Source organism: Lytechinus pictus, chromosome 8, assembly GCF_037042905.1.
Source record: "Lytechinus pictus isolate F3 Inbred chromosome 8, Lp3.0, whole genome shotgun sequence".
In the NCBI taxonomy this organism is placed as follows: domain Eukaryota; kingdom Metazoa; phylum Echinodermata; class Echinoidea; order Temnopleuroida; family Toxopneustidae; genus Lytechinus; species Lytechinus pictus.
In genome coordinates this window covers 1651277-1723365 of record NC_087252.1, presented here as the reverse complement: position 1 = coordinate 1723365, position 72089 = coordinate 1651277, and the positions used below count along the sequence as shown (strand labels likewise).

At 37.1% G+C, this 72089-nt stretch overlaps 3 protein-coding genes across 5 annotated transcripts; 1 reads left to right on the top strand and 2 right to left on the bottom strand.

The window, feature by feature from the left end:
• Positions 1 to 15875: 15875 nt before the first annotated feature.
• LOC135154834 (uncharacterized) lies at positions 15876 to 24859 on the bottom strand. Of its 2 annotated transcripts, none has more exons than XM_064103022.1 (11): positions 24690 to 24859; positions 23894 to 24043; positions 23038 to 23238; positions 22244 to 22639; positions 21246 to 21356; positions 20799 to 20834; positions 19978 to 20151; positions 18547 to 18702; positions 18207 to 18288; positions 17830 to 17900; positions 15876 to 16994 (listed from the first exon to the last, which is right to left on the bottom strand). In XM_064103022.1, exons 1-11 carry the CDS (start codon positions 24733 to 24735, stop codon positions 16720 to 16722), a joined length of 1698 nt encoding a protein of 565 aa, XP_063959092.1. In that variant the 5' UTR covers positions 24736 to 24859; the 3' UTR covers positions 15876 to 16719. The 2 variants fall into 2 exon arrangements, with proteins under 2 accessions (XP_063959092.1, XP_063959093.1); XM_064103023.1 differs by having other exon boundaries at positions 15894 to 16638; positions 24690 to 24848.
• Positions 24860 to 30254: 5395 nt separating this feature from the next.
• On the top strand, positions 30255 to 34387 carry LOC129266864 (dnaJ homolog subfamily C member 24-like). The gene is made up of 5 exons (XM_064103341.1): positions 30255 to 30393; positions 31167 to 31323; positions 31866 to 31992; positions 32883 to 32948; positions 33659 to 34387. The coding sequence occupies exons 2-5, from the start codon at positions 31222 to 31224 to the stop codon at positions 33829 to 33831; spliced, it is 468 nt and encodes a 155-aa protein (XP_063959411.1). The 5' UTR covers positions 30255 to 30393; positions 31167 to 31221; the 3' UTR covers positions 33832 to 34387.
• An 8476-nt stretch (positions 34388 to 42863) lies between these two features.
• LOC129266407 (serine-rich adhesin for platelets-like) lies at positions 42864 to 65861 on the bottom strand. Of its 2 annotated transcripts, none has more exons than XM_064103339.1 (5): positions 65642 to 65861; positions 57898 to 57985; positions 56755 to 56878; positions 54686 to 54782; positions 42864 to 53174 (listed from the first exon to the last, which is right to left on the bottom strand). In XM_064103339.1, exons 1-5 carry the CDS (start codon positions 65673 to 65675, stop codon positions 46399 to 46401), a joined length of 7119 nt encoding a protein of 2372 aa, XP_063959409.1. In that variant the 5' UTR covers positions 65676 to 65861; the 3' UTR covers positions 42864 to 46398. The 2 variants fall into 2 exon arrangements, with proteins under 2 accessions (XP_063959409.1, XP_063959410.1); XM_064103340.1 differs by having other exon boundaries at positions 42864 to 54268; positions 54457 to 54782; positions 65642 to 65853.
• Between the last annotated feature and the right edge of the window lie 6228 nt (positions 65862 to 72089).

Below are 72089 nucleotides of genomic sequence, written 5' to 3'. Positions count from 1 at the left end.
GTTAAAACATCTGACTGACTCAGTTGAAATAAAAACACGATAGTTCATACCTGAAAACACGAAATTAATGTTATCTGGAAGTGTTGTGTTAGGTTTCACTAACACTTGAACGTGCCTTCTAAAACTCATAATATGGTTTAGACGTTTGTCTTTAAATCCTAGAGGTATTGGTTTGCAGTCGGACACAACTTTGCAAAAAGGTGCTAGATTTTCAGTCAAGACAGAATTCGGTAGTTCTGGGTATACATTAGATAAAATGACTCGAGTAGTGGGCCGTACAAGGGGGGTTAGTTCAAGAAAGGCCCCCTCATACTCAAGGCCTTTTTGTACAGCATTGATAACAGCTTCTTTTGATTTTAGATACACAGCTATGCGACCATTAGAGATGCGAGAGGCAGATATTACGTCATTAGCGGGTATAGTTGTAGTAAAGACATTGATATAAGATTGTATCGTTACATTTTCAATAGCTTGAAAGCTTACACCATTGTGACGGGTGACATTTTTAAAATGTCCTACATTGTTTAACAAAGGGCCAGCTGCACTTGTGGTACGCTGGCCCTGTACACTACGTTGGTTTGCTTGACTGGCCATGTACGAACCAGTCTAGAAACCTTACAAAAAATAACAGAAAATGTGTTTAAAAAACACTAAAATTGGTAAACCTGACGAAGGAGGATCGAGACTATATCAATCTATAACCCAACACAATTGTAATGGTACAAAAATCAAGGACCAAATGGTCATATAAATCAGTGAAAAACCAGAAAAACCGGAGCTCGAAAAAAACACAACTACCTCACGAAAGAAAGAAAGAAAGAAAGAAAGAAAGAAAGAAAGAAAGAAAGAAAGAAAGAAAGAAAGAAAGAAAGAAAGAAAGAAAAGAAGAAAGAGAAAGGAAGAAAAAGAGGAAAAGGGGAAAGGGAAGGGAAATGGTAAAAAAGAGAAAGAAAAAAAAACATAAAAGGGAAAACGTAAGAACAGCGGGAAAAGCAAGAAAAGAAAGGCGTGTGAAAAAGGAAATATTGTGTGATTAGTAAGAAAGGGAAATAAATCATTATGATTGTGGGACGGGGAAAGAGAAGGGGCAAATAAAAGCGGAAATGAAGGTAGAATGGATGAGCCAAAAGCAAGATCGAAAAATAGAAAATAGGGAAAACAAATAATGAACGGGACGAAAGATGGATGGCATGTAACATAGATTACCATCCCTCTACACATACACTCTAACCCTAGATAAGACTGATGATTATGTGATTCATAATAATGCACTGGCTGCTCAAAAAGTTACAAAGTACAACTTCAATTCAAATAATGTACACATTATAAAAATTTTAAGAATTGATAGGTAATCACTGTATAAAAAATAACTACCAACCACCAAACATTTGTCACGTAGACCGGCCCGTGTCACGTTCTCTATATTATTATATAACGTTTTAAACAACTTTATTGCCACCATATCATTTTGTTCTTGGAGTGGTTCATTATAGGCTTTTATAATATAATGCATTGATTGGTAGGATCATGGACCTATGCTAGTAGGTCCATGGTAGGATGAAGGCGCGGGATTGATTGTCGAAAAACCAAATATGCTAAATATTCACATTTACCCTTCGAAAATATACATGCTCTGTACAACATTGCATGGCGTGTACTATATATATCTGAGCTGAATTGGGAGCGAAAGATTAATTGGCTTGATCTCCTAACTTAAGTAATAGTTGGGCGATTCCATACTAGCAGTGGCGTAACATGCGAGGGGCAGGGGTACCCCCCCCCCCCCGGTGGATTCTATCGGAAAACTAAAAAAAAAAAAAAACTGGAAAAGGAAAAAGGGAGACTGAGAAAGAAAGAGAGAAAGAAAGAAAAAAAAATAGAAAGAAAGAAAGAAAGAAAAGAAGAAAGACCTACAAAAAGAAAGAAAGAAAAAAAATAAAGAAAGAAAGAAAAGAAGAAAGACCTACAAAAAGAAAGAAAGAAAAAAAATAAAGAAAGAAAGAAAAGAAGAAAGACCTACAAAAAGAAAGAAAGAAAGAAAGAAAGAAAGAAAGAAAGAAAGAAAGAAAGAAAGGAAGGAAGAAAGAAAGGGGGAAAGGGAAGGGAAATGGAAAAAAAGTGAAAAGAAAAAAAGATAAAAGGGAAAATAGAAGAACAGCGGGAAATCAAGAAAAGAAAGGCATGTGAAAAAGAACAAATTATTTGATTAGTAAAAAAGGGAAATAAATCATATGATTGTGGGACGGGGAAAGAGAAGGGGCAAACAAAAGCGGGAAATGAAGGTAGAATGGATGAGCCAAAAGCAAGATCGAAAAATAGAAAATAGGGAAAACAAATAATGAACGGGACGAAAGATGGATGGCATGTAACATCGTGCATGAAGTCTTTCATAACAGTGTAAGCTTTCAATTAATTAACGGTCGCAATCAGGATTTTAAAAAGTCCTTAGCGAATTAGGGCTAGACATAATTATCATCCCCTTATATACGTAATATTATGTCCCTACCTATAACCTATAAGCTTGACGCTAGCTGTTAAGAGTTACCGTAAAAAGCCTTTTAATCTTTACTTTGGCTAAATATCCAAAGCTACCGGGGACTCTCAGCTGCCCAAGACTCCAGGCAGTAGAGGCTTTTCATCTTCAATCATCACAGGGCTCTATAATGCCCCCCCCCCCCCCATATGGACCCTTCCTGCAATAAGCTTTAGGTTGAAGCACTCGCGTACAGTGCGGGAAGGGTTTGGTTCCACAGCCGAGGGAAAATAAAAGAAAGTGAAGAAGGCAACGAATTGAAATGAATGGTAAAAACATTAGAAAATCTATATAACAAGTATTTAATTTCTAAAAGGCGATTTTTTTCTGGCTCACTTCGCTCGCTGGCGACTTTTCACAAATTTTCCCACCTTACTAATAATAATAGGCCTAACATTTAAAATTTATGTAGCGCATAATATAAAAAAGACTTTCTATGCGCTTTACAAATATTGAATTTCTTATTATACATTAAACCTGATTCAAAGGTCAAGTCCACCCCAGAAAAATGTTGATTTGAATAATTTTAGAGAAAATCAATCAATCAATAATTATTCCACATGTTCGGGAATGTAGGGGTCGCGGAACCGGGGGCTGGGGCTTCAGCCCCCGATTTTTTTTTCCAAAGCCATGTATGATTTTGTGCATGGTCAGCCCCCCCCCCCCCCACACACACACTTTCAGCTCAGCCCCCCTCCCCCACTTTCGAAACCGTTCCGCGGCCCCCGTAATGAGTTGTGTAAAAGCCTTTGGTAAAAGCTATATACCCGCGATTAATTTTGATAAAAAATAGCGTCCATCTGTAAGGTTTAAAATTGTTTTATTTCGAGAGGTTGCGAGGCGGACCCCCCCCCCCCCCGGGTTACAGATGGAAGAGCTTGGGCCATGGCCCCTGAAAGTTCCACAACCAAGGACAATGAAAGAAAAAGAGAAAAATATAAGATACATGTATGAAGGTATTTTCTGAATGTCATGTCAAAATCTATCTCAAAGCTAGATTCTCATGAAAAAGGTGATTTTTTTTCTCGCTCACTTCGCTCGCTCAGGGAAAGGGGGAAAAAGGAAAGTATGACAATACACCAGGCGGTAGCCTGTACTGTTTCCAGAAGAAGGAGAAGACAGAGAGAAGGGCTGAAATATTTTATTATTTTTTGAAAATATTATGTCAAAATCTATCACAAAATTTGATTTTTGTAATAAAAATGTCGCAACTTTTTAATTTTCAATTTTTTTTTTCAAACAAATTTTGCTCAATACGCCATATCTGGCCCCCTAATTTTGTTTTGCCTCATTACGCCGCTTCCTGTGCATATACCATTATGACCGGGACATTTTTGGCTCTTGACCCCCCCTCCTACCTGGTCATCGACCCCTGTTACGCCCCTGCATGCTAGTAAATTAGTCATTTTCACAACAATTTTCGTTTCAACCTGCTGTCTAAAACAAAATAATGATTGCTTATTTTGAGGTATCAAAGTACTACGGTGTAGTCATGTAAATATATGACATATTATGATATACAAATCATACAATACATATGCACTAAAGTGGCAAAATATAATACAGAATATGGATAGGGCCATAAGAAAGCAAATTGCTTGTAGGGAATGGCCCAAGTTGTATTCCCTTGATGCTCCTTCTTCTACAGTAGAAACATTACAGGCCATCTCGTCTGGAGTATATAGTCGTATTTCAAAAAAATGCAGTCCCTGTTCATCATCACATATTTATAGAATTAATGCAATTGGGATATTTTTTTCTTTAAAGGACAAGTCCACCCCAACAAAAAGATGATTTGAATAGAAAGAGAAAAATTAAACGAGAATAACACTGAAAGTTTCATCAAAATCGGATCTGAAATAAGAAAGTTATGACATTTTAAAGTTTTGATAAATTTCACCAAACAGTTATATGCACATCCTGGTCAGTATGCAAATGCGGGGACCGATGACATCACCCACTCACTATTTGTTTTGTATTTTATTATATGAAATATGATATATTTGAATTTTCTCCTCAATGTCATGTGAGCAAAGTTTCATTCCTCCCTTAACATGTGGGATTTGATTGTTTTAACACTTTGTGGTTCAAACAAGATGGTCCTAATTGTCATATCCGTAAAAAATGAAATATTGTATAATTCAAACAATAAAAAACGAAAGAAATAGTGAGTGAGTGACATCATCAACTCTCTCATTTGCATATCAATGAGGTGAGCGTAGAACTGTTTTGGGGAAAATAAGCGACACTTTAAAATGCCATAACTTTCTTATTTTACATCCGATTTTGACGAAATTTTCAGTGTTTTGTTTGTTGGATTTTTCTCTTTTTATTCAAATCCACTTTTTGTTGGGGTGGACTTGTCCTTTAAGTCCAAAAATACAAATATATATATCTTCGATAATTCTGGGAAAGACCACCTAGCTAACAAATTGACGTTTTATGAACGTTCTTAAAATGTCCTAAGTTGTTTTTTGGACGTTTTGTGAAAACTCTTTATAGACGTAAAAGTGTGGTAGATTTTAGACGTTTTAAAAAACGTTTTAAAAAACAAACCTTTAAAAAACCTTTCAGAAGCTCGATACGTAAAAAAACCTTTTCAAAACGTTCTAAATTTATTGTGTTCGTTATTAGAACGTGTAGGCAACCTTCAAAACACGTTTGGAACGTTCTTAAAACGTTTTTAAAACCTTAAAATGCAAAAAGAAACGTTTTAAAAACGTCTTGAAAACCTTTTAAAACACATTTGGAACGTTTTCTAAACGTCCAAATCTTCTATAAACGTTTTAAGAATGTTTAAAAAACCTTTTAAAACAAGCCTAAAACGTTCATAAAATGTTTTCCAAAAGTCTGTGTACTCTTTGAGACGTTTAAAAAGCGTTTGGAAAACTTTATAAAATGTGTTGGACGTTCAGAAAACGTTTTAAGAACGTAAAGTATACCTTTTACAACACTTGCAGGACGTTCAGAAAACGTTTTGTTTTTATGTCAAAATGTTCTATTAACGTTCAAAACACCTTTATAGAATGTCTGAAAATGTCTTAGGAATTGGAAAAATGCTCAACAAACATTAAAGAACGTCCTACAAAAGCCTTAAGAATGTTCAATTTATACAAACTGTATATTGAATAAACACTGGGTCACACATGATCGATTTCAGGATTTATTATCAAACGAATAAATTTTCAAAGACTTGGTAATAATAGTACATGTTTTTCATGGTCACTTCAAAAGATATGTTCTTGGTAGGTTTCCATGGGGATAAAGTATTAACAACTGAAAGTCTTCGATAAAAGCATGCGGTATTCAAAAATCCAATAGACGTCTATTTCTGGCTGGTAATCAACAAGTGATATCATGGTTGAAAAATTGGGGTAAAATCGACTGAAAGATGAAAAGTGAACAGATATTTAGTAGGATGGTCCATTTGAAACCACATTATCATTATCAATTTGCATAAAAACTTAAACAGAACACTTAATAACTCACAACGTACATACATGTAATAACCAACTTGAATTTGAGCCTGAAGACAAATATGTAGCTTGCAATTATACTATACAGATGTACAGTTTAAATCAAGTCATGAATGAAATGTGCACTAGTTAACTGTGATTTCAGACCATACACTGTAGATTCAAATTCACTTGTGAATCCAGGCTATGATGTTTCAAATCAAACAATGTTTTTCATGTTCGTGTGGATTTTACATCATGTGATTCCTGTACTGCCCAACTTTGGCAAAAGGAAGCAAGTGACACATCAGTCAAATTTTAGTTATTGTTGTTTCTGAAACACCCTTTGTATGTTGCACGCTCAGGCAAAATTTGGGGAAGAAATAATCATTCTATGGAAAGATATTGAAAAAAATATGCTGTTAAATTTCTTTGATGCCTATAAATAACGAACACATAGTTCATTTACAACAAATGATACTTTTGTAACTTGCTTCCTTTTGCCAAAGTATGGCAGTGTAATGCACAATGTACGTGTTGATTTCCACTAAAGAGATGTCACCAAGAATCATGTTTACATTGCACTTAATAAAGGCCTGGTCACACCGCCCGAGCGTTGTTGGAGCGGTCGTGGAGCGGTAGGGAGAGAGGGTCGAATTTCGACAACGCTCGTCAACGCTCACAAAATTGGGGAAAAAATCGAAAACATGGGCGTTGCCTTAGCGGTGCACCGCTGAAGCCAGCGTAGCTTTAGCGTTGGTTTAACGGTAGCGAGCGTTGGTTTAGCGATGACTCGATCGTTGATAGAGCCCAGTTCTGCGCATGCGGGCGTCGCACAGTGGGCCAGAATGAGTTGAAAGTGCGCCAAAATTATTTTCCGTGTTATATTTTTACTTTAACACATAGATTAAGGGTAATTTTGGGCGTAGAATCGACTGAACATAATTTAAAGCCCATATGACGTCACTTTGATACCAAATTTTGATTGGCTGCTTAAAACCTATAAAGTATATAAACTTTGTGTTATGTGTTACTTTAAGATTGATCAGAGTGAATGTTGGTTTATGCTTCTCACATGCCTAAAAAGTGTGTATGAGATCCTGAAAATAATTTTATGGCATCAAAATGATCATTAGATTAAAAAAATACTTAAAAATCTATTTTTAAAAAATCCGTGCTTTATCAAGCTGTGTAGACTTGGTTAAAACGCAGAGTATATAACACAACGAATCTTTTACTATGAGGAGGGTTTTTGGCTGAAATTATTCTACAAGTAACTTTTATCTCTGAAGGAGGGCTGGGCAGCCCTTATATGCGTTATCAACCTTTATTTTGTTTACATTATGCCCGGAATTTCATGGAATGGAAGGGGAATCGTCCCCGCCGTGCAAAATTGCACAAATGAACTGCAATGTACACCCCACACGGTGCGCTGCGATGACTGCACGGTATAAAAATGACCGTTTTTTAACAGGTTTTTGGGGTGATGTCTCAAGTAAAATCGGCTCTAACATAAAAACGGGCAGCTAAATTTGGTATCGACTTAAAAGCCCCCTCACACCTGACCGAATGTAGGCGGACGAAGGGTGACGAAAGAGAAAAATGAACGAAATGCACGCGAATTCAACGAATTCAAATAAAAATTTCCGTCAAATCATGCGATCAGTAACTATTGTCAAATTTTATCAACGAGCGGTAAGCGAAGGATAAATGTGTCATGCAAAGGATATCGATTTTTCGGTTCACCTCTTTGAGAAAATTGCGGCCGTAGGCGAGCGAAGGGTTGATATAACCCAATAAGACGAAGGAACAGTGAGCAATGGTTTGATATGGCGTGCGATTAGAAACGAAGACGAGGGAATAGATCAGACAATCTTGTTCGTTGTGTCATCGTGTTGCTTCATTACGGGTTCTTTCGAGATCGGTCCACTTTGGCAAAAGCGCGAAGAGGGACTATGCGCGAGAAAAACACACGAACGATTAACGCAGACTAAATAAGAGATGCGAATTCAAACAGATGACCAACGATTTTTCAATTCGTCGGGAAATTTTGAACGTGATCAAAATTTCCGCGCAAATTTGAATAATCGCAGCTGTTAGTTCAGAAGATGTACGAACCCAAACACGAAGGGTAAATAATTATGATTTACTATCAGTTACCATTGAAAACGATTTTTTTTTAATGCCTTTCGCAAGCCATCGCAAGGCATATTTCAGGCAATTCGGTTAGATGTGCATGAGGGGGCCTTTAAGCTTAGACACCGGGCGAAATGATGATGATAGAATTTAAACGGAAATCCACGGAAATCAAAACGTTTCTCATGTAAATGCAAAAAACATGGATTATCAGCCCATTTCGATTCCAAATGAGCTCCTTATTCATTTCTCCCCGTATTTATATCCAAATTCTGGTACCGCTCCGACACCTCCATACCAACGCTAAACCAAGGTTCATCACCGCAATGGATCGCTACTTTAACGCCCAGCACCGTTCCAGCAATCCCGTGTCTGCTCGGAAAACGCTTACAACCGCTCCACCAAAGTTTGTGAACCGTTTGATCACCGGCCGGGCAACGCTGGCGAAGCAGCGGTTGTCCAGCGTTCAAGATTTCTGCGTTGGCCTAGCGGACCCAAGCGTTCACGAACTTTCGTCTAACAGTGCCAAACTTTGACTGGGCGTTGTTAGAGCGGTAGTCAACTTTGCCGGAGCGGAAAATTGCCCGCTCCTCACCGCTCGCAATATTTTGAGCAGCTCAAAACTTTCGGAGCGGTAGGAGGGACCATCAGCGGTGGCCGAGCGTATTCGGCGTTGCCTTAACGGAGGCCAACTTTGGTTAAACGGTGGTGAACGGTAGCGAGCGGTGATGATTTTTTTTCTCTCCGCTCCACGACCGCTCCAACAACGCTCGGGTGGTGTGACCAGGCCTTAACACACTCTGACAATCAAATGATGAAGAAATATTCACTTGTAGAGCCATTTTAATAATAGAACGTTAGTTGGGGATATTTTTCTGCCTGTAGTGGCTTGGTGCAATTTCTTAAAGGAGCTCTTAACATTAAAATACATGGTAGAGAAGAGAAAAATAATTATTTGTCTCCAATTATTATTCTAGCGGACTTTTATCATAATTTAATATCAAATCTATTGTTTACATTCCTATGCCCTGTTCTTACAGGATATTGAAATCAATTTTATCTTCAAGACTTAATAACTTTTTGCATGCATCAAGTGATGCATGCACCAGGGAGTTTGAGTACTCCCAACCCCTTGGTCATACTGTAGCCTTACAGTTCAAATTGATTGTATATAAGGCCACACAGAGAATATTGAGAAAAGTGTGCGAGGGTTACTTTTAAAGGAATAACATGTATTGTTACATTTACGGTATGATTGAATTCATATGATTTACACCACTTCTCCCAATTTCATTGTAAAAACACTGTAAATTTTCAACATTCTTTAATGCAGTACCGGTATCTGGGTATACGGTACTGCATTAAAGAAATTGTTTTCCTTCTTTTTCTTTGGAAGTATTGATATTTTGCATGCAGTTCTTTTTCATTTAGATCACCTTACATTTACATGTACTTATTCATTTTTATTTCCATTGCAATATGAATTTCCAATCCTGGATAGAATAGATTGACATGTGTTCGACTTGAATGGATAAGGGTTTTACAACTTACACTTAATTTTTGTGAGATTTTATTTAACTTTATGTACATTATGCACAATCAGCTTGTTCAGATACGTCAAACCTAAATGCAAAACCGACCATTTTGGAAAACACCAGAGAAGCATCGCAACAATACCTGATTGGACTAACGCCAGATTGTCATTTAAACGACACTATAGTCAGTGTTTAAAGTTAGTCAGTGTTAAAATGACATTGGTTTGATTCTTAACTGGTGTTGTTTCAACACTTTTGGTCTTTTCCTGGGCTGGTGTAAAATTGACATTAGTTTTTTTGTCACTGGTTTAATTTAATTGTACAATATACACACCACCTTGATATGATAAATTAATGAAATATGGTCAACTATAATGTGGGTATGAAATACAAGTCTAACTATATGCTAAATTCAAATGTAGTGTTTTGATGATTGATTTACATTTTTATTTTGTTGTGACAGTAAATATATTGCATTGTTATATAAGCTCAATAAAACTGGGCAATTTCTTCTGCGACAATCCGCCTTTTGCCACTTTCTCTGAACATGCTGAATATTGTTATACATGTAAAGGTTAAGTTTAGTATTGTTCTTTTTTTTTTTCAATTCAGGTTTATTGCAAAAATCATGATTGGCAGTCACAGACTGAATTGTACATGTTTACACAATGCCAATATATAACAATGATCAAAATTACTAAGATAAACAATGAATATACAAATTAAAATTACATTTGTGCAGCTAAAAAATGGAGTTAAAATGGATAAAAAAAATAAAATGATAGATAATACAATATTGCACATTCATTACACAAATTTCAAACTTGTTTACCATGGTACTTATTTAATAATAATTTTGTTTCTGGTTCAGAAAGAAGTGGGCAATTAAAATCTAAGTCATGGAACTGATTGAAAATACTCATTACACACTGAGACCTGTTTGCACCAAGGAAGACAATAAAATACATGTGTCTGATTGATTGAAATGAAAATATCATTCATAATGTTCACCCTGTAGAAACAATGAGACCCGTTTTCACAAAAGATTGAAATCAAATACATGTACCAGATTGATTGAGTGAAGGTGTCATTCATAATTATCACCTGTAGAAAAATGAGACCCGTTTTCATAAAAGAATACAATCAAATACATGCATGTACCTGATTGTTAATCCATGTGTGTCATAATATGTACATGTACCCCAGTGCATTATGGTTAGTAAAACAACCTTATATAAAGTGCGTATTAAAAAGAGCTTACACTTAGAAAAAAATCCTATGAAACTATACATTTGTAATATCCTGAGGATTTTTCCACATTTCATAATTGGTACAGATCCAAATGAGGATTTAACTGTCAAAAAATATTTCCGCTTGAGTGATCACCACTTACCTTTGAAAAGTTAGTGAAAATGATTTGCGCAGAACTTTGAAATAGTTTGCAAATAAAAGTAGACCTTAATCATGAAGAACACGTGGAATTTAGCTAGTAAAATTGATTTAAAGATATACCTTTTACCTTTTTAACTTGTTTCCTTGCCCAAAACACTTCGAAGAGTGCATTGCGCCCCACCCCACTCCCCCACACACCAAGGCCATTGTGACGATATTTTGCTTAACACTGAGCTGTGATTTACATGAAATGGCTTAGGCTTGATTTTCATTTTGTTAATCATTGTCAAGCTTAGGAAAAGTATGGAGAAACAAGTATTAAATTAAAAGATGAAATGTAAACCCACTTTAAATGATAAAAACTTAGTGAAAAAATGCTGGAAATGCCTGATATTAACTTTTGTTCAGATTCAGTTATGTCCCCAGATCCAGCTGGCACAAAAAGGGTAAAGGTTGGGCTTATTAAGGTTTGAAATTTCAATTTGGGTAGCAAAGTTGTTACAAAATGCTTGAATGTATCCGTTTTATTTCAATTGACTAAAAGTGCAAGGGATATGTATGTGAAGTATTTCGCAGGGTAAGTTTGATTTCACCCTTTCCCGTTGACACAGCGTGAAAACGAGCATTTCTGCGAGCTTACAGTGCTCAATCAAGTGTAACATTCTGTCAAAAATTTTACTATCATTGGATAGATGAGAACCAAACCCAAGATTATATGTGAAAAAATATCTACATGTTGTATATTTTTTTAATTCCCAGGGCTTTTTCAAAGTGTAAACTTTTTTTATCCGCATTGTAGTGCGCGTTAATGAAAGAAACTGAAATGGTGGTGACATTTGGGGTGTTTATTTTGAAAAAAATATTCATGAAAACATTATTCTCTGACTTCAACTATTTTGGTCGGTAATAGGAGTTTGAAAAATGTCTGTCTTGTGGATATTTGTTGATTTGTTTGCATCTATCTTGTGAAACCCTGTATTGATAATCCAATAAATCCTGATCATGTTGAGAAAATCTTTGAAATATATTATATCAATAAACAGACAATATGAAAGAATGAAACTGTACTCATTTGTTTATGCATGTTGTTTTATTTATTAATCAGCCATAAGTTGAAAAACATTAATACGCATTAGTTATGGCTATTTATTTATTCATTTATTTATTTACTTTTGAGGGGGCTAATAGGAAGCTTCCAACATCATGATGGGAAGGATAGAGGAGGATAGATTCAGATTATTTTGATCATACATGTACCTCAAATATTTAGAGTCATACAGTTGTGCTCAAAAGTTAGTGAACCCCACCAAAAAATAGCAGAATTCAGGTGTTCAAATTCTGCCATGTTTTAGATACTTAATCGTGAAGTCTGGTGATAAAATTCAATAAAGTTTGTTTCTCTGGGCTCACTGGACATTGTAGTGTTGATTACATTCAACACTTAGCATGAAAGGGTGTATTTTATGGTGAGTTTCACTAACTTATTAGCACACCTGCATGTGGTGTCATGCATGAGCAAGCAGTTGGCGAATAGTCATATGCCATTTTATGTAAATAATTTTGATTTTGAATTATTGAATTCAACGGTCATTTTAATTCAAAATAAGAGTACAAAACCAGCAGTGGTGGATAACAAAAGTATTTACAAATACACATGCACATATAAAGATTGAACAATACAATGTAATAAAAATAGAAATTTGCTTTCCATAATTAACAATGAAACACAGTGGTGTACACCCCCCCCCCCCCCCCACACACACACGCACACACATACACCCTCATTTACTCGTGTTTCAATGGTTTATGATAACTGACAATATTTATCTTTTTAAAGCCGTAGGGAAATGATGTTTTATGGGATATACGTTGAATACACAGCTAAAAACATTTTCAATTCTCTGAGAAAATGACATTTTTTGTTATTTGTCGCATGTGATGATATTCTTTGATTGATTTTGGCCGAACCTTCATTAATATAATTATTTTGTTTATTTTCTGTTTTTGTTTAAAAAAACATCTAAGACAGGGTGAACCTCTCCCCTTTACTTACACACAAAAAACAGAAACTTGCATGTGTTAGTAATCGTACTCAAATGTCAAAATAATTTTGACACTATAGCGACATACTTTGATGAGTACTTTCACTCAATGAAGGTACTTTGAAAACTCATCTTGTCGAGTATATTTCATTTGACACTATAGTGACACATCAAGTGAGTAAATTTGAATAACTCAATCTAATGAGTAACTTAACCCAGTGTAATGAGTATGTTTAAAGTATATTTACTGACTTTTTGAGTATGTGAGCATATTACACACTTGATTAGTTTTAGCGATAATCTGACGATTAACTGCGCTGAGAAAATGAGTAGTATATGACTCTTGTATGTGAGTTTTGGGGTGTTGAGATCATGCATCCAAGTAATTTTACTCGGATCTCGCGTTAATTGCTTGCGCGCACACGTGATACCGGCCAAATGTGCAGAGCATGAAGACTTTTCTGGTAAGTTCTACATGTCTTTTTATTTATTTTCCCCCTTTTCTTCTATAATTACTTTTCTTGACAATAATAGCTTAGACCTACATGTATGGGGCAAACATAAATGCTATTTATGGTGACAACAGGGTGCATTGATCTACATTCTCATCCATCCGAGGCTCACGCCTCTCGGTTTTGGTAACCACACACCAGCCTGTTGTTGCGCCGCTACCCCGGGGCCAGAAGGGAGTGAAGGCCAGTGTGCCGCTACGATTGCTGGAGTCATTTATGAGGAGGGCAAATAAGTGACATCGTCCATGATTACATAAATCATGGACGATGTCACTTATTTGCCCTCCTCATAAACATAAATCATGGACGATGTCACTTATTTGCCCTCCTCATAAATGACTCCAGCAATCGTAGCGGCACACTGGCCTTCACTCCCTTCTGGCCCCGGGGTAGCGGCGCAACAACAGGCTGGTGTGTGGTTACCCAAACCGAGAGGCGTGAGCCTCGGATGGATGAGAATGTAGATCAATGCACTCTGTTGTCACCATAAATAGCATTTATGTTTGCCCCATACATGTAGGTCTAAGCTATTATTGTCAAGAAAAGTAATTATAGAAGAAAAGGGGGAAAATAAATAAAAAGACATGTAGAACTTACCAGAAAAGTCTTCATGCTCTGCACATTTGGCCGGTATCACGTGTGCGCGCAAGCAATTAACGCGAGATCCGAGTAAAATTACTTGGATGCATGATCTCAACACCCCAAAACTCACATACAAGAGTCATATACTACTCATTTTCTCAGCGCAGTTAATCGTCAGATTATCGCTTTACCTGGCTGTGAGTTTTTTCACCCGTTCTGCTATCATACCTTACAAACTTGAAGAAAAACTCATTTGTACGGACGTTTTACATACTTTCACTGACAGGGATACTCAAGAAAAGTAGTTAATAAGTCATGTCCTTGAAAAAAAGATCAGGTGTAACAGAAACCCAGATTCTCGAGTAAAAACACATACGTTACGAATTTTTGCACTTAATTCTTTATGTAAAAAACAATTTTACTCATGGAAAATAGTTCTCGTTTTTTGTGTGTACGCATCACTAGAGATTGTAATAATTTTTTATCAATTTTCATTTTACAACTTCTATACATTTCATAAAGGTAAAATGTGTCCTTTAATTCTTTCGTACTGACACAGAGTCAACATGAACATCCCCTCTCCAGCATCCGATGAAACACTATAATCAATTTAGTCTCTGCTAATACTACTAAAAGATAAATACTGCCATCCAAGGTTGAAAACCCTCAGATTCTCTCTCTCTCTATTTTCTCAAAGTATTTTAATGAGTACTATATACAGGTAAATACCATCGTAAATGAAGAGGGGCTTTTCACCATTGTAAGATTTTCCTCTATTTTTCTTTTTCAAATTATTAAATTACATTCAGGTAATGATATAACAAATCATACAGCATTATTTATTAAACCCTCGATCCAGCCAGGGCCCAAACCGTCTGCAAATTTAATGGTTATAATACAAATTTAAAAAATGAAGGAAAAAGGACACTCTAAAAACGAAAAGTTTGGAAGAGGTTTAAGGGATGCTCGGGGCTAAAAAATAATATGATTTAAACAGATAAAGAAAAATCAGACAAACAAAACACTGAAAATTTGATCCAAATCGGACTACGAATAACAAAGTTATGGCATTTTAAAGATTTGCATTATTCTTGTGAAACAGTTCTAGGCATGTCTTCATGAATATTCAATGAGCAGATTGATGATGTCATATCCCCACTTGTTCTCTCATATTTTATTATATATATGAAATTAGGGTAATTCAAGTTTTATCCCAGCAAGCGAATTATTGGAATAACAACTTTTAAGTGCATTAGATATATTACTTGCTGCAACTTATTTCAATACAAGAGAGACATAATTATTCGCACATGTATGAAAAAATGAAACATTTATGATTTTATGTAATAACATGAGAAAAGGGAAAGTGGGAATGTGACATCATCAGCTCATCTAAATAATATTCATGATGACTTGCATATAACTGTTGTCACAATATATTGCTAAACTTAAAAAAAAAAAAATCGCTATTTGTCATCAGATTTTGATAAAATTTACATTTTATTCTAATTATTCAGATATAAATAGTTTTAGCCCGGGGCATCCCTTTGATAAATTCTCTACATGAACTTTCCACATAACTTACGCAACACTAGCGGTTTGTTGATTTTACATTATGAGGGAGTTACGTCAAGGAGGCCAGGATCTTTTCACAGGGAACATCACAAAATTGAGAATTTTAAACAGTTCAAGACTTGTCATTTTTTCAATTTAATTGAACTATACACAAAACAAACTTTGCACAAAAAATCCATCTTATGGCTCACATTTCATAATATTAAACAATACATAATTATGATCTGAAAAAAAAACTTAAGACCATGACACTACACATATCATATATTTTTCTGTTGAGGGCAAGGAGAAAGCAGCCCCTGACCCCCAGAGTGAAACAAACTTAAAGACTTTAACTTGTATATATTTACATCAAAGGTCAAATGCGCCTCTTTATTTTTTTTACTGTATAATACAAAGTCAGCAAAATAAACTTCCCCCCTCCAGCAACACTCGTCGGAATAGTGTGTATTAGTATTCCAAATAAAGTACAATAATGCAGTCAGAAGGTTGAAAAACCTCTCGATTCTCTCTTTTACAGATAAAGATGGGTAGACAATGTCATCTTAAAAGAAAAAAGGACTTTTCACTATTGTGAGATTTTCCTCCATTTTTCTTGTTCATTTTTGGGGGTAATTTTGGAATAATGCTCATATCATAAGTAATAATAGCAAAATAACAATAGCAGAGCATTTATGAAACCCTCAGTCCACTCCGAACCTCTATAATACAAACCAAAACAAAATACACTCTAAAAACGAAAGGATATGAAGAGTTTAATTACCCCTGACCATGGTGACAACGTTTTTACAAAACGATGGAAAACAATGAAACTCCTTGGCCCTTTCCACCTTTTGTATTTGTTGTTGCTGTTGTTGTTGTTGTTGTTGTGCAGACCTATATACATTTGTCAACAATAATCGAAAATGTTGATGGATTATAACAATTATTAAAGTTCACTTACAAGGGGGAAAATGCTTACAAAATAATACAAGACCCCTTTTGGGCTTCGTTCTTCTGTCTAAAGGCGATGTTTTGTTTGGCTAGATCCGTACATATTAAGAGAAAGTCCAAGAGTTCATTACTCTTTATAACGTTCTCCTCATGGTTTTCTTGAGTGTAGTTTTCAACGATCAATACATGATCAGGAGGTATTTCACACTCTTTGACAAGCCAGTTTCTCATATTATCTATTCCATCGTCATCCTTTGCCAATTCATCCTTGTGTGTCAAAACAACAACCAAACGTCGACCTAATGGTAAACCATAAAATAAATTAATCGCATTCACTTTGCTCTGCACGTACACTGTTTGATCGTGTTTGATTTAAAAAACATATATTTGATGAAATGTAACTATCTTTTATAGGTAAAATATTTGTCCGGTACTCTATTCCGACAAAGAAGATGCCTCGATAATTTGATCTCAATGGTCTCGATCCGCAGAAAAATTTATTCATCTGGGGGAAGGACATTACGAAATATTTCAAAGTGCCACCCCCCCCCCCGATGAATAGAAAGCGTGAGTAGTCGACACCCATCAATTTCTGAAATCTTTTATTTGTTTACTGATTTCTTTATTCGCGAAAAATACACTTTAAAGTAGAGGTGATGGAAAGAAAACCTGTTTGCTAGACATGAGTCATATTTTTTTTTTTTTTTTTTTTAATGTTTTGACATAATGATAAGATAATACAGTTTGAGGTTTTTTTTCTTGATCTTTATTGCTTCAACAAAACAAAAATTATATAACAATATCAGTCGTGTGCATCAAGATGCACCAAAACACCTTTTTTTTTTAGATAGATAATTCATAGAATACATAAATATCTATAATAAAGTCTCAGTTTAGTTCAAAATTCGTCAGTGATTTTACGAAACGGCTCAAACCTCGGCTTGTCTCCAAAACATGATTTCGAGAAAATCGCGTTCATAGTTTGGATGTTTTCAGACGTTCATTTCTGCGCGGTTTGAAAGAAACAAGTTCAAAGATTAATACCAATATCAAGTTTGAGTTGATTCGGCCTGCAGCATCGTTATCAAAATAATGTCACATATGATTACCTGATGGTGTCATCATAATACTCACCTAATAGCTCATAAACTTCTCTTGAAAAATCCGAGATAAACTTCGTAGCATTTTCATCACGACTCTCTTTACTATAATATTATCAGAATAGACATGACAGAAAGAGGAAAGTTGTTTTACCATAAATATGATTCAGTAGGCTTACTATCACCATGAACCTATACTACAGCTAGGTCCATGCTAACACACTCACAAAGTCATTGATATATATTCCGTGGGACCTACTACACGATTATAGTAAGTGATTTATTTCAAGGGGCTGCTAAACTCTGAAACCTTACAAAGAGTCCCGACTGATAATCAAATGAAAATATGTGATGGGAGAAATGCCAACCGTAAATAATCATAAAAAATACTGATCATATAAATGTGTTTACCTGAAATTACATATCAGAATGGGACAATCCACGACATCGCCATCTTTTACTGTCCTTTGGGGGATCTGTCCTCTCCTTCCTCCTACAAACATGACAAACACGAATACAAATATTATCCTGATTATAATATAATCATGGAGGTAGAATTTCTTTCTACCTCCATGATATAATACATGCACATGTAAAACCCACAAAGATACTTCATCTTCTTTTTCTCCACTGATTTTTTCCTTCTCCCCGTTTTGGCTCTATATTGGCGTGCTTTGGTTTTTTTTCTTTTTTGAGGGGGCGACCATTACCACTGCCCCAACAAGAAATTAAGAAAACAACGATGACTTACTAATCTGTTCCATGGGTTCGGAAATGACGTTGTTGTAATTCTTTAGACCTCTATTATCCAATATGTTTATATAAGGAGTCAGGGTTTTAGCTTCTCTCCATTTTGTCCTCTGATTTTTTTGGTTCGACTCGTCGGCGATATGAGAAGAATAATTGCCTATTTGAAAAAGAACATTGTAATATTCATTTTATGAATAAAGAGAGTAGAGATGCCTTCGTCCGCCTGTACTAACACCCCCAGGGGGAGGGGACTTCCATTGACGAGTGGATACCATGCGCGACCATGGGGTCTCGAAAAGCAGCACCCTAAAACGTATTTTCCATATTCTGAAAATACACCCCTTAACAAGTATTGGCGTGTGAAACCCTACCCTAAACAAGTATTGGAAACAAAACGATACTCCTCGCGAGTATTCTCTGAATTGACCCCCTAAACAAGTATACGATATTTACTGTTATGTCACTGACACTGTCGTCGTTTTTACCTTTACCTGATTGGTTGAGTACAGCCCCACCTCCCACATCTCGCACAAAATCGTATTCTAAACACGTAGTGTTGACTCATGGGGCAAAAAGTAGTCCTTTATAAAAGATTTTAGTCTCAATTTTTACACCCTCTCAAATTTGACCCTAAACAGGTATTTTTCCTAGCGAAAATTGATACCCTTTTTTCATTATTTTAGCGTTTTTAACACCCTTATTACGTTACGTGCCCTATCTTTAAAAAGACATCCTTTTCACGTGTTTTGGGGGTCGCGCATGGTATCCACTCGTCAATGTAAGTGCCCTCCCCCCCCCCCGGACTAAAACAAGAAAAGCAAACGGTATTCATTCCAACCAACCCGTCCCCTTGATTTGTTATTTAATATAGATGAATCAGATGATTGATAATGCATACATACGATCCTTTCTTTGCACAAAATGGGGGGACCTCTGAAACTTTGGACCAATTATTTTTGACATGGTTGAAGAATGGGGACTTTGTCAGTGTTATTAGTGATGAATAAGATCTCGTCACGAGATGGCGGAATACATGTATATTTATTTCATAAAAGGAGTCAGTGAGCGGACCTTCATACCTCGGTCACATTTGCTCTACGGCGGCCGTACGGCGAGTTGAAAACAGCCGTTTTATTCATTTTTACTCAAACCACCTATTTTTAGCTGGTACAAAAATGTCAAAACGGCTGTTTTCGACTCGCCGTACGGCCGTCGTAGAACAAAATGTGACCGAGGTATGAGTAATGAAAATTCGGATATTTTTCCTGTCTAATTCAAGCATAAGCAATTAATCTCTAATTTAATCCTCATTTCATATGAATTCGTGTTAACTATTTTTGCAAACAGTGGATATGAGGAAATAGTTACAACCGCGAAAAATATTTTGTTTGATAGGCCTATATCGACATTTCATCCCAAACTATAGGCCTACCTGTAACAGCAAAGAATAAAGAATTGATGAAGGCAGACTTTCCAGCTCGTGATAGGCCGAAGACACCGAGGTGTATGGGTGGAGGACGATCATCACTTCCACCTGAAGGAGATTTGGTGGTGTTCTGGGGTCTGAAAGCCAACACCTTTTTTCGTTTTTCTTCAGTGGTTTTATCTAAGTGAATACAGAAGAACATATTATTATAATCATCGGAAATTAAATTAAACGGCGGTGCGTCCTTCAAAGGAATACTGATTAAAATAACTCGAGGGCAAATTAGCGGATCAGTGAACTGATTATGATACGATATATTAATAGTATTCAGACCAATTTTTTTTTTGGGGGGTGCTTCACATCATTGAGCGAGCAGCCCGCGCTAAAATATTTGATTTAGGCTATACTGACTTGCAAACGGATCTGTTAAGATCTGTTTGCTGTGAATCGATCGTGGAGACGATTTTCACACAATAAATTATGCGAGCGTGGAGCGCAAGCTGAAAATTTTGAATATCCAGAGATGATGAGTGGGTGTTCTAATTATCTGTAACAGTGTCTCATGAACAAGATGGGTATTAACTTTACACAGTAAAATAAAACCGTTGTTTAAGCCTGTCACTCTAACAACAAGTTGTTTAAACTTGTTTGTAATTGTTTAAACTTTTTAACCAACTTGTTTAAAAAGTTTAAACAGTTGTTTAAAAGGTTTAAACAGTTGTTTAAAGATTTTAAACAGCGTTTTTACAGTGTAGCTGACCCCCCCCCTTCTCTTGATATAACTCGAGCAAAAGTTAGACCCTATTTATTTTCAGATAGATACATACCAAGCATTTCTAGTTCTTCTTGATTTTTCCGTTGAGCTGCATATAAGAAAAATGATTCATAACAAACAAGTAAATTATTCGTTGCTTATGATACAACAAACTTTCGAACTACGAAACTGAAAAATACTTTAGTAATCCATGTAAGCAGTCCAACTTATATCCTAACATTAATGTGTAAACATGAATGTTTGTCTGTTGTCTGTTTCTGAAATGTTTGTTTGCTTATGTTATTGAGTCTATTACTTTGTACAATAAAATGATACAAATTAATACAAGTATTAGAGATAATAATGATAATAATTCTCATTTATATTGCGCAATTTCTATATGTAATAATGCATAAACACAGTTTCATAGATAATAAACATTTTTCTTTTTCATGACAATGTAAATAAATATGATTATTTGGAACGACATTATCAGACTATACTAAAAATATAATTTTACCTTTTTCCCTCGGTCTCTTGATAAGTTTTTTCCAGACGACAAAAGCAACAAGTGCAGAAATGACCGCCAGAATAAAAATTACTCCCACGACGATCCCCACTGTTGAAGGACCTGACATACACACGATACAAACAAACAAAGTTTCATTAATAAAAACAAAGTATCGAGAAAAAAATCTTCAAAATTATTATTGATAATGGATCTATAGTTCATGCAACGTTTGCGATTTCATTTTGATTTCATTTAAATCGTTGTAATTCATTTATTTTTGTTCTTGTTTTTGTCCCACTCATCATCATTGCCCAGGAGCGTAATTAATCCATGTTCCGGATGGGGCTGGGGTGGCAAAATGAAGAAAATATCAAAAATTACTCCAATATTTTAATTGAGGAGGCTATCATCCCCTGCCCCCCCCCCCCCCCTCTTCAGTATCGACGCCTCTGCCACTGTCTCCTTTCCGATCAAAGGCGACACATCAGTTATTTAAAAAAACAGTAAAAAGTTGAAATTGCCACCTGTTTAAAAAGGGTTTTGAAAATGAAGCTTAATTAATTTGTAAAAATTATACTTTGAAACTTTTGATTATTGAAAGTAGGTTTTTCTCTCTTTTGGGGGTTATCATTATTCATTACAGGTGGTATCTTTCTTTTCTTTACTTTCTTTCCTAAAGTATTTTTTATTCCATCAAATTTACGTTGCCGTACATGGACTTTATTTAATTCCAATGTATCACTCAATATGTCTGGCCTATCTGCAGAGAAATGTGTTATTCACGTTATTGTTTTCGTTTCATTTATTATCAATAAAAAACGGAGATGTTTGAACCGATTTACAAGGGGAGAACATTTTGTGGTGTCCCTGCGCCAAAACTTTGGATAAACCTGAGCATGGATATAAAACAATGATCTTCTAAGTTCGAATCTAACCAAATGACTAGCATTTCATCAATATGCCTTTTCAGACAGTAGAAAAAATCATCATGAACCTTTTTCACATACCTTCTTCGGGTATTTCTGGTTCAAATTGAATTGTGACGTTTACGGTTTCAGTAGCGTTGGGACCTTGTGCCATGCAGATCAATCTTTTTCGCTCCGATTCCATCTCTTCAGTGTGCAGTCTCAAAGAAATTTTCTTTAAGTACTTTCCATCTTCCAGTATTTTCTCGCTGGAAGATGTGGTATTCAGGGAAATGTGGAGTGCACCCGCATTATGCCAGGTGAGAAGAACAGGTTGGTGGGCGCCCTCTACGATGCAATCAAGTTCAAGGATGTCCTGGTCTGGGTGGACTTTGATGATACATGGTGAATCCTGATCAAACGGGTCTCCTCCACACTGGGTCACCCGAAGATAATGATGTCCGGCTTCACCTTTGTCAACCTCATCTGATTCTTGAACTTTAGGAGAAGCAACAGAATGTTACATTTTTGGATTATAAGTGCAAGTCATTCCGTAAGAATTATTACGAGTTTATAGTTTGTTTGTGATTTCGTTTTATTCTGCATCCCATAAAACTATACACTAAAAGATTAAAAATGGTAATCAACATAATAATGGTATATATATAAACCATTACAAAACTTGAATGTAGCTGAAATGCAATACAGACCTACAATAATTCTAGCCATAATTTTTGTTGAAAAATAATTTGCAGTCTAGTGGAAGGCAGGGGATCCGCCACCGTGAGACTTTAACGGATGGCGGCATCTGCAAGGAATTTGGTTAAACAAACGTCTACTTTATCGAAACTGCACCATTAATTTATTCTAGATAAACACGGGTTCATAAACCTCACCTAACACTGTAAGATCCGTATGGTTCGAGCTGAGGATCCCTTGATGATTCGACACCCTGCAGTAGTATCTTCCGGTATCTGATATCCCAGGATGCTCAAATAACAGCGAGAAGTCTGGGCCAAACTCAAATCCTTCATTCTGGGTGGTTATCTCCCCTCTGTACCACGTGATAAGCGGCATTGCAGTCTGTAGCAACTCACCTTCAAGAAATTACATTTACAATATTTATTTTTCATCATATCTTACTTCTCTATTTTGATTCTTTGGGAATATTTCAGGGATCCGAACCGTGAAGATTTAGCACACCTTGGAGTGCCGCTATGTACCAACCCTGGGGTTCATTTAACCCCTATTTCAGCATATGCAGGAAGAACTAAAGTAAAAGATTCTTTGAAAAAAATCACATGAAGATTATCATAAAGATGATAAAGCTACTGTTGAAACATCATTGTCTGCCATCGAGTTCATGAAATAGTCTTTGCAAGACTGCTGAAGCTATATAGGCCTGAATATATCATAGTTTCAATATGGCAGTTGTAAAGTATCCTATACACTCTTATAAAAACACTGGATTTCCAATTGTGATTTTCCTTTTTATTCGAATCTCTCTAAAATATGCACTATCATATTTTGTTGACTTAAATTATTATCATGATTATACAAACATGTTTCATGATTGGCAACTATATTTAGTATGAATATAAATTTAACCACGATCTCTTGAGCGTCAACTTTTCGCATGGGACGTCAAATAATTAAAGTTGACGCTATACAAGTGAGAATTTGACGCTCAATAGCGCCTATAACCGGATATCTTGTGAGGACAATAGTGTATTCCATTTTTAAATCATTTACCTTTTAACCAGTAAACAGCAATGGGATTCTCTTGAAACGAGCACTTTAACGATGCACCACTCTGCCCAACCAAGAACGTTTCAGAAGGTGATGTCCATACTGCGTCATCGGGGACGGAGGGTGGACTGATGGCAGTGACCGGAAGTAGAGCTAACAAACATTTCGAAAAGGACATTAGCGATAATATTTGGAAACATTTTAAGCCATTAATGTTCCCGTAATCTCAGCCCCACTCTTTAATTCATGTGAATATGAATATCTCTCCCCCCCCCCCCTCTCTCTCCCTCTCTTTCCCTCTCTCTCCCTCTCTCTCTCTCTCTCTCTCTATATATATATAATACATATACATCTTGGTTGTCCACGTATTGGCAATAATAAGACGGCATCAGAAATGCGAAACAAATTCACGAGTAATGCAATTTTTGCAATGCCAACAATTAAGTTCCTTATTGTTCACTTTCCAAATTTTCGGTAGGCATCTACCTTCTTCAGGGAAGATTCGTGAATAGTATATGTACATATATATATATATATATATATATATATATAATATATATTCATATCATCATAATGATACTGAGGTATCTCTGATTCTCCCCAATACCAATATAAAGTTTTCAGGTAACTTCGACTTCATAATTTGATTATCGCCAACACAACGAAACAACTCAATGATCGGTCCCATTTACTCGATGACAGTGCAAGGAATACCGGGTGAATTAAATATGAACGAAAAACAGGGAATATAAGTAAAACCTGATTCATTCATTACAGAATAAGTTGTTCTAATACTTACAGTATGTACATGAAAGTATATAAATCAATGCCAGCGCCAAACCCATAGTGGAATTGTATTTTCCTTTGATCAAGTTTTGTGCGAGAATAAGTTGACGAAGTCGTTAGATCATGTAGATTACCATCCCTCTACACATACACTCTAACCCTAGATAAGACTGATGATTATGTGATTCATAATCATGCACTGGCTGCTCAAAAAGTTACAAAGTACAACTTCAATTCACATAATGTACACATTATAAAAAAAATTGATAGGTAATCACTGTATGAAATAACTACCAACCACTGAACATTTGTCACGTAGACCGGCCCGTGTCACGTTTGTTTTATATGTCTATATAAAGTTTTAAACAACTTGATTGCCACCATATCATAATGTTCTTGGAGTGCATGGTTCATTATATATAGCCTTTTATAATATAATGCATTGATTGGCAGGATGAAGGCGGGATCGATTGTCGAAAAACCAAATAGGCCTTGCAATATTCGCATTTATACTTCGAAAATATACATGCTCTGTACAACATTGCATGGCGTGTATTACATTATCACTAAGTGTTTTATATCTGAGCTGATTTTTTTTAATGTTTTTATTGAACAAGTAAAAAACAAATCACAAACAATCACAAGCAATCAAAACATTTACAACATTTTTATCATTAAATAAAACAAAACAAAAAAGAGGAAATAAAAAAAATTTAAAAAAATTGGGAGCGAGAGATTAATTGGCCTGATCTCCCAACCTAAAGTATAATAGTTGGGCGATTCCATGCTAGCAGTGGCGTAACAGGCGGTGGCAGGGGGTAGCCCCCCCCCCCCCCCCCCCTCCCGGCGGATTTATCCGAAAACTGAAGAAAAAAAGCTGGAAAATGAAAAAGGGAGACTGAGAAAGAAAGAAAAAAAAGAAAGAAAGAAAGGGAAAAGCATGTGAGAAAGAACTTATCATTCCGAAATACTAATACATTAACGTGATTAGTATTAAGAAAGGGAAATAAATTAAAAGATTGTGTGAAGGGGAAAGAAAAGAGGCAAACAAAAGCGAGGAATGAAGGTAAAATGGAATGAGCCAAAAGCAAAATCGGAAAACGAAGAAAACAAATAAAGAATGGGAAGAATGGATGGCATATTACATTGTGCATGATTGAAGTCTATTATAAGCTTGCTTGATAATGCAATAATGGTCGCAATCAGGACATAAAAGTCCTTTACGTAAAGTTACGTTATATGCCTACCTATAATTAAAAGCTTTATACGCTTGCAAGAGTTACAGTAAAAAATTCTCTTAATCAGGGGCGGCGATCCTGGGGGCCAGGGGGCACAGCATGCCCCCCTCCACTTTTTGAAGCACTGAAAAGTGCCCCTTGTTACGCAAGAAAACGTCCCCTCACGAACGTGTACAGTGCCCCTTTCACCTAAGAAGGACTCGTTTTATGTGTGAGCAAGCGCCTCTTGCCTTCTTGTAAGTGCCCTTTCTTGAATCAGTGCCCCATTTTACCCAAGAAAAATGTCCCCTCACGGACGTGTACTGTGCCGCTTTCACCTAAGAAGGACTCGTTTTATGTGTGAGCAAGCGCCTCTTGCCTTCTTGTAAGTGCCCTTTCTTGAATCAGTGCCCCATTTTACCCAAGAAAAATGTCCCCTCACGAACGTGTACTGTGCCCCTTTCACCTAAGAAGGACTCGTTTTATGTGTGAGCAAGCGCCCCTTGCCTTCTTGTAAGTGCCCTTTCTTGAATCAGTGCCCCATTTTACCCAAGAAAAATGTCCCCTCACGAACGTGTACTGTGCCCCTTTCACCTAAGAAGGACTCGTTTTATGTGTGAGCAAGCGCCCCTTGCCTTCTTGTAAGTGCCCTTTCTTGAATCAGTGCCCCTTTTTACCCAAGAAAAATGTCCCCTCACGGACGTGTACTGTGCCGCTTTCACCTAAGAAGGACTCGTTTTATGTGTGAGCAAGCGCCTCTTGCCTTCTTGTAAGTGCCCTTTCTTGAATCAGTGTCCCATTTTACCCAAGAAAAATGTCCCTTCACGAACGTGTACTGTGCCCCTTTCACATAAGAATGACTCGTTTTATGTGTGAGCAAGTGCCCCTTGCCTTCATGTAAGTGTATTTTCTTGAATCAGTGCCCCTTTTTACCCAAGAAAATTGAACCTCACGAATGTGTTCTGTACCCCTTTAACATCTGAGAATGACCCGGTTTTTTTACGATCAAGAAAAAACACAGAAAGGAAAGAAGAAGAAAGAGAGCTGTGTGAAATATAATATATACATGTACATTATATATATATAGGGGAGAGTGGGGTAATCCCGAACGCGGGGTAATCCCGAACATCTCAATATCTCCTAGGAGAGGTGAGGTTCTGCTGTCACGGCAGTAATAGCCGAAACACAGAATGTTGTCTGAATTCCTATGCACGGATTTGTTGACTTGTCTCTTCCGATTAAAGAATAATCGAAAAGAATCCAAATAACATATCTTTACTTGTTTATGTTTCCACGAATGGCGTTCGCGATTACCCTGTGGCCCGGAAGTGAGGGGTAATCCCGAAAATCTGCGTTTGTACTATAAATGCTTGATGTTGAATAAAGACGTTGTTACAGTCAATATATGGTGTGTTTTTATCATATTATGTACTAGTTTTGGAATAAGGCTCACTTTGATTCTTGCTATCGCTCTGATCAGAAAGGTGTTCGTCATTACCCCACTTCCCCCTATATTCTGAATATTATGTCAAAATCTATCACTAAATTTGATTATCGTTATAAAAATGTCTAAAATTTTGCTCGCTCGCTCACAACTTCTTATAAATTTACCGTGATACGACATATCTAGCCGCCTGAAACTTTTTGGCTCATTACGCCACTGTAAATAAGTCGTTTGTTTTCTTTGTTTTAAGATAGTGCCCCTTTCGAAAAAAAAATGTGCCCTTTTTCCCTGTGCCCCCCCCCCCCCCAACTTTCAAATTCGCTCCACCGCCCCTTCTCTTAATCTTTCTTTTGGCTGAATCTCTAAAGCTACCGGGGGCTCTGTCCAAGACCCCAGCAGTATGGGATCTTCATTTTTAATCTTCAAAGTGCTCTATAACGCCCCCCCCCCCCCCGGTATGGACCCTTCCTGTATTGAGCTTTACGTTGAAGCACGGCGTACAGTGGGGAAGGCGGTGTTTGGTTCCACAGCCGAGGGGAAAATAAAAGAAAATGAAGAAGGCAACGAAATAAAATGAATGGAAAACATTAAAAAATGATATGTTGTTTGCTGAATATACTGTATAAAATCTGTCATATAACAAGTAGTTAATTTCAAAAGGCGATTTTTTTTTTATGGCTCACTTCGCTCACTGGCGACTTTTTACACATTTTCCCATATTTGGCTAATAATAATAATATTTGAAATTCATATAGCGCATAATATTACTAAAAAGACTCTTTATATATATATATATATGTGTGTGCTTTACAAATATCAAATCACTAAATACATTAAACCTAATTTAAAATATCTGGTTTATTACGCAACTGCGTTGAAGTAATGCAGGGGCCGCGGAATCGAAGGCTGGGAGCTTCAGCCCCCGAACTTTTTTTTCCAAAGCCGTGTACAAAAACGTAAAAGTTACCATCTGATTATAATTTTTTGCATGGCCAGCCGCCCCCCCCCCCCCCCACTTTCATATGTGTTGTGTAAAAGCCGTATACCCGCGATTAATTTTGATTAAAAATAGGGCCATCTGTAAGGGCTGAAATGCATGGCTTTAATAATATCAAGAGGTTCTGGGGCGGAGCCCCCGAACCCCACTCGCATAGCACTGGCATACAGGTGGAAGAGTTTGGGCCATGGCCCCCAAAAGTTCCACGAAGGCCCAAATAAAAAAAAATTATGTATTAGGTACACGTATATATGATGGTATTGTCTGAATGTCATGTCAAAATCTATCTCAAAGTTAGATTCTCATGAAAAGGAGATTTTCTCGCTCTCTTCGCTCGATCAGGACTTATATTATTAATTAAGCAACTCTTGGCACGCGCCATGTTGTGCCCCCTCTTTTTTTTTGACTCCTCACGCCACTGCCGCATAGAGCTAAGCCCAAATGCTCGCGCGCCGTGAAAAAAATCCTGTTCACGGTTGCATACAGATGAAAAAAAAGAGAAAGGGGGGAAAAAAGCAAAGAGAGAAGGGCTGAAATATGATATTATTTAACAAATATTATGTCAAAATTTATCACAAAATTTGATTTTTGTAAGAAAAATGTCAAAATTTTTGCTCGCTCGCTCGCAACTTTTTATTTTCTTATTTTTTAAATAAATTTTGCTCAATACGCCATATCTGCCTCCCCCCTCAATTTTTTTTCTTAAATACGCCACTGCCTGTTCATATACCATGATATGACCGGGAAATTGTTGGCTCTTGTCCACCCCCCCCCCCCTCCACCGACCCCTGTTACGCCCCTGCATGCTAGTAAAATCAGCCATTTTCACAACACTTTTCAACCTGCTGTCTAAAACAAAATAATGATGACTTATTTTTAGGTAATAATAAATTACGGTGTATATAGTCATGTAAAAATATGACATATTATAATATAGAAATATACAAATCATACCATGTACATATGCAATAAAGTGGCAAAATATAATACAGAATATGGATAGGACCATAAGAAAGCAAATTGCTTGTATAGGAATGGCCCAAGCCAGTGGTATTCCCTTAATTGATACTCCTTCTTCTTCTACAGTAGAAACAGTACAGGCAATCGTCTGGAGTATTGTCGTACTGGTTCTGCAGACTACTCACCCCCCCCCCCCCCCACAGGCTCGCTGCTATGCTTCAACTTAATGGAGGTGATTTGGGTGCCGAGAAATTTGAAAAGCAACACTAATATAAGAAGAAGAGTGTTGGTGGTCACTCGAAAGGGATTTCCATTTAAAAAAACATTCCTGTCCATCGATCATCACAGATTTATAGAATTAATTTGCAATTGTTACATTTTTTCTTCGAAAAATACAAATAAATAGATATTTCTGGGAAAGACCAGGGTCCTGGGAACAATTTTTATTAGTAGGGTTCCTATAAAATGGAAGTCATATTGCTCCCGAAAATTTTAAGGCAAAAAAACAAAGGGGGGTTCAAGTTCATGCAAGTTCAAGTTTATTTAAACCAATCAAAACAAGAGACATATTACACAGTTTAACAAAAATGAGAATACAAAAAATGGAGGTCATTTGGGTGCCGAGAAATTTGCCCGGGAAATTTGAAAAGCAAAGCAAAAAAAAAATTCCATACAAATTATAGTGAAGGTCATTTGGGTTCCCGTTTGGGTTACATATTCAAGTTATCCATATATTCGCACCTTGAATTCCAAAATTTCAGGGTTTTTTTCCTATGGAAAATAATAGGCCTACACGCAATACGTACTCCCAAGGAAAATCTTGGGAGTGTTTCAGCACCCCCTCTGCCCTCTTCCCAGGGCCATGCAGATGATTAGATGAAATTATCCCCCTGCAGCTGCACCACCTTCTTCCCCCCCTACCCATTGCCCAATAAATTCGGGGAAACCCCTGCGCCATTCAGATCAATCGCTGAAATAAAACGTCATGTTCTGCTATAACGTTTAACGCGCGAGGATCGGATCGGAGGCCCAACTAAATTTGTTTTTTTTTTAATAAAAATTTAGTGATAGACATATGTTCTTAACTTTATATTTACAGGTATGTATTCATACTTCGTTTAGCATCATCGATAGTATGATATTTTCAGGATTTTCTGCATGGAAATTAAATTCACAAATTCAGGACTTTGTCTTTGCTTTCGTTAACGAGCCACATACCACCGCGCTGTACACGTATAAAACTTATGTTTCATTGGCTGGACATGTAATTGCGAATCCCATTGATGTCGCATTGTGTTTCACTGTTTGGAAATCGGAGATTTGTTTGTTAGAAAAAAAAGAATCTTTATTATTATTTTTGTCAATATTATTGCTATTATTAAATCTTAATCATACCAGATTCGTTATCAGCCTACACAGGCTATAGTACAGTGTAACTGTTATTTTTCTTATTTGTTTTGTAAAAACTGTTTTTAGCACTATTTTTGAGATTTTTGGTGTCATAACTTGCAATATTTCTCCTCATATAATATCCATCCTACTAACCTCGCAATAGTGTGAGTGTCCTTAACGGCTAGTAAAAAATTAATCAGTTGTAAATTGATATTAGTAGCATTTATTCAGTTGAAAATATTCAGTTGAAATTAAAGTTCAACATTGAATAAAAACAAGAAAATCTTCATGATGTTCACTTGATCTAGATCTAACTTAGAGATCTAGTGTACATCCAACAAACACAACACATTTTTCATTTTTTGTCAAAAAATAAAACACAGGAGGTACAGGTAGCCCCCCAAAAATTTGTTGGAGACCCTCTTGGTAATTAATTAATACAATCTTTATTCATTTTGTTATTGTTTTCATCATTTGAAGGAAAGCCCTGCAGATGAGAGAAAAAAAATTGATGGAAGAAACAAAGGGATAGAGAATGCAAGAAACGGTGGATCAAGATTTATACACCATTTTGGAATCTTCCTCGTCAGCCTCGTATGAAGAATTGAAAGCTAATTACAGGAGACTCGTTCTAAAAGTAAGCAAAAATTCAAAGCTCTCAAATGATTGCAGGGAAAGTGATGATGAAAATGATGGTTGTGGTGGTGATGATGATGATGGTGATGATGTTGATGATGATGATGATGTTCATATTGGTCATGATGGTGGTGGTGGTGGTGGTGGTGGTGGAGGTGTGGGATGGTATAAATGAAGATTAAGATAATGATGGTAATGGTAATGGTAACTGATATTGATAATGGTGGTGGTGGTGGTGACACAGTTCGTTGTTGATGATGACCGTGATGATAATAGTGATGATTATTATGATTATGATGGTTATGGTGATAGTGAAGAAGAAAAGGAGGAAGACGGTGATAATATTGATGGTGATTGGGATGATGGTATCGATGGTGATGAAGTGTCTATAACTGCCAATTATATTGATGATGATGATGTTAACAACAGTGGACGATTGTGAATGATGATAAGTTTTCCTTTTGTAGTTAATTAATTATGAAATTCAGGATTAGAATTTGAAATCTAAATGTTATTTATTTTCTGTTGGTTTCTCTGAATCAGTATCATCCAGATAAAGTGAGTGAAGATGAGAGGGAAGGCTGTCATTCAGAGTTCCAGAGATTAGATAAAGCTTGGAAGATCCTCAGTGACTCGAATCTTAGACACCAGTATGACACCAGACAAAGAGGTAAACACAACACACCCTTTTACTGCTAAAGCCTAGTTCACACCTTGGCTTTTTAAGCTGTGGATTGCTATGTTAGCCAAACAGCCACACGTAGCCTAACGCAGCATTCAATGCAGCAAAATATTTGGTTGCAATCACAGTTTGCCTATGGGCTCAGATGCTTGTACAAAGTTGCATGTTATATTTTTTGCATTTCAAAACAACATCCATTGAATGACTGGATGTGGTGGTACTAGTTAGTTTTACACTTTTGTTTTTATACTGAAAATACATGTAATTCACTGCAACAACTTAGAAACATGCGAAACTGGGAATGGGTTTAAATAATTATCAGGGAATTTTTAAACTTCATCAGGGAAAAATCAGGGATTTTTGTTTTCTTGAAAAGCTGGGAACCCTGAATCCAAAACAGAAAGGTGCAAGCCAGGCTTTACAAAGGAAAGGTGTCTCATGAATATGATTGCCACTTGGTCTACTTTTCATTTGGTCTAATCCCACATGCTATAATCCTAGTTAGTCTCTATCCAGTTCATTTACCAACCATTTTGTCTAATTTCCAGTTTTGCAATACCTATTTTGTCTATTTTTTAAATGCTTTTTAGCTTTTCTTCATATTACATTGTCCTCAAACATAGTTAGTACTTGTACAAACTGAAATGATATATATTTTTTCATATACTTATGGATAAACATTAAGCCATAAATACAAACAAGTAAATTTCACATATAATATTTTTTGTGTGTATAGATATAAATATTTTCAGCCCGGAGCATCCATTTAACTTTTCATGTACCATTAATGTTTCAGAATATTTTAAGTTGTGAATAGATTTAAATGGACCTTGTGTGATCGATGAACCTGTAAATTTTCTTTGTTGTACTTTTTACAGCCACCCAATTAACTAATACTTTGGTTAATGATGAGATCAGTCTAGATGACATGTCTTGGAATGAAGGTAGGTTTACTGCTAAGTAGCTACAAAGGGAGAATTTCATGCAACAAATAATGCTTTTCACTAGCAATGTTGCTGTGAGGCAAACGAACGTGAAGAATTCAGTAGCTTTTTAAAAAATCATAGATTATTTGTTCATGAGTGCTCCATGGGTTTTATATTGCTCATATGCCTTTAATAAAGCATTGAAAAAAATGTATGTTGCCCTCATCTGACCAACCCTAACATACGAAAAAAACAGAGTCGTTTTTTTTAGGCAGATACAAAATATACAAATGTTAAGCTCAATGCTCAAATTTGTTTACAATAGGCCTATGTCTTAAATAGCACTTTAATATGTATTTTGACATGTTTGACCACATGACCACATAAATGAATCATTCCTGCATTATTTTCTTTTACAGTGCAGCATCAAAGGTATTTAAAAAAGCACCGAATGATTATGGGCTGATGAGGGCAACGTAACAATTTTTCATAGGCCTAATAATCATCAAAGAAGATAATAATGATTATATTGAATGGCTTTTCGTCATGGGAATCAGAAATATTCCACCTGTTAGAGCCAATATTACACTCCTCCTACAACTAATGCAATATTCTCTCAACTCATGGAATAATTCAGTCTAATATCCCATTTTGAGCCATATAATATGAATATTTCTTTCAATATCTAACTTTTGACCTTTTCTGTAACCTTTGACCTTTCCCATCAGATGACCTGACCTACAGCCACCAATGCCGATGTGGAGGGGAGTATATCCTGAGTGAGGATGATGCATCGGAGGAATCAAGGCTTGTCAACTGTTCTAATTGCTCTCTTTGTATCGAGGTAGTGGTAGAAGAAGAACTTGATGAATCGGTGACAAAGGATGTGACAAAGAGATGATATTCCAAACTTCAGAGACTACAGAATGATAATAGTAATCCACTTTTATGTAGCGCTTAATCGGAAAGACGTCTCTAAGCGCTTTACAGATATATTACTACCGCAGTCATCGGATCCCGACGTGCCCACATACAGTGTCTGCACTTTCTCCACTCCCTGGGGAGCATTCCAACAAGAGTTCTGAGACTCAATTGCTAGGCATACTGCATATGCTTTTGCATCCTACCGGGTACCCATTTAACACGTGGGTGGAGAGTTTCAAAGTGTGGATTGATACCTTGCCAAAGGACGCTAGGCCATGGTGGGATTCGAACACATGATTCGGATTACAAGGCGAGTCGGAATCGCTACACCACAACGCTTTTAAAGAATTCAGCTGCTACGGTTATCTTCTCTGCTCCAATTAGGACTTGCACAGAGTCTCTCCGACTGCAGCTCCAATGGTTGCCTGTGAGACAGATGGTAGCCTTCAAAATTGTGGTGCTAGTTGACAAGTCTCTCAATCACAGAAGTCCAGAATACATTGATAACATTCTAGTCCATAATACTCGTTCATCGTCATTAATCTGGCTTATTCAGTGCCTTTCCAAGAGCCATGCAGGTGAAAAGTCCTCTTCTATGGTCAGTACAAGACTATGGAATCACCTACATGCTGCAGTGAAGATAGCCTCTTCTATGGTCAGTACAAGACTATGGAATCACCTACATGCTGCAGTGAAGATAGCCTCTTCTATGGTCAGTACAAGACTATGGAATCACCTACATGCTGCAGTGAAGATAGCCTCTTCTATGGTCAGTACAAGACTATGGAATCACCTACATGCTGCAGTGAAGATAGCCTCTTCTATGGTCAGTACAAGACTATGGAATCACCTACATGCTGCAGTGAAGATAGCCTCTTCTATGGTCAGTACAAGACTATGGAATCACCTACATGCTGCAGTGAAGATAGCCTCTTCTATGGTCAGTACAAGACTATGGAATCACCTACATGCTGCAGTGAAGATAGCCTCTTCTATGGTCAGTACAAGACTATGGAATCACCTACATGCTGCAGTGAAGATAGCCTCTTCTATGGTCAGTACAAGACTATGGAATCACCTACATGCTGCAGTGAAGATAGCCTCTTCTATGGTCAGTGCAAGACTATGGAATCACCTACATGCTGCAGTGAAGATAGCCTCTTCTATGGTCAGTACAAGACTATGGAATCACCTACATGCTGCAGTGAAGATAGCCTCTTCTATGGTCAGTACAAGACTATGGAATCACCTACATGCTGCAGTGAAGATAGCCTCTTCTATGGTCAGTGCAAGACTATGGAATCACCTACATGCTGCAGTGAAGATAGCCTCCTCTATGGTCAGTACAAGACTATGGAATCACCGACATGCTGCAGTGAAGATAGCCTCCTCTGTTGACCAGTTCACGAAAGCCATCAGTTAAATCCCTTCTATCTTGCTAAGAGGACAATGAATTGCATGGTAAACCCTATGATTCTGAGATTCCATGATATAAATGACTTGGGCCAAGGCCGGGGTCAAGACCGGCAAAATTTGGCCTTGAGGCCGGCCTTGACATCATCCCTGGTAATCATATTGCATAACTAACAAGTTTAGATAGTCTTCATTCATATGATGCAACTTATGTAAACCTTCATTATAGAAAGTAACAGTTGGAATAAATTACCAATGTATCCACATTGCCAACTCTCTTGATCAATAGAAGACCTCGCCGGAAAATAACCTTTTCAATTTTTAGGTATTTCCACTATATATTGGTTGTGGGTTGGTCTTTTATGAAGGTACACATCTTTGTTTCATTTATTTTTGTTTCTTTTAGATTTGGTTATTCATTCATTTATTGATTACACACGTCCCAGTAATTATAAGTCAGAAAATTGAACCCTCAGAATCATCTGTATGAAACGCCTTACAAATATTGTTATTATGATCAAAAATATATTTTAGATGTAGCATGTACTGCCATGGCATAGCATGTTATTGACAATTTTTAAGTCTTTTTTTTTTTTTTTTAGTCAAAATGACTGTAAAGTCACATGTTTGGAAAGGAAGACCCTCAGGTTTTTGTTATTTATTTAATCTTTTTCCTTTCCCTGCATCAATGTGACTCTCCTTATCCTATTTGGTGTACAGTATGTTCCTTATATAATTGATGTCTAATAAATGAATGATAATAATGACAATGATCTCCCATGGGCTTATAATCATGTACAATTGCAAAGCTTTTTCATCTTATATTTATTCAAAGGGCAGTTCGCCCTGATTATGATAAGTTGGTTTTAATAAAAGCAGAAAAAATAGAGAAAGATATTGGTGAATGCTGAATGAAAAACTGCCAGATAGGAACAAAGTCAAAGTTTTTATTTTTTTGTGACATCAGACAAGAGGCTCCTTCCTGTGTGCTATCTTTTCCATCAAATTCCATGTATTTTTGTTTTTCAAGCATTTCAGGAGCTCTTACAGCACAGAAGAATATATGCACATACATGTAGTTTTTGCGCGATACAAATCGGTACATTATATGACGTGTGATATTAATTCCCAAAATGCCATTTTCTCAAATTTTTTTTAGTGATTTCATGCATGGTGGATATATTATCACACGCATCATTTCATGTCGTCTTTTAAGCCCCCATCACACTTATTCGAAATCAGCAGGAATCAAGCAGAAGCTGGAAAGAAAAAAATATTCAAAAAATCTTGAAATTTTTGGGAGGAACTTATGAATTCACCAAACTAGAGTTGAAATTCAGTAAATTGACCAGGTGTATCATCATACACTAGTCAAAATGAACCGCAATGGAGTCAGATTGATAATTCGTGCTACGTTTTTGGACATTCTAGAGGCATTCTAAATATCCTGACTGCATTCGAAATATTTTTGTCATTTCTTTTGGCCGTCCCGAAGGTTTTGGTCATGTTCAAAACATTCGAGGGATATTTTCGAACGGTGTTCGAAGTAGATTTAAATGACCAACTGGTGGTCAAACAATAGTCCTTTCATTCAGGCCAATTCTGCGTGATTCGGAATAAGTGTGATGGGGGCTTTACAAGCAAAATAGTTGTATTCATTATAATCTATTTTAAAAAGGGATATGTATTACATGCTACATGTGCACAGGAAGGTACTCGCATATATGACATCACAAATTTAGAACTTTAAACATGAATCAATTACCACTAGCGTATCTAGCATCAACTATGACAGAGAAATGTATGGGCCCGTGCACAAGCATAGTAGAGTCACTATTGTCCCCAGATAATTGGGCCCATGGAATGCTTTGTAGGATCTGCTGCTGTATACGCGCCTGATAACTATTCTTGTTCTTGGATTGGCTTTTGTGAAACCTTCACCAATATATTTCTGTAAGTTTTCTGCTTTTATGAAGACCAAGCTAGGGCAGATAAGGATCTTCTAGATTTAATATGGTGTGTTTGGCCATGACATTTGCTCTGGCGACAATTGCTTCGATGGAAAATCTGCATGTTAAGCCAAACATAAAACCTTACCTCCAACACTAACTAAACCGTAATCCATATCTTTATATTATTCTGAACCAAAAACGATATTACAATCCTACATGTAACCATTACGATAGTAAGACTGGAGCAAATGTCACCGGTGCATTATACCCACCCAGTCTGTCTGGCATACAATACAAAATAGTCTGCAGGCACAGACCCTGATTGAAACTTTGATCAACAAGTGTGTCTCCACGCAAAGCCTTCAGTACACAAGGCATGAGTAGGCTGCCATTCAGACCCTTTACTCGAGTGAAGGGTTTGCACAGCAAACTAAATACAAAATACTAATCAAATCAGTCAACTGAAAGAATTCTGTAATAAATACTCAAACTCCTCTTTGAGTTTTATTGAATAAAATTCACATTTTCATGATATCAAAACAACAAACATAACAAAAACATAGAACTTTACATATGTACACCAAATACACATCTATACAATTTACACAATGACTTCAAAAATGGACGATAAAAAACGGTGAAGTCACTCACTTTGTCTTGTTCATACACGTTATTAAAACAATATGACAATACGTAAGTGATAAGTACAACAGGAATAGTTTATATACATACACATGTACATGTTCCTAGTAAAATAAAATTCATATTTTGTTGCATATAATTTGTTGTACATGTATTTACACTAGATGCAGATTTATAAAATGCACATCGCTCCAAGTCAGAGTATCTTTGTATGTGCAAAATAAGACAAACTATCATTCCTTCTAAACACACATTTAACATAACTATGTGCAAATATTCTAAGCACATAATTTTCAATACAATTTATTACTCTATGATATATACATAGAAACGTTTCCTCCACTGGCTTTTACATAAAAAATTATCAGAAAATTGCAATTGTTAATTGTTCCTGTAAAAGCCAGGGGTAGTTAGTCGTATAATAGATATTTCTAATAATTATTTCTTTATGTTGCATCTGTGCTTTTCACAGGCATATATTTTCATCATGAATATTTCAAGCAGAATTACAGGTAGAAGTGAAAAACAGAAACAAATGGCACTTTGTTGTTAACACATAAGCACAAACCCGATAAACAAAACCAAAAAAATGAGCGCTCGCTCAATCATACTATTAAAATCAATGTTTGGTTGTTCATGAATATAAAGCAATTCAGGCTAAAATTTCAGCATGAAAAGGGAAGTTCGCCCTGTTTGATAAGTTTATTTTAATAAAAGCAGACAAATTAAAGAATATTTGTGAAGGTCGGATGAACATCCATCAAAGAATACAAGAGTTATGAAATTTCAAAGTTTTTTTGTTTGTGAATCATATGTGAGCAGCTTGCCTATCATATAATACAAATTCCAGGGGGCTGTTTCATAAAGCCGTTTGTAAGAACGACTGGTGATCCTTTCTTGTGGTAAATGATATGTTCATTGGTGATTAATTAGCGCGTAAGAAAGGATCACCATTCGTTCTTAAAGTCGCTTTAACTTACAAACAGCTTTATGAAACACCCACCAGGTTTGTTTGCTTATAGATGTGGGTATGCATTGATGTGTCTGATGATATAACCACCCCACAAATAAAATCACTTTCATTTTCTTAATGTTTTTTTTTAATATTTATATTGATCAACATATGGAGGAGCTGCTCCTCTATGACATCACAAAATCAAAGTTGATGATGATGATGATGATGCACAGCATTTGTATAGCGCCATATATCTGTCAAAGACATTCAAAGGCGCATTGGAGGAGCCAACCAATCTGGGTCGCCTACAAGGGCGCGCACACAGAACTGTGACCCGCAGGTCTCTCCTCCCGATAACTGTTTGGGGGAATGCAGGTGGACCACTACACCGGGGTTTCCCCGGTTTCAAACATTTATAACTGTTTTTCTTTGGATTTTAATCTAACCTCCACCATTTTCTATAATTTTTCTGCTATTATTATTACTATGGGCAACATGAACATCAGTATTTTAAGAAGTGACATAATTATATAAAGTGTGATTTTTTACGTAGCAAACCCATTTACATTGTTATTCTCTTAGGACCGTATTCTGAATATTTTGGTGACAAAGATGTACATGGAAACATAAAATGACAAATACAGTATGTGTACAATCAAATCATTTACAAAATCATGGAATACATATATCAAACACATGTACCTGTAGAACTGCAAAATTTTGATTTTCCGAATAATGGATTTGAAATGAAGAAAAAATCTGTCTGAGAGTGTTTGCCTTTCTCAATTCTGACTATGACTATTCTGACTATGTATCTATCCCTGATTATATCATGTACGAGAAATCAAGGACACAAAGAAGGGGTGGGGGCGTAGCTGTCTATGTCAGGAGTCATTTAAACCCCCAACCTGTCCCCGACATTGTGGTCCCCAATGACTTAGAAATCACATGGGTCAAAGTGCACCCGTCAAAGCTTCCAAGATCTGTTTCTATTTTGGTAATAGCTGTGGTGTACCACCCTCCTAACAATGAGAACGAGGAAAGACTAATAAATCACATCTTACAAACAACAGATTATATTTCTTCCCGTTATCCTGATGTTGGATTTGTAATCATGGGTGACTTCAACGACCTTGATACATCTTGTTTGACATCAGATAGGAGCTTCGTCCAAGTTGTAGACAAGGCTACACGGGGTGACAGAATCTTAGACAAAATCATCACTAACGTCGGCACTTACTACAAGTCACCATCGATTATGTCACCTCTGGGATCAAGTGATCATAATTCTATCCTTTGGCCCCCGAGTGACTCTACCCCGATTCTAGTGAATCGCGTGAGCAAGAAAGTAACCAGACCTATGAAGGACAGCGCTATTCGTGAGTTTGGCGCTAAACTTCTTAACTATGATTGGTCGAGTGTCTTCGAATCTGACAATGTAGATGACAAATGCCATGAATTCTACAACATCCTGTTACCTCTGTTAGATTCATACTTTCCAAAGAAGACATCAAGGCTCCATGTACAAGACAAACCGTGGATGACACCAGCCATCAAATCCTTGATTTCAGAGCGGCAAACCGCTTTTGCTCAAAACGATATTCCAAGATGGCATCAGCTGAGGAACAAGGTGAAACGACAGATTGTACTTTCCAAAGCTGATTACTACGTCAACCGGGTTCAGAAGATGAAGAAGTCAAATCCATCGAAATGGTATAGACACATCAAGATAATGACAAGTGGTCAGGTGAAGTCACCAAAGATTGATATCCCTAGTACTGATCCCTGTGACCTGAGGAGCTGTGCAGAAGAGATCAATAGGTTCTTCACTGACATAGCAAAGGACATCCCAAAGTTGAACACATCTACTTTGCCATCTTATCTCCCTGCAAGCAAACTCCTTCCCTTTGTACAACCGTATCAGGTCTACAGAGAGCTGAAGAACATCAAACAGAGTAAGGCTCCCGGTCCAGATGGGATCCCAGCTAGAGTGATAAACCTCTTCGCCTACGAGTTATGCATACCACTTTGCGATATCTTGAATTCTTCTTTTCAGCAAGCAGTGGTGCCTGAGTGCTGGAAACGGGCTTGCGTTGTTCCAGTGCCCAAAGTCCCGCAGCCCACTATTGAAAACCTACGACCTGTATCACTGACAGATCATTTTTCAAAAGTAGCTGAGAAGTTTGTTGCTAATTGGGCTCTAAAAGACATGGAAGGGTCCATCGACAAAGCTCAGTTTGGAAATAGAAAGGGTATGTCAACATCGCACTATCTGATTGATCTCCTCAATGTAATACATGCTAATGTTGACAAACCGAAATCAATATGTACCCTATTGGCCACTGATTTCTCCAAGGCCTTCGATCGGATTGACCACAACCTGGCTCTATCAAAGCTCTTAGACATGAATGTTCAACCAGCATTGGTTGCATGGATATGCAACTTCTTGAAAGACCGGCAACAGTGTGTTAAGTACAGATCAGTAGTCTCAGGATGGAAGAACATACAAGCTGGTGCCCCGCAAGGAACTCGTTTAGGCCCGCTTATTTTCCTCTGCTTGATCAATGATGCATGCCAACAGAGTCCTAATCTACATTGGAAATACGTAGATGATCTCTCGATACTAGATAACAGGAAAACGAGCGACCCTGCCACCATCCAGAAGAGTGCGGATGAGCTTCAGCAGTGGTCTAAAGATAACAACATGAAACTCAACCCGAGTAAATGTGCTGTCATGCACATAAGCTTCATGAGAACAAGTCCACCAAATCCCACTGTTGAACTCGAAGGGCAGGAACTATCTGAAGTCCAGTTCATGAAACTACTTGGAGTTTGCATTCAGAAAGATTTGAAATGGACATATCATGTCAATGAGATCACCAAGCGCGCAAGCATGAGGCTTCATATGTTGCGCATCCTCAAGGGATTCAAACTACCCCTTGATGATTTGAAGGTAATTTATTCCTCCTATGTTCGTCCAGCATTAGAGTACTGTGCACCAGTTTGGCACTCTGGACTTGACGCATCACAGAGAAAACAAATTGAGAGGATACAAAAACGCGCATTCCGCCTCATGCTTGGGCCTGCATACCAAGATTATGACCATGCACTAGAAGTGCTCAACCTATCTACTCTTGATAAGCGGAGAGAAGGACTATGTATGAGACTAGCAAAGGGCGTGAGTCTTCATTCCTCCCCCTTTCACGACTGGCTACCTCCAACTCGTGAGGCGGTCCACAAACGTTCACTACGTCACAGCAATATGTACACTGAAATACGCTGTAGAACAGAACGCCGTCGCAAAAGCGCTGTCCCATACATGGTCCGACTACTCAACAATCAATCGAATATGTAATTAATTTAAAAAACTATGATTAATTAAAACATGCCTTTTCAGTTAATACATGATACGACATCTCAACAAGCAATCAATGTGTTAACAATATCCAAATTATGCAAATAGATTTTAAACAAAACGATATTAATATGCTATCGTCTAATATGATAATATTATTATTATTATTATTATGTTTTCGTTTACTTTAAATTCTGGTTACGATTCTTTGTAGCAAAATGATAACAATAATAAAGCTTGCATATTTGTGCTCAATATTACTTTTACCACATCTAGCATTGCTTGTTTTCAATGGGCATAGTTGTTTTTTCCCCATCTTGGTATAATCGTTTAATATGCTAATTCCATGTTTATACATGTACAACCAGAAATTGTTTAATCAATCATTATATTTATGATATCTCTTATTTCCTTGTAAGCCAGGTGAAATGCACCTATCTCATTGACAAAATCCCTTTAAGCAGTTTTACCAACCTTATCGTCATTTTCCCCCTTATTCCGGCACTAGTTATATTTCATCTTCAATTCTTTAAAGAAATGCCATTTGTTTATAATTTCTGTTACTTATTTCATTCATGCAAGCTTATGAATTACTGACTTTATCCCCACAGAATCATACTGTTGTTACAACTATCCAAGATTACTTTTATCCCATGTATAAAATTATTCTACTCTTCTCCTTTCTTAAATTTCAACATATAACATTTATTTTATTACTTTTACATGTCATTTTGTTATAGTCACTGTTATTGTATATATTTTGTATTTTACCTTGTACAGAATTTCGCAATTCAGCCTTCGGCTGCGATGAAGTTTTCTTAATAAACCATTTCAATTACAATCAATTACAATTACAAAAATTCTCACTGACTAATGTTGCTAGAATGTACATGTGTATGACCGGCCCGGACTACATGAGGGGCCTGTTGTAGAGTGATCGGTAATCAAACGTAACTCAATTAAACAAAATTTGATTTTCAACAAATCAAAAACAAGCATTTAAGTTATGTAGAACTTGCGTTTGATTATTTTCAGTTGGGTTTAAACAAACATCTTTCTGCAAAGCCCCCCCCCCCCCCTCCCGTGATCACTTAAGTAAGCAGCTGGGCAATTCCATAAAATATGAACATCCAACCCCCTATGGACCTTCATTAAATTTTCTGTCTCTGATTTCTTGTTCTTTTGACAGTCTGTAATGTACTCACAGGGCCATGACTTGGTCAGTTTATTAAGTGAAGTAAAACTTGAGAAAAATGGGGGTCGGACGTACAAAGAGGTTGATCATTTTATGGAATTGCCCAGCTAATTACCTTTAAAACCTTTAAATAGGCAACAATACAAATTGTTTCATTCTGCAATTTACATGTACATTTAGGTTAACATATCTATTGCAATAACATCTGTGCTCAAGTGCTGTTTCTGAGATTAAAATAAAAAAACAAGTACATCAGGGCGGCGCGACATGAGCTACGGTCTTAAAGATAAATATTAAACAGTTGTGGTAACGATCTCAAAATTAGTTCGAACCGAATACAATAAAATTACCACCCAAGTGTTAGTACGTATTAAATGTGAAAAATGGCTGTTGAAAATTAAAATGCATAAAAAATAGGAAAAAAAAATAAATAGAATAATTAACTAGAGTCTGACATAATCTCATAAACAGCAATGTCAAATAAGGTTCACACCAACTTTTGCAAAAGATTTGTATGAAAAAAAGTCCTCATTTGAAGGAAATACCAAAATAAAAATACATGCACCAATTTGCATAATCTCAATAAAATACATAACATAATTTTTTCAGCAATAAAAAAATAAAAACATAGCTGCACCCTTAAAACGTGTTTTAGTATCTCTTTTAAAAATTGTGTAGATTGAAGATTTCAAGACCGGGAATACCACTAAATGCTGTTTGAAAGCTTACATGTACACATCCTCAATTTAAAAGTCTTTAGTGTTTATCCTAATGTAAAATGGAGAAGGTCATTCAATAAATATTGCTCAAAAGCTACTAACTACATGTACATACTGGCTTATTCTACAAAAGTAATGGTTGGAATATCAACACACAGATGTGTCTACAGGCACACTGTCAAAACTCTGTTCCTTCTCTATAAGTGGAGATCCTGTTATAAGACTACATGTATATGCTTCTTTTCATAGCAGCTTTCCTGCTACTCAAATTTGTTTTTAATAGAGTACCGAAGTATGACGTCACAATGTCATGACATTGAACCTGCTGGTTCTAAACAGAGTCGCAGGTGACGATCGTCTATACACATTTGTATTTGCAAAAATGGTGATGTGTTTTGTCCCTGGTTGTAAGCAACTGCAGATTTCATAGGTTTCCCAAAGATGAAAGTGAAAATCAAAAATGGATTAAGACGATAAAGTTGGTATCAATTTTTAATGCCATTTAGTGATCAAAACGATGTTGATCGATTTGCGTTTTGCTGCAATGAATTTGGCTCGTCTGCAAGCGATGAAATTCCAATAACAGCCATTTATTCCTATGAGAAACACCCGCTATATAGAGCGATCATTTGTTTAGAACCAGGCCGCCATGACACCATGGCAACTGACGTCATCGCTTTGGAATTCCATATGATGCAGTTTGAGAATGTTTGCGGATTCCCAGTCCAAAACAAGCCTTTGACAATGTGTCTTTTGGTTCTGAACTGACCGCAGTGAAACGTTGTTAGCGCTGACAGAGGCCCAGTTACAACCACTAATGTGGCAGTGATGCCTACCTAATGTTACAACAATGCATTACTTTACACATTCAAACAAATGTTTTGACTTCACAATCCCAAAGATGTAAATGCGTTGTTAGGCTAACGTTTCTCTGACAATCTCGCACCGTTAGGTCACTTGCAGATCAATTTAATTTTCTAGTATTGTATAAATTATCTTTAAATTGTATAACTACATAACAAAATTCTACACATAACAGGTGCTATAGGTGTATCAACATGTGAAAATAAATAAATAAATTTACATAAAATACGGCATAACGTCAACAATGAAAATATTATCACAATAATCATGGTTACTAATGCTCCGAGAAAAAATAATCTTCAACAATTTTTTGTGTATCAAAAAAACTTGATTTTGATTTGTTCGAAACCATATTAAAATGAAATAATCATTTTCATTTAGCAAGTTTATGTTTCCGTAACTCCATTCATAATTGAAATTTTCTATACACATACAGAAAAATTTAATCACACACATTAATTTCCATTGACTAAAATTTCGAATGACCGTTATCAATGATACATACAGTACATCTGCAAGTCCAATATCAAATGTTTTCAATGAAGAAAAATAAACAGTTTCATGCGTATAATAAAAAGGATCAATAAGTTGTTTTATTCAAAATTTAAAGAATTAATGCATGGATAATTCAAATAATAAAGGAGATTTTCAGATGTATCCCATTTAGTCCAACTTTGGCTAAAGCCTCTTGGGGAATCCGTACAAGATGTTCAAAATGTGAAGCTCATGAAGTCTCTTGGGGAATCCATACAACATGTTCAAAATGTGAAGCTAATGATATCATCTACTTGAAAAGAAATCTGGTAACTATTTATTGCCCAATTTAGCAGAAATCCTGTTCTTTAATGAAGATTAAAGACTGTCGCACTGCGAAATAAATACATGGCAGTTTTATGTGTCAACAACTAGCCATGTGCATTTTGGGTAAATGGGTTCATGTTGTAATTAGGAAAAAGTTTATGACAATTTTGTTTATGGAAATCGATTGAATCAATTTCTCTCGCCAAAAAAAAATCACTTTTTGTTCAACAATTTTTCGGTGCTACAGTATCTAACCTGGATAAAAAGCCTGAAAGTGAAAATGCATAAATACTTAGCACCCTGTGGACAAATCAGAAGGGACTGAGTGAAAAATCGAAAGCCCCTTCATTTACCTCATCTTGTGAAAACAGGATGTAAGGGAATATTACAATATGATTATTTCTTTCAAAGCACCAGTTTCAACTGATTGGCAGTTAATATTTCAGATGAATAAAGATAGCAGTCATACAATAATAATGGCCCCGTAAAAAAAAGGTTAGCGATTAATTGCTAAATGAAATAGCCTATCAAGATCATCCTCCCATGCACATTTTGCTCAGTAGACTGACTAAGAACCAATCAGAATTGATCTTTCAAATTAGCGATTATTCAATAACCTTTGTATTTACCGGGCCCTGGGAATTTTATTCAGTAGTGGTGCATGAAAGAAGAGCTATGAAACTGATGGTGAGGCCTACCCATCGGCGTTGGGACTCCCATCGGTGGGCGATTCTGAGCCAACAGACCAAACGGCTGAGCAGGATGTCTCTGACTCATGTTCCCATGAAGCACACTTTCCTCCGAGGGCAGCGACGCATTCCCATGGAGGTGGACGGTTGGGGTCAAGCCAATGCTGTGGTTTAACGTTTGAGCATCTGTGACATGAGTGCTCGAGGCCACTTGGGAGGATTCATTAAAAATGTTATTGAAGTTGAAAGGGGTTTGGGCGACACTACCTGGCAGTTGGTTGGACTTCGCGATGTTGAAGCCGCCTGGAGGTTGGTGCTCGTGAAACACTGGGAAATTGGCAGTCATGCTGTGAATGCCAGCTGTCCGGGAAGGTGTGAACATGGGATTGAAGGAAGCGATGTCCGTCTCCCGCGTATGACTTCCTTTGGTTTGTGGAGGACTTGGAAGAATGGGTCCTGGGAGATGGGACGGGAGGTAGGTGGGCATCTCGTTCTGTCTCAACCGTCGAGAAGGTGAGATGTTTGAAATGAGAGATGAACTAGTGGACGAAGATGATGTAACACTCTCCGATTGGCCCTGGGAAGTCTGAGAGCTGGGGAAATTGGGCAGGAATGTCGGTGGTGCAGTCTCATTGCTACTAGTTGTATTTATGCGAGCTGAACTACCAAACCAGTTATCTTGCAGCAGAGATACGGACGTACTGCGAGTTCCATCAATCTCGTGCGGATCCCGAGCAAAAATACTGTCTGAAGGGTTTGGGGCTCGCTTCTTGGTTCGACTGCTTTCTTGTACTCTCCCGCCTCCGCCTTGTGATGGGTACGTGATTCGCTGGACTTCCCCGCCTGCAAAGACACTTTCAGATGACTGGTTGGGCGTATTGGAAGTGGATGAATGAAACTGCATTAAATTGCTGTGGCCTTGGGACTGTGGGTTATTGTGCATGGAAGAATGATGCCTTGACTCAGGATTAGATTGTTGGGTAGCTCTGCGACCAGAATGCATCGCACCATGTGCTTTCTTGGCCACATTCAAGTGATGCCCATCTGTAGCTGCTCTCTTGATCCCTTGTCCTTGGTGGCTACTCTGAACCATAGGAGACTGTGTCATTCTCCTCTGCTGCTGAGAAGGAGTTTCAACACTAGGAGGACCTCTACTGCTAGAGTTTGAATGTGGCATCTCATTTATCTGTGACATATGGCTACCTTCCTGTACATTATAATTCATAGGACTAGGCTGCATTGGACTTGGTTCCATAGATGCCACACTAGACCTTCCACTTGGTACTGAATAGGATTGGTTTTGAGGAGTCTGTCTATCAGATGGAGTGTGCTGCTGCTGCTGTTGCTGATTAGATGGAAAGGAAGGCAAACTTGAGAAGTCTAGATCATCACCAGACCCAAGATTTGAGGAATCTCCAAAGTTTACATTCACACAGTTATTACCTCCACGTTGATGCATTTGCTGCATAGGGGGAGAAGCAAGTTCTTGCATCTTTTGAGAATTACCTCTCGCATTTTCCCTATCTTCAGTCTGTTGAGGTTCTAGATTCCACTGTGAGAATGAGAATGTATCTTGGGGAACACTAGAAAAGTCACTTTGTAACAGAGTGTTGGGATTAGAGGTATCAACTCTGGATTGCTTGTCTGCAGGTCGTGATCGACCTCCAGATCGTTGGCTAGGTTGCTCAGACGGCCTAGATATCATAGAGGAACTCCCCAAGGAATTATCAAAAATATCCATATTGACAGAGGACAATGAGGTTGGAAAGTTAGAACTGGTCGATGTAGAGTTCAAGAAGTCAAGACCATCATCTATATCTGATTGTCTCAAGATCTGACTAGGACCCCCGGCCTTTGGACGCTGTGAACTTTTCTTCGTCGAAGAAACATTTCTGCTCTTCTCTGGAACTGCAGGATTTCCTGCCATGCTTCTTGCTAGAAGTGCCTGCTGTGTTGCTTTGTTGACTGCAGCATTGACAGCTGCCTGGACATCATTTGAACTTGATGCTTGATACATTGGAGGTCTATTGTTTCCAGTACTTTGTCTATTTTGTAGAGTTGTGTTCATGGAATTTGGATTGTTTTGATGGCTTTGATCAGCAGAGCTGAGGGGGTGGTGCCTTTGAGTCCTGTCCTGTGAGGTTTGCTTGGGGGAGATCATTGAAGATGAAGCGGAAGATACTGGAGGATTAGAATCAAAACTTGAGGGATTCCAAAGAGATTGATTGTGAGAATCTGCTGAAACTGCAGGAGATCTTGAAGGATACGGAGGTGGATTCTGGACAACTTCTGCACGAATTGGATTCCCTCTAGACTTCGGCAGAGAGCTCTTTGAAGAACTTTGGGAGATGCTCTGGACACTAAATGCTGATGGATTAGTATTGCTTGTCTGTTGGCTCGTACCCCCTGCCAGTTTATCACCCGACTTTCCATTAGCTTCAGCAAGCCAAGGGAACCTATTGACTAGAGACTTGTCAAGTTCTCTCCTCCCAACACTATCTTCATCCGTTGGCTTTGGAGGTTCGATTGGTGGCTTTTCTTTCTGTCGTTTCTTTGAACCTTTGCTCTTTGTTTTGGTGGACGGCTGTGGAGCTGATGCCTCAGGTTGTACACACTGGACAGCAGGCTGTTGTGAGTGATGTTGAGGCTGCTCCGGTACTGTAATAAATGGCAATTGTTGGGATGCTTCCTGTGGTGGTTCTGGCTGCAAGGGGGCTACCAATTCCTCATTCTGGTCCTTTTCCGAGCCACCTTCTTCTGAAATATCAGCAGTAAGTGTTCTATGGAGAGTTGCCGTTGAAAAGTTTTTCACTGGTAACTGAGACTTCTTCGGATTTACATTTTTCTGATTAGTGTTCCTTTGCTTCACTTGAGGTACAGAGGGAAATTTTTCTGCACCAAACATACTGCTATTTGTTTGAACTGCAGGAGAGGATTCTTGCATGGCAACAGATGCCAATGCTCTGCTTTTTGGGTGAACGTAGCGACTCTGACTATTGCTGGTAACTGGTCCAATCTCGGAAACAGTCCTATTTTTCTCCTGGGTTACATTTTCAAACACTTGTTCATTTGCTGGATTGCTTTCTACATGATTTATGTCAGGCACTTTCGGAACATTCTTGGCAGCAGTAGGGGCTTTCCGTTCATTGTATTTATCTACTACAGCTGTCACCCGATTTATCAGCGAATAACTTGGTGGTGCATTACTTGGCTTTGATGAACTACTAGAAGATGAATGCCTGCTTTGATCTAGAGGAGGTTCTTGGAAAACTGAAGTCTGCTCCATAACCGGGGCGGAAGAACTAGTAGTAGTTTGAATGGAATACGGAGGAAGTCCTAGGAAATTGTCCCTGGTGACGGGAGTGGATCTGGTCTTATTTGAATCTATTATACTTGAAATGCTTTGGAAAGGATCCCCATTTGACACCGTCTGAGTGCTCTGTCGAGTTTCACCAAAGGGAGGCAAACCAAACAATGATTCCAGTGAGGGTTGGGACTTGGGTAGGGAACTATGAATATCCTGTGTATTTGACATGACCTCTGTGTTGGCCTGAGAGGCTAAAGACACCTTGGTGCCAGAGAATCCTTGGAGAATATCTACTAATTGCTGCTGTTGTTGCAAGCTGGTGCTTCCCAAGTCTGGCTGGCTTGCAGCATCTGACAGGTTATCCGTTGAGGGATTCAACCAAGGCTGTGAGAGGAGGTTAAGTGGAGGTGAAGATTTGCTTCCGTTACCCATATTTGAACTCTGCAATGACGTGTTTGGAGGTGAGATATTTACAGATGGGCAAGTACTCACAGCCATGCTTGTGGATGTAGCCAGCGCTGTGCTTGTTGAACTCATCAGGGAGGGTGTGCTGACTGGAGAATGTGATTTCGCTGGTTGTATTCCCCGAGCTAACTCTGAAGCTTTGGAGTGATGTGAGATCCAGCCATGTTGGAAAGGTAAACTTGATGATGGTGTAAATCCACTTGTAGGAGAATCATCCTTTTGTGTGCTTGATGGAAGTGATGAAATGGAAGCCTCTCTTTCTGCACTGGTAGTTTGCTCTAAAAGGCTACTGATCGAGGGGAAGCTGGTAGGTGACATATAGCTTTGGAAGCCATCAGAAGTAGGCGTAGTTGCTACTTTGGATGAATCTGGCGTCTTTTGTTCGATTGGAATCATCCTATCTGTGCTCTGAGGCAATGACAGAGACAATGAATTACTTGGCTGGTTCTGAGTACAGGCGCTTGATGTGACAACAGATAATGAGGTTGGGACGTCCTCACTGGCTGTTGATGTACAGGGTGGGCCTTCACGAGAGTTGTTTCCAGGAACTATGTCTTCCTCATCATCTATGTATGTTGGAAGGCCACTAACACTCATTGAATTGCTGAGAATGTCGTTGAATGAACTGAAGATTGCTTGCCCATTTGTTTCTGATGACGAAACAGTGGCAGACGACACTTGTGTTGTATTATTCTGATTCCCTGCTAAAGTTTCCCGTGTATTTGAGTTCAATAAGGCTGCTGCTGAATAATTGCAAATTTGGACATTACCATTCGATGACACTGGGATATTACTATGTAATGATGGATTTGAGGAAAGTTTCATCACAGTCTCTGTATTACTACTATCATCAATGCCTCCTGTTCCCAGGGTTTCTTGCATAAGACTCTCCAATAATGCTTCAGTAGCCATCTCTTGATCATCACCAATATCTGCATTATTATCAGAACTTGGAACAGTAGGCAAAGGAAAATTTATTTTCTTACTCTTCTCCTTATCTTTGTCTTTATCCTTGTCTTTGTCTTTCTTTTTCTTTTCTTTCTCTTTGGACTTTGACTTTTTCTTCTTTTTCTTCTTGTGTTTGCCCTTGCTGGAGGATGTATCCATCTCATCTGGGAGATCATAGATCTCGATTCCTGGTTGAGTTGTTTGATGACCGAATATTCCATTTGTGTTTTTGATCACTGACTGATTGGCTGCATGACCATGGGAATCATGCAGATCTCCAAGTTGCATGGGAGATGTCTCAGAATGAGTGGAGAAAATGCTCTCGGTTGCTTTGGCCAGGATGTCATTTGCAGCAAAGCCACTATTTCCTTGCCCTCTTCCTTGATCAATATGAGTTGATGTGGTTTCAATGGCAAGAGAGGTCATCAGGTCATTACCCTGAAAGGAATTTGAAACCACCTTGGACGAGGAAGATGCTGGGATGGTGCTACCATCTAATAGATGTGCCTGGCTAGAAGCAATAGGAGCAGGTTGGGTCATGGCAATGCCGCCGGAGGCAACGGCAGCTCCAGATACCGATGCAGAAACTTGGTTGCCAGCACTTTCCATTGTGGCAGCAGACTGAACAGGTTGCGAGGCAATACTTTCAGACCCCTGCATTTTTAGCTGCTGCTGTGGTTGATGTTGCTGCTGCTGACCTTGTTGAATAATGGTGTTCGTCTGTTGCACACCTTGTTGAACACCCTGCTGGACATTACTCTGGTTTTGCTGCAAGATGACAGGTATGAGTTGTCCATTCTGCTGGATGTACACAATGTTCTGAGTTACAGGAGGTTTAGGGACCACCTGCATGGGCATTTGCATGTTCACACCACCTGAAAGGATCGTATTTGAAGGCTGTTGGAGGATCACCTGACCCTGACTGGTCATCACAACCGTACCTTGTTGATTGGCAGTAGGGTTCATCGGTAATCTCACAGTGACAGTGTTAGGAGCTATTGGTTGCACGCTGGATTGGGAGGCTATGGGAGAGTTTGGCTTACGGGAGTCTGGTGGGAGAGGGCAAAGGTTCTTTAATTTTGGCTGTGCAGGTTGTTTCTTCTTCACTGGAGTCTTGGGTTGGATTGCACTACCTCGAGTCCCAACGACATTGACGCCCTGCTGAGAGGTAAGGATCACCTGCTGTGGCTGATTCATCTGTGGTGCGATTCGAACAGGGATATACTGCCCAGGTTGACCAGGTAACTGGATCAGCACAGTCTGACCTTGCGACTGGACTGGTGGTTGCTGAACTATCCTCACACCACCCCCTGTCCCAGACTGCAGGAGGACTTGGTTCTGTGATGCTGGTGTGGTGATCGGGGTGCTTATGACCTGTGTTACAGCCGTGGTATTCTTTGATTCTGCAGTTGTTGTATTAACCTGTCCCACAGAGCTCTGATTTGAAGCTTCATGCGTGCAGGTAATTGCCGAGATGCCTTGCCCGCCTTGGCTCGTGGCAGACACAACATTGTCTTCTACAGTTTGGACCACCGGCTTTGGAAGCGGCGACTGTCCCTCCGCTTCTGGTCTTTCATTGCCAACCACATTGATTTGATTGTTTGCTAAGGTCAACGATGGCTTGGAATCGGTTCCTGACCTGCTTGTAGTCACAAGCAGCATTCCACCTTGATTACCTCCGCCCTGCATGACATTGCCATCCATCCTGTTCCCACTCGCGATGGGTATCGTCATCTGATTCGTAGGCATTGTAACAAGGTTAGGAGAACCCATGACTGCAGTTGTAGGAGATTGGATGATAATGTTCTGACCGGCTCCTAAGTTCTGACTGCTCCCCAACAGCTGTTCTTGAGGGGGTTCCGATTTGTAATTTCTCTTTCCTTTACCCTGCATAACAGCTTTCATGTGAGTTTTAATGTCAGTGTTGATGTTCATGGTTTTCAGAAATTCCGACCAGTCTTCCTTTTCCTTCTTCAGCTTGGCATTCTCTTCCATAAGACGTTTGATTTCATCAACTGCAGAGGAGAAAAAAAAAATTCATATATTTGTATTTCTTGAATGTAAATTGTATCCTAATGAAATCATAAATTCAAGCTTCTTCAATGGAATCTTATCCACTTGAAATTTAATGCTCAAAGATCTTATTAGAAGCAAATTGAATTGACAAGCAATATTGGCTACATGAAAGTTCATGTACTTTCATACAACGGCCAGGATTCTATGACATCATCTTGTGTGATTGTATACAATTATATAATCGAATGTTTTAGTAAATGTAGAAAATTTGAGTTTTTAGTTTTCTATATTAGAAATTTGAATATTGGGGAAAACAGTATCAAAATTTAGTGCTTCAATGTATAGAAACCTACAGCTCTAGACCATACTATTTGTAATTTGTTTGGTTCTTATTTGCATTACATTGGTCGTGACTGACATGTCAGACAAAAGTGCAATATCAGACAAACTTTGTAATACATTTGAATGAAAGATACAAAGGAAAACCGGCACACAAGACAAATGGCAAATCTGTCAGAAATATTTTCTAGAGCAGAAGGTTTTATCAATTGGCGCAGGAAATGATTTCAATGTTATTTTCCAGTCCTTTTTGAAGATTTGACTTATTTTCTGAAAAATAAGAAAGTAATGAAGCTTTTCTACGCAAATGCATACATGTACAATGAGAAGTCTGTTGACATACTGTACAGAGGTGTCATCATCAAAGAAATCGGGCCGATGAGCAGGGCAATAAAGGACAATTCTCAGACGCTCACAAATTGGGTAAGCCAGACTATCATACAGCTTATGAGTAAAATTCTCATTTTCTTATCACCTGCACTGTAAAACTGTCTTGTAAAATACAGGGATGCCAATTAGAATTGATTAAAAAAAAAGGTCTGAAAATCATCTAGAATGACCCCTTGCCTACATAAAAACATTGTTTTCTATGGTGGAAAATATATTGAGAAAGCCTGAATTCAGAATTTAGTCTGCAAAAAGGCACCGCTGAAAAGAAAGAAAAACTAAATTGTCAAAACTTAATTGCTCATATCCCATTTTGATTAAATTGTCAGTGTTATTCTTGTTGCTTTTTTCATATCTGACCCCTTGCCTACATGAAAATGTTGTTTTCTATGGTGGAAAATATATTGAGAAAGTCTGAACTCAGAATTTAGTCTGCAAAAAGGCATCCCTGAAAAGAAAGAAAAACTAAATTGTCAAAACTTAGTTGCTCATATCCCATTTTGATTAAATTGTCAGTGTTATTCTTATTGCTTTTTTTCATAACTGACCCCTTGCCTACATGAAAACGTTGTTTTCTATGGTGGAAAATATATTGAGAAAGTCTGAACTCAGAATTTAGTCTGCAAAAAGGCATCCCTGAAAAGAAAGAAAAACTAAGTTGTCAAAACTTAGTTGCTCATATCCCATTTTGATTAAATTGTCAGTGTTATTCTTATTGCTTTTTGTTCAAAAGAACTTTTTGTTTTGACTAGGCTTTCAAGTGTCAATCAATATTAAAGCTTACCTTCTGATTCTGGTGCGTTTTGGATCATAAGCTGCTGGCATTTCTTCTGAAGCTCAACCACCAGATTGTAAGTATCTTCAAGGATCTGTACTTTGCTCTGGAATCAGGAAAATGTACCAAAAAAAAAGAAATGGAAATTAATTACATTTGCTTTGCATTCCTTTGTAACCTCTAATAATTCAAATCAAGAGTTATTTTACATTGTACAACACTAGCTTGTTGTACGCGAGCAAATGGGAGGCTGAACGTCAAACATTCGTACCGTTGCACACAAGACGTACCATCCAAAATGTACCGTTGCACGGCTTTAGGAGGTGACGTCATAATACGATTCAATTCATTGCGCTCAGTAAAAAATGAGGGTGAAATACGCGTATAGCCTGCTGATTGAATGCGCAATACTGCCAGAGGTCATTTGCGCTTGTGGAATTTCGCTTTTTGCATTCAATAGTTTTGCTCCCTTTTCATGATTACTTCAGGGAAAAATTATTTTTTCTTCATATTTTCGCTAAACTCTGAGGCGTTGCACAACGCAAATAGCGAATATTCTTATTCGTGCAATGGTGCAAGATTTCGCATTCGGTGAAAGAAAAAGATGCTCTATTCAACTCAGCTAACGCCTCGTTGAATAGAGCATCTTTCTTTCACCTCATTTTGACTAATTTCCAGTTTATACATGTACATATATGCTATATCCTATAGCCCGAATTCACAAAGGTGGTTTTGAAAACCCACCATTAAATCCATGGTTTATGCAGATTTCCTGTATAAATCACGCTTAATTTAGCGGGTATCGGGCGCGTGTATAAAAATTTCCAATGCTGATGCGCGCTTTTGTCACAGTGCGCCAAATTTAGGCATGTTACCATGGTTAGATACACTGTTTTATTCATGAGTCCACTGTTTGAAGAGTGGACTCATTAATTCAAAACAATGGACTCATTAATTCAAAACAATGGACTCATTAATAAAATAGTGTGGATAACCACGGCAACAGGCATCAATTTGGCACACTGTGACAAAAGCGCGCATCAGCATTGGACATTTTTTATACATGCGCCCTACACGCGCTAAATTAAGCGTAATTTATACAGGAATTCTGCATTTAAACCATGGATTCAACCTTTGTAAATTCAGGCCGTTCTGTCTGATATCCACTTGGTCTAAACTTTATAGTCTATATAGATGAACTGTTAAACCCAATTCTCATTTGACAAAATGAAAAAAGTATTGAGTAGATGAAGTAGAAATTAGTTGAACTGGGAAATAGACTCAATGAGAATTAAATGTAGGCTACAGAACAAGTGTTGTGTTCTAATCAGCAAGTAGACAAAATTGATAGTACACTGTAGATCAAATCGCTCTTTTAGCCCATGTGATAAAGACTTATTTGAGTGCATGAAGACCAACTACATGTACACATGAAGATCAGTATAAACCGTACAAATCGCATGTACATTGTAGAACAATATCCCACATACATCGTAGATTAAATCCTGAATGGTGATTGGTTCAAATAGCATCATGTGACCAAATATATTCTAACTATGATGTTGTGTGATGTCAGACCTAGATATATTTTTTGCTATACCAATATTCTGACGTCAATATTTAAGAAAAACTGGATATCAAGCCTATCTCTCGGGCGCGTCGGTCAGCGAGCTTTCGCTCCTGAGCAAGTCCCGTGATGCATCAGCGCAGGCACAAATCCGCATTCCACTGAGCATGGCACTTCAGGAAAAGTTGCTCATTCAGTGCAAGTAAGCGGACTCTGAAAGCTCAGCGCAAAGATTTTTGTTTCAATTTATTAAAAGTAGGATAAAATCAAATATATCAACCGTTTCCTTTGAAAGAATAGTGGGAATTATTAATCCTCGGTTGGACTGGCAAGACTACTATATTTCCCTCGGGGCTTCGCCCCTCGGGAAAAAGAGTAATTGCCAGACCAACCTCTGAAAAATAATTCCAACTATACTTTCACGATGCCTGATATATTTCTATATATTTAAATGATGACGCATGTCTGGTGTGCGGATTATCAGAATCAAATCAAGTTTACAGTAACTTACTCTTCTGGCATCTTGTTTTGGGAGAATGTCAATGAGTTTGTTGATGCCCTCATTGAGTTTTGACTTTCGTCTTTTCTCAATCTCCGCATGGTGCGATTTACGCTTCACCCTCTCCACATCCTCCCTGTTTAAAAAAAATAAAATAAAACAGATAAATCGTATGAGAAAAAGAAATCTAAAACGTTAATTTAAAAAAAACATCTTTGTATTTCATACATGAACAAACAAACTATCGAGTAATTTACATCAGGGAGGGGGGTGTTTCATAAATAGCTTGTTAGATGTTAACATGACAAATAAACAAGTCTTAGGGAGAGTTTCAACCTTTTTGTCCGACAAGTTGTCAGATCTGACAACTTTCCTTGATTTTGATTGGCTGAGAGGCACTGTTACTATGGTAACTGTCGTATTAAACGTCCGACTAGTCCTTTCATGAACACTCCCCAGGGGAGCGCTTCAGCAACATTTTTGTCCAAGAAGTTGTCAGATCTGACATCTTTCCTTGATTGGCTGAGAGGCATTGTTACTATGGTAACTGTCGGATAAAATAGGACTTATCGGATAAACGTCTAACAAGTACTTTCATGAAACACCCCCAGTTTTATCCTAGTTACAATACTTGTGCTTCTCAGCCAATCAAGATCTAGGAAAGTTGTCAGATCTGACATGTCAGGTGACAAACATTGTTGAAATGCTCCCAATTTTGAGGACCACTCTTGTGTTGTGCCTGTTATTATCTCTAAGAATCCAAACCAACTTGATGTGATATCAGAAAAGACCTGAAAGCCCCTTTACATTTGGTCTACAATCATAGAGAGATGATGATTCAACGATCATTGTAGGGTCTACGAATCTATTCACATGTTTAGCATGGCATTACACAAATGTTTCAAAATCATACAGATCACAGCCCTTAACACATTGTAGGGGCATTATATGATCAGCACTTGGTCCTTGTTTAATCAGCTCAGGGGTATCAAACAATGTAAGCATCATACGATCAGTGCATGATCAGTAGTGCAGGGGCTTGTGATCTCTGAGTGGCCTCTGTACAGCTCTGTCTTTGGCCCAACACATAAAATCATACAATTCCTTTGATTGAACTTGATTAAAAAAAATCGATGAGAAATATCTCTTACTCACCCTTCAATATCAGTTGAAGTACACGTATCAAATGTGGTTTCTAGTGCACCAGCAGCATTGATGGTCAATAATGCAGCTTGAACCGTATCTGAAATGAACAAATTGAGCAATACATTGTAAGGTTAATAAGGCCTATCCTAAGCTTTCAAACTGGGACCCATCTCACAAAGAATTACAATTAATCAGATCAATCATCAACCTCAAGTATATGAAAATCCATCAATTTTTTTCTTTAGGTAATTTGCACAATGTCCTTTGAAGACAAAGAGAACATAGACAATTTTCAAGAAAATATTTAGAACAAACATACAGGTATATTTTAGATGTTGATGTTGCTGGCTTTTCATAATCGTGGTTGATCAGATCAATCGCAACTCTTCGTAAGACGGGACCCTGGAATTACATGTATATTTTGGCATGAAGGGGGGGAGGACCTCGAGTGCAAGGTGTAAACAGGGGGTCTTGCTTGGGAACCATGATCTATCGAGCAGTGTGAAAAGAAGGGTCTAGGGAACCGCACATTGTCATGTCAGTGCAAGAATGCCCTTTTGCAATGCACTTATGCATGCTGGGTGTTTTCGCGCGCATGCAATGTGTGAAGGTGTGGTGGTACAGTCAGCAGGCACAAAATTAATTATTCATTTTTGGGGGCTACTTTTCAAAAGTTACTGCTTAACTTTACTGCTTCGTTTTAGAGTAGGGGGAAACCCCGGTGTAGTGGTCCACCTGCACTCCCCCCAATCATATCTATAGGGAGGAGAGACCTACGGGTCATAGTGATTCAGTTCGCTTTTCGCCTCCCAGGCACAGGTGACGCCAAACAAATAATAATAATAACATTGGATAAGTTTTAACATTGCAATGATTGGGGATTTTCCAGTGCTCCTTGGAGTTTCCAGGCCTCATATGAGCATTTTGGGGGTGATATTGCTCCGAGCCCTCCAGCAAGTTTTCCCCAAGTGGTAAGGGCATTCTTGCATCGACACAACCATATTGATGTGTATGTGCTTTTTACATGTACCACGATATAAGAGCAGGGCTCGAATGAAAAATTCAAATAGGCAAAGATTTTTTTCAAAGGGCATTTTTTTAATAAATGGGATGGGAAGGCAGTGGTCACTTTAGGGGGCATAGAAGGCCAAAAAGAGCATCAATAGTAAAATGTACTTGATCAATGAAGCACATGAATTTGATAGATCACCATACAACATTAAGGCCACAGGCAAAGGGGCACTTACATGTAGGGTGTGTTTATGCTTCCATTGCGAGGACAGAATCAGCGTTTTCAAACGTCGATTCAAAACGCCGATCGTAAACGTGGTTCTGGGAGTGCTGTTTATGCTTAACTTTTCAGAGGCGAAATCACGATCTCCAGCTGGCTTCGCATCGTAATTTTCGTTGAGCAGGAAAGCGAGGTCAAATTGGGCGCGCCCTTTTTCGAAAGTTTTTTTTCCGAGTGTTGTTATGGGGAAGGTACGTCGACTGTTATATAAACATCGAACAATTTCCGATATTTTAGTCATTGCATGGAGCTTCTTGATATAGCCATATAATTTCCACCATGGTGAGGATAATAGTAAGAAAAAATAAAGAATATTAAGTATACAAAATAATAAAATACCAATTTGTTTATGCTACTGGGGCATCTGGCGATGTCTCCTCATTATAACTCATGTTCCGGGTTTTTTGGTGTAAATCCCTCAACGTTCATCGTGATGACAAATTGGAAGAGTAATACTAGTAATGTACACATGCAAAACAAGGGAGATGAGAGGTAATTCCGTGGAGGTACTTGCCCGCGGATTTTCATCTCACCGGAAGCATGTACCAAATGACGTCATTTAAACACGTTTACGATCGTGGTTCTGTTTATACTTCCCCAGAAAGCCTGATTCTGTTCAAACGACGTTTACAAACGCACCTTTTTGTAAGTTTACGATTGGCGTTTTGAAACAGCGTTTAAATGAAAGTAAGCGTGTTTTGGACTAATCACGTTTGGAAACGCTGATTCTGGCCTGAAAAGTGGAAGCATAAACACGGCCTTATTTGGGCCGTAAGTCTACAAATATTTTGAAGAGCATCAAGGTCATTCTGAGGGCATCAGAGGCCATGGCTTTGGGTTCAAGCCCTGCAAGTGCGTGCTCCATTTTTCTAGTGAACCCTCTTATATGTCTTTGTCTGTAGTAGTCAATCTCATGTCACAGATAGGGACAGTGATTTTCCGCGATCGCGGAAAACGGACAGAATTCACGGATAGGGACTTTTGAAACGGAAAGCGGCATTTCATGGAAAATCATGGAAATCATATTTTTCCTCAAAATACACATAACAGCAACAGAAATTACTCCAAACTCTCAACAAAATATGAATATTAAATGGCCACAAAACGCCAGAAAACACAATCTCACTTCGCTACAATCATGACAATTCACACATCGTGACTGCACTCGACTTCATCACACTAGATCGTACCCCTCGCCCGTACCCGGCCGGCGCGCCGGGTTGGGCTTATCGAAAACAACATTCACATGCACATCTTTTGAACGACACGGTCGTGTGTTGCTGCCCTCTACGTTCGAAGATATAACAGCACGATATCGAGGTCTTGAAATCCAAAATGGCGGATAGGCGAAAATTGTTGACTGCTGAAAACGATGTCCAAAAAACCATAAAATAATGCTAATATTGTGAAAGGTGAGGAACTGAGGATGTATTCATGTTAAATGTGTTTGTAATAATAATAATAATAATATAGAGTGTTTATAAAGCGCCAAATCCACATTGATTATGTGCTCAAGGCGCTAAAATATACTTGGTATAGGCCTATTATTATTACCCCGGCTGTAGCTGAGCGGCCATATAGGCGCTAAAGCATTCAAGGAATAAATCCTACCGGGTACCCATTCACCTCACCTGGGTCGAGTGCAGCACAATGTGGATAAATTTCTTGCCGAAGAAAATTAGGCCATGGCTGGGATTCGAACCCACGACCCTCTGTTTCAAAGTCCGAAGACTAATCCACTGGGCCACAACGCTCCACAACGCTTGTCAAAATATTTTGTGTAAGCGCATAGATCCGATTCGAACGGATTCTGTTGCGTTGTTGGTACAGTGGCAGATACAAATTTTGACCAGCGCGAGTGTTGTGATATTGTTATTCAATGGGTATTAAAACGGAATTGTCTTTTTTGCTTGTACACAAAGTCTATGGGGAAATTTCTGAAACGGAAAAGGCAATTTTTTTAAACGGAAAATCACTGTCCCTACACAGAGTACTACGGTTGCTGTTGGAGGACTCCGAATAACAAACAAGCGACATGTTGATCATGCGAATTACAGCCTAAGACCAGAGCTTGCGACCACTGCCTCCTTGCTTCTTTGCGTACTTTGCATACGAATGTTTGGTATCAAACTTTTTAAAGGTGGTATTCATTCAGATTGTCAGGACTGAGCAGCTTTTAAAAGGTTTCTATTAGAATTTTGCTTAGAAACTTTCTAAGCAAAATTGAGTACCTAGTGAACATTAAGGGATTATCCAAACATGGCCATCAAATGTTGTGTTGGAAAGGAGAAAAATAAGTTAAACAGAATGGTGAAAGTATGACAGAAATCAGACAAGCAATTAAAAAGTTATGATTGTTTTAACATTGAGATCCCTAAAATCATGTAAATTTCAAATTGGCAACTGGGAAAGTTTTTTTGACAAGTGGGAAGGACAATTTTCTCATAGGCCATGTACTTAATTGTAAAGGATTTGTTGTTTCTCTCTATTCCCCTGGGACAGTAATCCAAATATAACAAATGCAGCATTTATGCTTTACAAATTACATGTATAACTTCATGAAAGAAAAATATAGTGTGAAACAAAACTTTTTGGAAAAAAAATTGACAACTTTATGTATTGGAGTGAATGGGAGAGAAGTCCTTGCCTTACATCACCATGACATCACAAATGCCACCAATTTGAAGTCTCCATGGGTATAGGCGGCGATTACACATTTTTATAACTTTAAAAAATTCAGAAATTTCTCATAGTTTCGCACATTTTGTCAAAATATATTTCACTGGCCCCCCCCCCCCCCCCGGGAGTGCTCCCCCCCCCCAAAAAAAAAGGTTAATACTAAAATAAATGAATGAATGAATGAAAATGAATGAATGCATGCATAAATACATAAATAAATAAATGGCCATGCGTTTTATGTTGGGCCCGCAAATAGGTGGTATCGTTACATTTGCGCGACAAGCACAGAAATGATTAATGGTATAAAACTTGAAATACATGTGCTACATGGGTATATTTGGTATCACATTAAAGGGAATCTTTATACCAATTACTTGAGATTACTTCATTTACCAGTAATTAGCAATTATGTAACATCAATTGGCCATTTTGGCATGGTGGTAGACGAGGAGAGCATGATGAGGGGAGCATAAATTTTTTATTTCATTAAGAAACTAAATATGTAACATCACAGTACCTAAACATGTAATAGTTTGGGGGCTCACTGGCTTATTCTTTAGTCATAAGTGGGTCAAATTTGAACTTTTAATTTTAAAAGATACCTAATTAAGCTAATTAGTATAATTAATTGATGTCAATCATGAGATTAACACAATTGAAATTGTGGCTGATGTAAAGAAAATGAGGAGAGATAAAATATAGTTGTGGGTTTACACCTTCAATAAAATTTAGAAGCTGTAAAAATTTCAAAAGGAAAAGCACAAACTAAATAAAGACTTCAGAGAGAAATCAATCTATTGTTAATTATGACCTCATGGTTTCAATTTTGACAGTGATGACTTTGATGTGTCCGAATCTTCAGATTATTCTGATTAACATATTATATTCAGATTAACATAACAGATCTATAGCCAGTACACCTTTTATGCAATATTGATTGCTAAAAACTTGTTTGTAGCAATAAAGCCCTCATCTGATGCTATTTACTCTTTTTTCTTAATGTTACATCACATTGCATCTACATGTATGGATCAGTAGATGACACATCTTCGGCTGGCACAAAAGTTTTCAGAGAATATTTTTCCAAATTATCAAAAAACTACTTGAGAACAACACTGGTAAAAAGATTACACTAAACAGAGGTAATTGTACTCATAGAATGTGTTTTGTATTGGCATTAACCATGTCCTGCAGAATGTCGAGCAAGAGGATAAACATATGTAATATTTAAAATATAACACTATAAAATAACAGAATCAAAGTATTTTTGCCAGGTGTAAGATAAATGGATTTATTTATAACATGTTAGTTGTTTTTGTTCACACTAAGTTTAAGCTAAAGCAGTTACGAGAAGTTTCATTGTGCATTCATATTTTTCCTATATTAATGTTAAATCTGACTCTCAGCTGTCAACCTTCGGTCCACCGGTCTTTGAGCCAAGAGACAAATCCCACGATTTGAGTCAAATGAAATAATTTTTTATTCATAATAACCACAGAAAATATATTATATTATAAAATAGCTGTATTATTTCAAGCATCGCGATTGGTCAATACGCGTCACATGACATCCAACTTTTTTTGTGCACTGCACGGTAGTGCAAAAGGTGTGCAACGAAATTGACATTGCACGCTCGAGCAAACCAGTGCGGTAGAAGTCCAACAAAACTGTACTGTAACTTTTAAAAAAATTGTTTCTGTGTTGCTATTTTATAAAACAAATAATGCACTTGCTCTGTCGTGCGTAAAAGTAAATGCAGAGAAAGCTCGGTTTCTTCAGATGGAGCACACTGGGCACTCGCCGCAAGCGGCTCGTGCACAGTGCGACTCCTATCTAAAGAAACCTCGCGTGCTCTGCATTTCCACTAACGCACTCGGCTGCATGCATTATTTGTATAATATACTGGTTAGTGTTTGCAAGTGTATTTATGCAACTAAAGGCAAGACTACATAATATTTTGAGGGTAATTCAAGTATTGTTACATATTTACCAAAAAATTGTGATGTGAAATTTTGTCTTAAAAGATCGCGCAAAATTATTTTGGTCAAAGTTATCCCTAACAAGTTATATATCATTGGAAAGGCCTCACTCTTAAGATTTGAAATATGCATGTTATTTTTCTATAGGGTGTCAAGTTTTTCTGATTCTAAGATTTATTGGGAAGTATATTTTTTTCACAGTTTTCCACATATTTTGACCTTTAACTTTTTGTGACATTATCCTATGCCTTTTGTGATTGCATTTTTGAATTCCTCAATTTCCTTTCAGAATATATATACTTTTATGGGTTTAGGATGTCAAACATAAGGAAAAAAATGCAATTGTATGAAATGGTACGATTTTGGAGGAAAATTTGAGTTGTACAACAAAAATGGGCCCAACTCAAAACGCATGGCCAGATAAATAAATAAACAAATAAAAAAAATAAAAATAAATAAAAAAATAAATAAATGAATGAATAAATAAAATATTTAAAAAATAAATAAACAAATTAATAAATGAATAAATAAATACCATAACATTAATTACAGTAATTAATAATAATGAGATCAATCAGTAGATGAGAGAGATTCAAATCCTGCTCCAAGATTTTTTCTGTTGCAGTTTTATCATTGATATATTAATTTTAAATGGCAAATCATATAACACTCCTTGACCTTGGTTCAAGAAGCAGATTAGCAAATCTAATTTACATGTACAGTGTATCACAAATTTATAACCAATTACAAGATATGTAATTGATTTTGGGACCAGAAATTGTCTTGCAAGTGAGCATAAGTTTCTTGCATCGCCCCATTAGTTTGACAATGTTCTGGACATGAAAAATTAAACAAAGTACAAAATATGATGAAAAAAGGATAGAAAAAATTATCACAATATTTCTTTTCTCAACTTTTTTATTCTAGATTGACACAACTTTCTTTTTACATTCAACACCCTGCATGAAGGAGTGCATTTTGTGGTGGAGTTCATTAAAGGGTGATGAAACCTTTGGAACAAGATAGCTTGTGTGAAAACAGAAAACTCAAAGAAACATATCAACGAAAGTTAGAGAAAAATCAGATGAGAAAGTTATGAGCATTTGATTTTGAATATTGAGATCCCTAATTTTGCTATGGAGATCCTCCTATATTGGCAATGTGACAAAGATGTGTGATGTCACTCATATTAAATTCTCTGCGGAATCGAAAATGGCAGACCTCCACTCATACGCAATTTGCCTTCGCCGTTTTCGATTCAGCAGAGAATTTAATACGTGTGGGGTACTGCGATTCGGCTTCAAATCACAGATTTTTAGAAGTTTTGAAGAAAGGGCAAGGAGTTTGTTGAAAAAAAGTTGGGCTGCAGCGGCGAGCATGATGTCATGATGATTTGGATGCACGCTGCACTCAACTTCAAGACTCGGTCATGTCACTCTTGTCGGTCAGTCATACTCAGATGTCAACTGAGCTGACTGACTGAACCGTCAATTTTCATTAATCATTTTTGTCAATCCCATGGCATGGCATGGGCCAGGCATTTACGAATTACGTCAACCATCTGACTCTTCTGACATGTCCGTCCAAAAGAGCTGAACATCCAGGTAACGGTATGAAAGAGGTTCTGCTAATCACCATAGTAAATCCAAAGTTAGTCTACAATGAATGAATGCGAAAGTGACACTGAACTCACAATTGACATCGAAACTGATTGCATTGCCGCAATGGCGCGGTCACACACAAAGTGAGTGCAAGTCCCATTCATTCACGCACACAAAAAAATTTTGCAACTGATCAAACTTACTGTCGGCATCTCCGTTTACAAGATTCTCTGCCATCTTTTATTCTTTAGAAAACCTTAACGAAGAAAAATGTTGAGGCGTTGCACAGTCTATGAAATATGAATTCGTGGGAAACGGTCATGCTATCCAAGCAATAATGATGTTACACGGCAGTGAAAATTTACATGTTTCTTGTGGCGTACGCTTTCTCGCCATCTTGAAAATTGCTCGAAATGCATGTTCTTTTATCCCCGAAAGATGGCGCTACCACCTTTACAATTAATTTTTTATTGATCAATATAAAAAATATTGAGATTGTTTTTTTTCTGCTTCTTTTCTTTTGTTTTGTTGAGTATGTACTTTTTTTGTAGAGTGTAGTGGTACTTGACTGAGGCCGCAATCACAAAAACACATAACATTTGAAGGGGGGACATGATTTTAAGGGGTGAAACCCCGGGGTGAAACAATAACTTGACATTATGGAAGGTTGGGGGGGCTCTCAGCTTAGATAAAACGCCATTATTGCGTACAATTAATTTCCTACTAATCTTCTTTTTATGGACACAATAGAAAAACAGTAAAAGAAAAAACAATGAAAAGTAAATATATTTTACAACAACTTGTAGATCAAGCAGAGAGGGGTGGGGGAGGGGCGACGTACCGCATGTCAATTTTCTCAATAGGGAAAGGAAGAGGGAGAAGAGGAAAACAAGAGGAGGAGGTGAGTAATCCAAGATGGAGCTCGGCCTGGGTCGTGCGGGCGTGCGATTCTTCACTTTTCTCATACTTTTGACAATTGAAAAAAGATTTGATATCGTCACATGGTTTTGCCCCCCCCCCCCCCCGCCATCGTGGGTCGACTGCCTCAATATGGTATTCTGATAGCACATGTGTAGTTATAAACCTTAGACAACACTTGTGGTATAAAATTATGCTAATCCTGCTGTAAAAAAAAAGAAATTGAGTTGTGAGATTTGAAGAATAGGGATTTATAAAAATATTACGAATTTTAAAGGACAAATCCACCCCAACAAAAAGTTTGATATAAATGAAAAGATTAGAATCCAACAAGCATAACACTGAAAATTCCATCAAAATCGGATGTAAAATAAAAAAGTTATTACATTATAAAGTTTAATTTCACAAAACAGTTATATGCACATCCTGGTAGGTATGCAAATGAGAAGACTGATGATGTCATCCACTCACTAATTTCTTTTCTATTTTATTATATGAAATATTTCAATTTCCTCCTTGTTGGCATGTGAAATAAAGTTTTTTTCCTCCCTGAACATGAATGAGCATAGTATGGACTATTTTAGGTTCAGTGAATTTGGTCTTAATTGTCAAATCTGTAAAAAAAAAAAAAAATATTGTATGATTCAAACAATACTAAAACAAAAGAAATGGTGAGTGATGGACATCGACTGACTCATTTTGCATGACACTGTTTTTGTGCATATATCACTGTTTTGTGAAAAATAAGCGAAACTTTCAAATGCCATAATTTTCATATTTTACATCTGATTTTGATGAAATTTTCAGCGTTTTGCTAATTTGATTTTTCTCTATATTTATTCAAATCAAAAATATTCTGGGGTGGACTTGACCTTTAATTAATTAGTTATAATTGCCACGAATATGGAAGATTCATCATGAAGCCTAGCATTCATTAGAGTGTGGTTTAAAATTCTAAAACCTATAGGTTATTATTAGAATTGCACCCATTTTTGTGTTGTGGATCTGCCGTTCTCATTTCGCCTACATGTGGTGCTCCATGATATGACCCAGAAGGTAAAACCAGTAAGACCAGTAAGAATTTTTACTGGTTTCCAGTATAATTTTACTGGTTTCCAGTATATTTTTACTAGGCCAGTTGATTTTTAACTGGAGACCAGTTCCAACAATTGCATTCCAGTTGAAGCAATTAGTAATACCAGTTAAATTGTTTTTCATCAAACTGGTGTTACTGGTCCAATAAATGGTTTCCAGTAGATTTTTACTGGTTTCCAGTATATGTTTACTGGACCAGTTGATTTTTTACTGGACCAATAAAAATCAACTGGAGACCAGTTCAAACAATTGCATTCCAGTTGAAGCAAAGTAGTAATACCAGTTAAATTGTTTTTCATCAAACTGGTGTAACTGGTCCAATAAATAATGACTTTATTTCAAGTCAGATCATTTGACAAATTATGGAAAATGAATCTTGCTATTCAGAGAAAGTTATTTTCGTTATCGATTGTTATCATCATTCTTCTTATAATTATCATAATTATTAATTTTAGGATTATTATGATCATTGTTAGCATTCTTATTACTGTTATCATTGTTATTGATATTGTAATTATTATTATTAATATCATAATTATCAAGTATTAACATTATCATTAAAATAATTATTTCCTTTAATTATGATTAATTAAGAGCAAGATATATTCCTCTGATATAGTCAACTGGTCTAAAGTAATATATTGTTTGAAATTGAACTGGTCAAGACCAGTAATACCAGTAATTCTGATGATGCTGATCACGTGGTTTGCCTCATTTGCATATTTCCTGTTTTTAAAAGAAAAATCAGGATTTATAATGGAATATCCTTGCAATGGCACTCTTTGTTGTTTAAAAACTTTCCAAATAAGTGTGTGAACTAATTCACAATGAAAATATGTAATTTCATATATGATATATCACATTTTAAATAACAGCAGAAATATTAATTTACTAACCATCTTTTCCATCACATTTCACTGACCATGGTATATAACAACCCAAATGCATGTACTAGCTTGATCCAGTAAGACCAGTACGAGGACCAGTTCGATGACCAGTCAGACCAGTAGAAAATACCAGTAAAGACCAGCTTAAATTGGATACCAGTGAGACCAGTAACAACCACCAGAAAACAAGACCAGTTTAATTTTTAACTGGACCAGTAAAATTTTAACTGGACCAGTATGACCAGTATGACCAGTTAGACCAGTAAACCGATGTTCCAATTTCCAGAGTTGCCAGTTAAAATTCTACTGGTCTAACTGGTCCAGTGGAACTGGTTTTTCCTTCTGGGGACCGTGAGAGTAAAAAAAAAAAAAAATTGGAAGGCTAATTCCTGCCCAGCATCATTTTCATACCCTTTGTTTAAGTGGGTAGTGCTCGCTCAACCATAAATAGTTTTCCAACTTTTTGGTGTCATTTGAAAGGTGACTTTATTGGCTTCCATATAGGCGTTTTCCTCCAAAATTTATATGTATTTTTTATTTAGCAGCCATTTCAAAAGTGTATAGATTTTTTTTTTTTTGGGGGGGCGCACTGTAGAAAGAGTATCTCTCATTACAAAGATTGATAAGCCTATGTCTTCACGCTTGGATAATCATGGTATTCTTTGCAGTGATGTAAATTTTGATTTGCGCCATGAGTAAGGCATCACTGCAATGAATGAATCCATACGCCAATTCATCATCCTTCATTAGTTAGTAAACATAGGCCTATTTGCTAATTCCATTTCAATGAAATTAATAATTTATTGATAGTTATTAATGAATAACCAATATTTTTTAGGAAAGGAGTTTGTGCTGGTTTGGGATAAAATGCAACTGAAGAAGCAAGAAGGGGGGTTCAAGGGTGGATCCAGGATTTTCCAAAAGGGGGCATTTTCGTACAGAAACATATTAAATAAGACAAAAAAGGTATTCATTCTCAATAAATTGTGATTTGCAGATTTATGTCAGGAAAAAAATTTGATAAGCAAATCAAATGCCCCCGAAGAATTGTATAAACGACAGTTACATCAACCAAATAATGATCGTTTCATATTTTGATTATTTATTCAAATCAAGGTTAAGTTTTCCCTTCTTTTACAATATTTTTTTTATTTATTGGATTTTTTTAGCTCTCGTTTTTAGATCCCTCACAAAATTAATGGGGGCAATGAAAAAAATAAAAAATAAAGAAGAAAGAATTAAGGATTAAATGGGAAGGGCCGTCTGAGCTTGTATTACATTTTATTTCAATTAATTGTTTTATACTCACAGTTTATACCCCCCCCCCCCACACACACACACCCTCGGCCTAACCTGGCCTCAGTTCATGATTTTATGCAGGCATGTTATGTAATTAGAATTATGATTTGTTTAAGTAAAAGTTTGTGTCCAGTTTATAATTTCACTTGGGCCTTTGTATATGGCCTGTGAAGCGGGGGTGCAGGGAGTGAAGCCCCTCCCCCAAGATTTTCATTGGGGGTGCTGCTTGTATTATTCTTCAAATTCAAATTCAAATGTATTTATTTCACTTCCATCGAACAAAAACAAATTGTATACCATATATAAACATAAATATTTGTATCCGTTGAAAAAAAAAATTAATAATACATATGTTGTGAAAAAAACACTTAGACAATTTGGGCAACACATTGTAGGTTTTAAATATGTATATTATTTTTCAATAGAAATTAAATTAAGATGGAAATGGAGGAACCTACTATTGGTAGCACCTATTCTTTATAGGTAGCACCCCCATGTATTCTCGAAGGTGTGTAAAAATTGAAAAATGTTACCAAAATGACCAGGTGTAGAGAAACCCTTTATTTTCAAGTTTCTCAAAACCAACTTGACCTCAATTTTGTAATGAAAACCTTGTGGGCGATCGACTTGAGGGTAAAACCGTTTGGACTGTATAGCCAGGGGCATGCTGCGGCCCCTATACGGGCACACAAAAAAGGACAAGAAATTGAAAAATAAGAATGATTAACTGATTGATTTGATTGATTGATTGATTGATTGATTGATTGATTGATTGATTGATTGATTGATTGATTGATTGATTGATTGATTGATTGATTTTTTAAAAGTATGTTTTATTGTATTCTTTCAAATAAAAATACACATTCACATTCCATATCTATCTATCTATCTCTACTTTCTATGCCTCTTTTTAACTTTTCTATATGACGCATTGCTAAGAATTCATATGTTAAGACTGTTTTACGTGCTTTTGTCTTGCCCTTGGTTACAGGATCCATTTCACAGGCCTCTGTAGCCCTACATTAGGTTCATTTACATGACTGGAGTTACGTTGTTTTGTAAATTCTCAAATTTTATATAGGAAGTGCAATCAATTAATAACGTATCCATCTGTTGTACACTCGCAATCTCTCTTTATGACAATATGTCCTTTGTTTTACTATCTCAATTCACCTCGTTGCTTTTCTCCTTCCTCTCTCCCTCTTTCCCTTCATTTCTCTCTCTTTGATTTTCGCTCAATTTCCCTCTCTTTCTAATTCCTATTGTAATTCTCTCTGTCCTTTGCTTTGAGTAAACAACTTAAGATGATGAACCATATTATTTCATTAAAACATTTTTAATCAGGTTATTACGGGAAAGAAAAAAACGAGTCTTGCCATTCAGATGTGAATTTTTAATTAATCTGTACGATTTTTTTTTTTTTTTTTTTTTTTTTTTTTTTTTTTTACAACATTTTACAACAAATGCATGTACTATCAGTATCAATTTATTATTTAATTTAATTTATATCGTGATATAAGTGTATTTAAGATGTAGAATTTGTGTAAATTCAGTTGCTCTTTGTTTGATATTGATTGTATTTTTTATGCCTTGTAAAGGGTAATGCAATTCGGCTTTTCAGCCGCTATATAGACACCCTTGTTGTAAATAAAATTAAAAAAAATAAGCAAGTTGTACAAATTATTTGAAACATGATTATAAATTATACAATAAATCCATAACAAGTATAATTATACAAATTATGCATCAAACTTCAAAGATACTGGAAATTAATATTAATGCGTTTTAGCAATTACAAAATGAAATATTAACAAGATGTATGAAATGATAAGAGAGAAAAAAAATAAAAAGTGATGTTGATTGATTGTGGGGTCGATCGATACAAGAAAAAAGGGGAGGATCTAAAGAAAAAGATGAAGAAATCGAGAGGATGTAGAAAAAGATTAAGCAAAACAGGAAAGAGTAAAAGGGAAAAATAGAAAGAGAAAGGGAAATTTAAAGGTCACGTCAACCCCCGAAAAAAAAAAAAAGTTGATTTGAATAAATAGAGAAAAATCAAACATGAATAACGTCTGAAAATTCATCAAAATCAGATGTAAAATAAGAAAGTTATGACATTTTAAAGTTTCACAAAACAGTTCTATGCTCAACTCGATCAGTGATATGCAAATGAGAGAGTCGATGATGTCACTCACTCACTATTTCTTTTGTTTGTTATTGTCTGAATTATACAATATTTTAATTTTTACGAATTTGACAATTAGGAACCCCTTGCTGGACCACAAGTGTTAAAATAATGGAATTCCACGTGTTCAGGGAGGAGTGAAACTTTGTTTCACATGACAATGACGAAAAAATCAAAATATTTCATATAATAAAATACCAAAAAAAAAAATAGTGAGTGGGTGATGTCATCGGTCCCCTCATTTGCATACCAAACTGGATGTGCATA

Coding starts and splice junctions, on each gene's coding strand:
- LOC135154834 (XM_064103022.1), bottom strand. CDS start 24,735: ATGGGTTTGGCGCTGGCATTGATTTATATACTTTCATGTACATACT. Junction 24,044..24,689: donor TATACTTTCATGTACATACT/GTAAGTATTAGA, acceptor AATGTTTGTTAG/CTCTACTTCCGGTCACTGCC. Junction 20,835..21,245: donor CAAGAGACCGAGGGAAAAAG/GTAAAATTATAT, acceptor TCTTATATGCAG/CTCAACGGAAAAATCAAGAA.
- LOC129266864 (XM_064103341.1), top strand. CDS start 31,222: ATGCAAGAAACGGTGGATCAAGATTTATACACCATTTTGGAATCTTCC. Junction 31,993..32,882: donor GTATGACACCAGACAAAGAG/GTAAACACAACA, acceptor TACTTTTTACAG/CCACCCAATTAACTAATACT. Junction 32,949..33,658: donor TGACATGTCTTGGAATGAAG/GTAGGTTTACTG, acceptor CTTTCCCATCAG/ATGACCTGACCTACAGCCAC.
- LOC129266407 (XM_064103339.1), bottom strand. CDS start 65,675: ATGGCAGAGAATCTTGTAAACGGAGATGCCGACA. Junction 56,879..57,897: donor ACTTCAACTGATATTGAAGG/GTGAGTAAGAGA, acceptor TTTTTTAAACAG/GGAGGATGTGGAGAGGGTGA. Junction 53,175..54,685: donor AAACGCACCAGAATCAGAAG/GTAAGCTTTAAT, acceptor TCTCCTCTGCAG/TTGATGAAATCAAACGTCTT.